At 37.1% G+C, this 72,089-nt stretch overlaps 2 protein-coding genes and 1 pseudogene across 2 annotated transcripts; 1 reads left to right on the forward strand and 2 right to left on the reverse strand.

Moving 5' to 3' along the window:
• Positions 1–4,284: 4,284 nt before the first annotated feature.
• On the reverse strand, positions 4,285–5,226 carry OR6C266 (olfactory receptor family 6 subfamily C member 266). Its single transcript, NM_001390549.1, has one exon. It carries the CDS (start codon positions 5,224–5,226, stop codon positions 4,285–4,287), a length of 942 nt encoding a protein of 313 aa, NP_001377478.1.
• OR6C287P (olfactory receptor family 6 subfamily C member 287, pseudogene) lies at positions 21,708–22,636 on the forward strand (annotated as a pseudogene).
• Positions 34,131–35,069, reverse strand: OR6C33 (olfactory receptor family 6 subfamily C member 33). Its single transcript, NM_001390550.1, has one exon. It carries the CDS (start codon positions 35,067–35,069, stop codon positions 34,131–34,133), a length of 939 nt encoding a protein of 312 aa, NP_001377479.1.
• Positions 35,070–72,089: the final 37,020 nt, after the last annotated feature.

Raw genomic sequence — 72,089 nt, forward strand, 5'->3', positions numbered from 1 at the left:
CTGTCTCTTCATTTTGTTTATATTGCTGAATTTGGGTTGTCCTTTCTGTATTCTGGCAGTTTGTGGAGTTCTCTTTATTGTGTAGTTTCCTTGCTGTGGGTGGGGTTGTATAGGCGGCTTGTCAAGGTTTCTTGGATAGGGAAGCTTGTGTCAGTGTTCTGGTGGTTGGAGCTAGATTTCTTCTCTATGGAGTGCAATGAAGTGTCCAGTAATGAGTTATGAGATGTCAGTGGTTTTGAAGTAACTTTGGGCAGCCTGTATATTGGAGCTCAGGGCTGTGTTCCTGTGTTACTGGAGAATTTGCATGGTATGTCTTGCTCCGGAACTTCTTGGCCCTTGTGTGGTGCTTTGTTTCAGTGTAGGTATGGAGGCGTTTGATGAGCTCCTGTCAAATAATGTTCCCTGGAGTCAGGAGTTCTCTGGTGTTCTCAGGGTTTGGACTTAATCTTCCTGCTTCTGGTTTTCAGTCTTATTTTTACAATTGTCTCAAGACTTTTCCTTCTATACAGCACCGTTGATAAAACATCTCCTTTCGAAGACAATGGGCCGCTTTTCTGGGTGGCTGATATCCTCTGCTGGCATTCAGAAATTGTTTGGTGGAATTTACTCAGTGTTTAAATGTTCTTTTGATTAATTTGTGGGGGAGAAAGTGGTCTCCCCATCCTATTCCTCTGCCATCTTACAACCGCCTCCTCTGTCTGTCTTAATAACAAATGGGATTCTGGAAATTTTACTGTAGCTCATTGAAGTTCACCTTTCTCACAAGATAAAATAATTAATGATAGAGGATAGTTTGTTCTGTTTTCTTTTGATTTTGAACATTCAAATAGTATATGTAGACCCCTAGGATGATGCCTGGAACAGAAATGGTGGTTCTTATTAATTATCTAAATGATATTAAATGATACATATTTTTTTGCCTACCTTACTACAGCAGGCTGCTTTAGGTATCTGGAAGGAAAGTCTTACAAATAAAAAGTGCCTGTGATAACTATCCCTGTGTAACTGTCCTTAATATCACCTGCAATAGTTGAAGAAGTTGGGGTGTTTTGTGTTTAGAATTTTATGGACTTTAAGGTACTGGTTACAGTAAACATTATGTAATGGAATAAGAATTTTCATATAATTAATGCATTTTTAGTTTTCCCCTTTTCATTTATCCACTAAAATGTGTTTTCTTTATTGTTTTTGTATTTGAAAATGTAAGAAAAGGGCATATATAAGTTAATCAAATGTGTCAAATAAATTGGGAGATAGTTGAAAAAAATTATGTAAATTGGAACATTAACCATGTCATACACCATATTTTTCTAAGCTGATTTTATTATAAAATATGTATAATGAAAATTTATAAATGTACACTATTGAGAGCATAGTATAAATAATGCCAATGAACCCATCTTTCAGCTTCAACTATTATAAACATTATAGTATTTTTGTTTAGTTGATATCACTGTAATATTTTTTAGTGCACAATTTTGAAACAAACAACAGACTACTCTATGGCAACACTATGTACTCCATTGTTTAACAGAGAAGGAATTTAAAGACATAATTCTAATGACATTATCACATTTTGCATATTTTAAAATTAACCAGGCACTTAAAAAATGCCACTTTGCAGTTTTCTTGGTTAGGTTACTATGACTCTGAGATCTACATGTTCAGTTGATGGATATGTATCTTACATTATTTTAATCTAGAATAATATTCCCAAGCATTCCTTTTTTCTATGCTTTTGGTATGCTGAAATAATTAGATTATTTTAATACACAATATGTCATTTTCTAAATTGAACAGCTGGATCCTTATGATGTTATTTAACGGGATCCTCTGAGTCCTATATTTCCTATAAAACGGTAGTTTATGTATAGACATCTGACTTTTAAATAGTTTTAAAACATACAACTTGAATTTTACCAGAAATCTTTTTAAATTACACTTTACATGCTTATAATCACACTCTATTCCTCAGTTCAGTTCAGTCGCTCAGTCATGTCCGACTCTTTGAGACCCCATGGACTTTAGCACACCAGGTTTTCCTGTCCATCATCAACTTCCGGAGCTAACTCAAACTCATGTCCATTGAGTCGGTGATGCCATTCAACCATCTCATCCTCTGCTGCCCCCTTCTCCTCCTGCCTTCACTCTTCCCCAGCATCAGGGTCTTTTCAAATGAGTCAGTTCTTCTCATCACGTGGTCAAAATATTGGAGTTTCAGCTTCAGCATCAGTCCTTCCAATGAATATTCAGGACTGATTTCCTTTAGGATGAACTCGTTAGATCTCCCTGCAGTCCAAGGGACTCTCAAGAGTCTTCTCCAACACCACAGTTCAAAAGCATCAAATCTTCAGCACACAGCTTTCTTTATAGTCCAACTCTCATATCCATATATGACTACTGGAAAATCCATAGCTTTGACTGGATAGACCTTTGGCAAAATCTTGTCTCTTCTTTTAAATATGCTATCTAGTTTGGTAATAACTTTTCTTCCAAGGAGCAAGCATCTTTTAATTTCATGGCTACAGTTAGCATCTGCAATGATTTTGGAGCCACCAAAAAATAAAGTCTATCACTGGTGCCATTGCGTCCCCATCTGTTTTCCATTAAGTAATGGGACCAGATGCTATGATCTTAGTTCTCTGAATGTTGAGTTTTAAGCCAACTCTGTCACTCTGCTCTTTCACTTTCATCAAGAGGTGCTTTAGTTCTTCGCTTTCTGCCATATGTATGGTGTCATCTGAATATCTGAGGTTATTGATTTTCTCCCAGTAATCTTTTTTTAATTTATTTATTTAAATTGGATGTTAATTACTTTACATGCCATACGTCAACATGAATCCACCACAGGTATACACGTGTTCCCCATCCTGAACTCCCCTCCCTCCTCCCTCCCCATACCATCCCTCTAGGTCATCCCAGCACACCAGCCCCAAGCATCCAGTATCATGCATCAACTCTGGACTGGCGATTCATCTCACACATGATATTATACATGTTTCAATGCCATTCTCCCAAATCACCCCACCCTCACCCCTTCCCAGAGTCCAAAAGATCTCCCGGCAATCTTGATTTTAGTTTGTGCTTCATCCAGCCTGGCATTTCTCACGTGCACTCTTCATATAAGTTAAATAAGCATGGTGACAATATACAGCCTTGATGTACTCCTTTCCCAATTTGGAACCAGTCTGTTGTTCCATGTACAGTTCTAACTGTTGCTTATTCCTTAGTACAATTAAATAAATTTATTTGATTTTTTTTGTTTCTGTTATGATTAATCTTATTTACAAATGAATTATATGATTCTTTAAAAAAAAAAAAAAAAACCTCCTGTGCTCTGCTTTGTTTTTGTTTTCCCAACAGTGTATGTGAATATATGCAATAATATAAATTAATTAATAATTAACATTACTCTTTGCACTCAATAGTTATACTTTCAATTAGACATTATAATATCTCAAAATAAGCTGGTTATCATTACATTATTATTTTTAGTTACATACTTATGCTATTACTTAGAATCTAAGGAACATAGTTCCAAAATGAACAGAGAATAGCTGATAAAGTACTAAATGTGATCTCACTGGGCTGCATTTTATTCTTAATCAAAGTTACCTAGATACAGTACACATATATGACTCAATATTTATTAACTACATAGAATAAAATGTAACAGAAATATGCCATAAGATTTTTTTATTAGCCAAGCATAGTGTGAGTGATTTTTTTAAAATATAAAGACAAGAAAATAACATTTTATTTGTCTAAAGACAAAAAGAAATAGTTTAATCTCAACATCCCTCTTTTCATACATTTCTTTAAAAACAATAGAAAATGTGCAAAGGACATAAAGCCAGGACATAAATAAACAGTTTCAAGAAGCCATATCATACCATTGTTTTGAACGTATTAAGCTTTTACAGAAACTCAAATATGAGAACAAAATTTTCTGAACATATATAGAAATACTTTATAGTCTCCATGAGAAATACATATATTTTATTGAAATAACCTTTCAAATAGTGTTACACTTAAGTGAAAGAAGAGGAGTTGAAGGGATCAAATTTGAGAATGCTTATAATGGAACAGAAAAAGAAAGTTTTGATATTTTTAAATGGAAAACATGATTGACATAAAACAGCTAAATGTAAACACCATGACACTTCAGAAAGAAGTGAAAGGACAAATAATAAGTAGTAGAATAAGGAAGCTGGGAACAAATCCAAGTTCCTCCTTTATTAATTTCCCTAATTATTAATTTCCCTCATATAACTCACTATGATTTTACTTGAATAAAGACAGAAGTCTTTGTAGCAAGTTTTTAAATGCTTGCTTCACCTGCTGGTTCCGTAGAGTATAAATAAAGGGGTTCAAAATTGGGGCAACAGAGATATTGAGAACCGCGACTCCCTTCACTAAGGAGATCCTCTGTTTGGCTGAGGGTTTCACGTACATAAAGATGCAGCTGTCATATGAGAGGGAGATGACAATCATGTGAGAAGAACAAGTGGAAAAAGCCTTTTTTCTCTGGTTGGCAGAAGGAATTTTTATTATTGTCAGGGCAATATATGTGTATGATAGAATCACTAATACCAAAGTGATCAGTAGAGTCATCAGGGCTAGGATGAAACTTAGCATTTCAAACAAATGTGTATCTGTGCAGGAGATTTGCAGGAGAGGAGCAGTGTCACAGTAGAAATGATCAATGACATTGGAGTTACAGAAATCCAAGGTTAAGCCTAAAATGAGTCCTGGAAAAATGATGAGGAAACCAGCCATCCAAGAGCTAAGGACCAGCTGGATACAGATTTTGTTGCTCATGATGGTTGTATAATGCAAGGGTTTACAGATGGCAACATAATGATCATAGGACATGGCAGCCAGGAGATAAAATTCAGATGCACCAAGAAGGAAAACAAAAAATAACTGAGCTGCACAACAGTTATAGGTAATGGTTTTGTCACCAGTTGCCATGCTAGCAAGCAATTTGGGAATACAGACTGTTGTATAGGAAATTTCTAAGAAGGAAAAATTTCGAAGGAAGAAATACATAGGAGTCTTGAGATGAGAATCAAGCAAAGTGAGGGTAATGATAGTCAAGTTGCCTGAGATGCTTAACAAATAGCAGGAAGCAGGAAGCAGGAAGATAAATAGCACAATCTTCAATTTGGGGTCCTCTGTCAATCCTACTAAGATAAACACTGTCACTGATGTACGGTTTTCCATTATTGCCTCCTGATCTGCTTCTGGTCCGGTGAAAATATTGAGAAAAAAATTATGCAAAAGGACCAGAAAACATGAAGATGACAATGTCAAAACATTAGTAATTGCTAAAGGAGTACTTTTTGGATATGATTACTTTGGATAAGGCAAACTAGCGAAAGCTGTTACTTTTCTTTTGAGTAAAAGCAAATATGTTGTACAAATTTGATGAAATAAAAAAGTACCTTATGTCACTTTTATATTCTGGTTTAGTTATATTTATGATAATGAAATGAAGAGATGAATATGTAGGTGAAAAAATTTGATTTTTTCTTAATATGTAGGTATGAACGCATCATATTACTTACACTCAGTCTTGCTAATGATTACATAAATAGCATTGCCTCAAGAAGCTGACAGTGGGGGCAACAGAGAAGCAAGAAACAAATGGTATATAAAAGTGTGTGATGGTTGAAAACAGAAACCCAGCTTTAGGCTTAAGATACATAGTGGAAATAATTCAGTATAATAATGTTCATATCTCTTCGGTTTGGCCTTTTACCAATCTACTCAACTAACTAAAGCTATTTCCTACAGTTCTTTTTGATTTGTTTTGTAAATTAGTGTAATATATTTTGTCCCTATTTCCACCACCTCTCTTTTTCTGTCACTCTTCTCTTTTACCATGGCCTATTCCAATATTAAACTTATCTGATTACATAGAGAACCTGACTTGAACAAAATTAATCAGATTTAATGTTTCTTCAGATTATAGTTTTGAAAATGGGAAGAGAATAATAAAGCAATATGCAAAATTAGTAAGGGTTCAGCATGAGGGAAAATGAAATAGGGTAGAAGAATAAAAGGAAGAGAAAAGGGAGAATAGAGGCAAAGCAGAAAGGGAAGATAGTAAAGACAAAGACTTACCATTAAGTTTGAATTTCTCTTACGATAAGAATTCTATTTACCTCTTGGCTTTTAAACTGATCTATAGATCAAGGCAGCAAATATGTAATTTATCTTTACTGAGGTGAATAAAAAAGAGAAGCTCTAGTAAATTTTACTCTAATGATCTGTGTCTGAGCAAGGTTTCAGACACTTACAGGTAATACTGACTGCCCTGAAAATATGGTAAATCAAAAGTCAAGCCACATAAAATGAAGTTGATTATGTGACTGAGAATTTTATAAGCTCATACTAAGTTAAATGTCATGGATCCTCCTAGGTATAAACATGTCATCCCTTGAGAGGAAGCCTCTGCTTTGATGACTTCATTATCAGTTATGCTTCTTTGGTGACTTCACCATTTATAACAGACATTAATTAACCAATTTTTATAGGTCTATGGAGAATGCACTGTTGTACACTGTAAAGGTATATGACACTGTCTAAGAGAATTGCAGTTTACCAGTGTTTTGAGGGATGCTGGGAGGGATTGGGGGCAGGAGGAGAAATGAAGACGACAGTGGATGAGATGGCTGGATGGCATCACCAACTCAACCGACGTGAGTTTGAGTGAACTCTGGGAGTTGGTGATAGACAGGGAGGCCTGGCATGCTGCAATTCATTGGGTCGCAAAGAGTCAGACACGAATGAGAGACTGAACTGAACTGAATGTTTTGAGGAGACAGGATGCATGTGTGCATGTAGCAGTGTACAATGCCCCATGAACTTAAGGGCAAATAAGACTCAAGTTTACTATATGGCATTAGAGACTAGGAGAGAAGATTTCTCTGGGGCTTGGGACTGTTGGGGAGATAAACAAGAGAGAATGTTTAAAGAGAGGATGGATCCTCAGTTGGGCATTGGAGACAGAGTAGGAAGTAGAATAAAGACTTTTATGTAGGATAAATAGTGTCAACAAAGCTACATAAGAATGAAAACTCATGAATTAATAAAAATTTACCAGAGGCATTATGAAATATAAAGTTTTATCCAGGGAATATTTAAGGCTCTGAAAATTCTGTCTTTTAGTATCAAAATATAATAACATCTTCATAGTATTTGTACACATTTTCCCAAATCTAAAGGATAATTTCTGAGGAAACTAACTGTATTGTAATGGAAATAGTTACTTGAGTCAGAAACAGATCTATCATCCCAAGTCAGAATTAAATTGGACCTAGCTTTCCTATTGCTCCATAATACTCGATATACACTGGAACAGTGTTTATATATCTTATATGTATAATATATATAGAAAGTTTATTAATCTTATTTGTATTTACATTAAAAACTGAAAGGAAATTCCCTCCTTTAAAAAGCATGATAAAACTTATTTAAAAATGGTGACATTTAATAAATCAATTTCAGACCACCTACAATTAAAATAAAATCTGAAGAATTAAATTTAAATCTATTAACATTAAGCAAGCTTAGAATTTTTTATTTATTTTCAATAATATGTGGATTTATATATCAGTTTGCAAAATACGCTGAAACTTACAAACTGTTACTTTCCAGTTCAGTTCAGTTCAGTCACTCAGTCGTGTCCGACTCTTTGCGACCCCATTAATTACAGAACACCAGGCCTCCCTGTCCATCACCAACTCCCAGAGTCCATCCAAACTCATGTGCATTGAGTCGATAATGCCATCCAGCCATCTCATCCTCTGTCGTCTCCTTCTCCTCCTGCCTCCCAAATCCCTCCCAGCATCAGGGTCTTTTCCAATGAGTCAACTCTTCACATGAGGTGGCCGAAGTATTGGAGTTTCAGTCTCAGCATCAGTCCTTCCAATGAATACCCAGGACTGGTCTCCTTTAGGATGGACTGGTTGGATCTCCTTGCAGCCCAAGGGACTCTCAAGAGCCTTCCCCAGCACCACAGTTCAAAAGCATCAATTCTTTAGTCCTCAGCTTTCTTCACAGTCCAACTCTCACATCCATATAGCCTTGACTAGACGGACCTTTGTTGGCAAAGTAATATCTCTGCTTTTTCATATGCTATCTAGGTTGGTCATAACTTTCCTTCCAAGGAGTAAGCATCTTTTAATTTCATGGCTGCAATCACCATCTTCAGAGATTTTGGAGCCCAAAAAAATAAAGTCTGACACTGTTTCCACTGTTTCCCCATCTATTTGCCATGAAATGATGGAACCAGATGCCATGATCTTAGTTTTTGAATGTTGAGCTTTAAGCCAACTTTTTCACTCTCCTCTTTCACTTTCATCAAGAGGCTCTTTAGTTCCTCTTCATTTTCTGCCATAAGGGTGGTGTCATCTGCATATCTGAGGTTATTGATATTTCTCGCAGCAATCTTGATTCCAGCTTGTGCTTCTTCTAGCCCAGCGTTTCTCATAAAGGTAAATAAATAGAATTACTTAGGTAAAAAAAATATTCTGTTAATGTTCACATTCCTTATATTTCTGTTGAAGAATAAAGCACTCAGATTTTTTTTTTTTCCTTCCATGGAGTCACAGTGAAATAGGTAATTTTTAAAATTCAAAATGGGAGAAAATAATAGCAAATGAAGCAACAAACAACTAATCTCAAAAATATACAAGCAACCCCTGCAGCTCAATTCCAGAAAAATAAATGACCCAATTAAAAAATGGGCCAAAGAACTAAACAGACATTTCTTGAAAGACATACAGATGGCTATCAAACACATGAAAATATGTTTAATATCACTCATTATCAGAGAAATGCAAATCAAAACCACAGTGAGGTGCCATTTCACGCCAGTCAGAATGGCTGTGATCCAAAAGTCTACAAGCAATAAATGCTGGAGAGGGTGTGGAGAAAAGGGAACCCTCTTACACTGTTGGTGGGAATGCAAACTAGTACAGCCACTATGGAGAACAGTGTGGAGATTCCTTAAAAAACTGGAACTAGAACTGCCATATGACCCAGCAATCCCACTGCTGGGCATACACACTGAGGAAACCAGAATTGAAAGAGACACGTGTACCCCAATGTTCATCACATCACTGTTTATAATAACCAGGACATGGAAGCCACCTAGTTGTCCATCAGCAGATGAATGGATAAGAAAGTGGTGGTACATATACACAATGGAGTATTACTCAGCCATTAAAAAGAATATATTTGAACCAGTTCTAATGAGGTGGATGAAGCTGGAGCTGATTATACAGAGTGAAGTAAGCCAGAAAGAAAAACACCAATACCGTATACTAATGCATATATATGGAATTTAGAAAGATGGTAACAATAACCCTGTATATGAGACAGCAAAAGAGACACTGATGTATATAACAGTCTTTTGGACTCTGTGGGAGAGGGAGAGGGTGGGATGATTTGGGAGAATGGCATTGAAACATGTATAATATCATATGTGAAACGAGTCCCTAGTCCAGAGTTGATGCATGATACTGGATGCTTGGGGCTGGTGCACTGGGAGGACTCAGAGGGATGGTATGGGGAGGGAGGAGGGAGGAGGGTTCAGGATGGGGAACACGTGTATATCTGTGGCGGATTCATGTTGATATATGGCAAAACCAATAAATTTAACACATGTAGACACTTTGTGATTATCCATTTGTAGCTCAGATCAGCAATTTATAGACTATCCAAATATCTCCTTTATTCTTTATATTCACAATATTTAATTTAATAATAATACAGCATAGCACTAAAATTAAACAACTGTTTATCCTAGCAAGTGATTAGGGTTGTTTATTTCCAGGAAATATCCTAAAGAGTAAACAAATTTCTCCAAGACATTCAGATTCAAAGGCAGAGTTTCCCTTTGGATCTTTGGTTTGTTAGTAAACAATAAACCAAAGACATGTCAATATGGATACAGACTTTTTTCCTATCTCCTTTAACTACACTCTCAGGAGTTTTTCAACAAAATACACTATATTGAAGTCACCATGCAATCTTTTTACCTTCATTTATTTAGAAATTTATTCATTCCTTCCTTGAATACATATTTTTCATGTGCTTGAAATGTGTCAAGCATGCTTTTATGTAATGGGCATAAAACTATAATCAAGATACATTAATATAAATGTGAGTATATGAAGGGTTAAGAATTAGGTTCAGAGCACACCTGGAGGATTTCCAGTTTTAATTCAACACGTAAAGATCTGAGAAGTCATCACTCATGTCTCTATTACCAGAAAAAGCAGAAAAAATTGAAGATCAATGGCTTTCTTGTACCTATTAGAGAACTGAGGTAGCAAGGCAAACCACCACAACAAAATCAGGAGAAACAGGCCTACCCAGAGAGAGGAAGCCAAGACCTGCTTATCTGGAGACAAAGCCATAAGCTGACAGGAATGCTTCAATTCTTCAAATTGATAAATTTATACATGCTGAATGTCTACAGGGAAATGCCTGTGGGGTAGTGTGAAAGTGAGAAACTCCTAGAAGCTGTATTCTTAGGCAGCAGAGCAGGATTGCTGTGGGTTTTACCTTCTAGGACTCCACCAAATTCTCAGAGTGAACAGCCAGGGAAGATCCCCTTTTGACTCTAGAATGGAACAGAGATGAGTTATCATGAAATGTTACCAGAGCATTTCCATATATAAAGGCCTACTTTCCACAGCACAAGACTTTACCAGAAAACTATCACACCTGATGAAAGGGCATTTCTCACACTCTAGCCCCCAACACACTTGTCCTGCCTAAAAGTGGAAAAAAGTTGGATCACCAGAGACACTGTGATGATGATAGCCTAATAAAATCAGATTTCATTATAAAATTATAGAATGCTTACCCTCTCCCACAGCTTGACACAACATCAACAGAGCTCTGGTACAACTGAATTATAGCGGAAACAGTGCAAGATGCAGACACTTTCTGAAGAGGAGTGCTTAAGAAAACCCCAAATCAACAAGAGATTCACAATAAAGAATGCTAGAGGAATTCGACCCTGCTAGCACCAATTGCTATAGCAACCACTAAATAAAACCTACGTCTATCAAGATCAGTAGAATACCTCACATTAAAGGCCTATTTACCTTAGTTCCTGTTACTAGACAGATCATTTCCTGCCTTCAACACAAAATTACAAATCACGCCAAAAGAAGAAAAAAACTACAGACGGAAGTGGGAAGGCAATCACCAAAAACAGAATCACAGAACCGATGTCAAAATTAATATGTTAAAGGCTATAATGGAATATCTAGATAAACACAAAGAACTCCATGAAAATATAACTAGAGCGAAGAAAACTCTAAGAAAGAATCAAAATAAAATGTCAGTATTGAAAAAAGTAGAGTGAAAAGAGGGCTTCCCAGGTGACACTAATGGTAAAGACCCCACCTGCCAATGCAGGAGACATAAGAGACATGGGTTCAATCCCTGGGTCGAGATCACCTGGAGAAGGGCATAGCAACCCACGCCAGTATTCTTGCCTGGATTAGAGGAACCTGGAAGACTATGGTCCAAAGTGTTGCAAAGAATCAGACACGAAGGAAGTAACTTAACAAACACATACACACATAGTGAAAATAAAGAATGCCTTTTATGAACTCATTAGTAGACTGAACATAGCTGTCGAGACTAGCTAGACAAGCAGGGTTTCCGAAAGTGCGATACGGCAAGAGAATGAGAAATGAAACACAAGAATCCAGAGAAAAGTAGGATCAGGGGACCAACACCGCTCCAAGGTGAAGGTCCCGAAACTGAATCCAAGCCAGCTTCATTATACTTTCAGCCGTGAAGGAAAGAATATGCGGGGAGTTAAACTATAACTCATGTGGCCTTCAGGGCCAAAGAACAAAATGATCATTAACCATTGAGTAATTAGGGAACAGTAATCAATAACACATCAGTAACTAAGACTAATATTCTTATCTATAGATTTTCCACCAGATATGTAAAACATGTTACTCCGTGACACCAGTTGAGAAACAGTCTGGGGTCAGATTTCCGACCCCAGGATCATATCTGGTTTTCAAGATTATGAACTGTTCCCTCTGGACTTGTTCCAAGAGTCTCATGCTTTATAGCATCCAGTTTATCAATAATTATACATTTATTTTGCGGCCCTTGCCGGGGCCTGCTTTTCTTTTATTCTTCCTGTCTCCTACACATAGCCAAAGAAAAATTTAGCAAGCTTGAAGACAGATCAATAGAAAATCCCCAAACTGATATACAAAGAGAAAAAGGATAAAAACAATCAAGCAAAAAGGAAAAAAAAAAAAAAAGCCCAGCATCTAAGAAGTAATGGACAATTTCAAAACATGCAACACATGTTTGATTGGAAAACTAGGAGAACAAAGGAAAAACAGAGCCAGAGACATATTTGAAGTGACAATGACTGAGAACTTTTCAACATTAATGTCAAACACAAAATCTCAGATCTAGAAATTTAAGACAAGACCAAACAGGATAAACACTTCTCGCTTCCCCTTACAACACCTTCCACCAAAACTAACTAACTAAATAAAACTACACTTAGTCATAACATATTCAAACCACAAAAAACTGGACACAAATAAAAATCTTGAAAAAAAAAAATCCAGAAAAAAAAAAATCTCTAAAGAGAAATTGGATAGGAGTTATAGTTTCTCATCAGAAACTGAAAGCAAGAAGAGAGGAGTGAACTACTTAATTTTTTGAAAGAAATAAATACTCAGATAAAACACCCTTCAAAGGTGAAGAATAAATAATAGCTTGCTGAGAGAAACTGCCACAGACTGGAAAGTTTGTGTCATCTGGTCACAGAGTCAGACAGAACCTAGTGACTGAACAATAACAACAACAAAATTGATATGTTGAAACTGAATACCAAGTGGAATGATATTTGAAGTGGGGCTTAAACGTGATGCTTATAAGGAGAGACCCTCAGAAATGGGACTAGTGCCCATTTAAAGAGGCCTCAGAGAGCATCCCCGATCCCTTCTGCCATGTGAGGACATGATGGAAAGACTATTAAATCTATTAATATGTAGCAGGGACTCCTTGCCCTGTGCTGTGCTCAGTCGTGTCCAGGACTTTGCAACCTTATGGGCTGTAGCCAACCAGGCTCCTCTATCCGTGAAATTTTCCAAGCAAGAATACAGGAGTGAACTGCCATTTCCTACTCTAGGGGATCTTCCTGACCCAGTGATCGAACCTGAGTCTCCTGCATCTCCTGCATTAGCAGGCGGATTCTTTACCTATTGAACCACCTGGGAAACCCCTTAGACACTGAATCTGCAGCACATAGATCTTACACTTTTCAGCCTCTGGGATTTTGAGAAATACATGTTTGCTGTTCAAGCCACTCAATTTATAATATTTTGTTATAGCAGCTCAAGTGGGCTAAGAGAAATAAAAACAGAGAATCCATTTGCAACAGACTTGCCCTGTTAAACAAAGTTCTTTAGGAAAAAGGCAAATGATATACAGGTCAGAAACTCAGATATACATCAAGAAAAGGAGACTACTGAAGATAAGATAAAGGTATAACTACCTTTGACTATTCCAATATTCTTGCCTGGAGAATTCCATGGACAGAGGACCTGGATGGGCTACAACACATAGGGCAGCAAAGAGTTGGACACCCTGAGCAACTAATCCTTTCACTTTTCACTTTCATTTTGCTAACCTATTGGTGCTAATAAGTAGCATCAATTCTATTAGTTGAGTTTTAGTAAAATTAATTACAAATCCAACATCAATACTAAAAGTTTGAATGGTAATATTCTGAGATCCAACTAAGATTACCTTCGAATTCCTGTCTATTTCATTGTTCTCCCTCCTTCACTCCTTATTTTTTTTTGTCTTTACTTTCATTTTCCCTCTTCCTTTCCCTTCTTTTATTACTTCTTCCATTTTTTTTTTTTTGCTTTATTCAACAGTTTTAAGGAGAAACTCTGACAAGATTGTCAGTGAAGTAATAGAAATTTATACAGTGCCTTCCCTGAAGTTGGCTTAAAGCTCAACATTCAGAAAACTAAGATCATGGCATCAGGTCCCATCACTTCATGGCAAATAGATGGGGAAACAGTGGAAAGGGTGGCTGACTTTATTTTTCTGGGCTCCAAAATCACTGCAGACAATGACTGCAGCCATGAAATTAAAAGACGATTACTCCTTGGAAGGAAAGTTATGACCAACCTAGACAGCATATTAAAAAGAAGAGACATTACTTTGCCAACCAAGGTCTGTCTAGTCAAGGCTATGGTTTTTCCAGTGGTCAAGTATGGATGTGAGAATTCTATAAAGAAAGCTGAGAGCCAAAGAATTGATGCTTTTGAACTGTGGTGTTGGAGAAGACTCTTGAGAGTCCTTGAACTGCAAGGAGATCCAACCAGTCCATCCTAAAGGAGATCAGTCCTGGGTGTTCATTGGAAAGACTGATGCTAAAGCTGAAACTCCGATACTTTGGACACCTGATGAGAAGAGCTGACTCAGTGGAAAAGACCCTTATCCTGGGAAAGATTGAGGGCAGGAGGAGAAGGAGACCACAGAGGATGAGATGGTTGGATGGCATCATCGACTCAATGGACGTGAGTTTGAGTGAACTCCGGGAGTTGGTGATGGACAGGGAGGCCTGGCCTGCTGCGATTCATGGGGTTGAAAAGAGTCAGACACGACTGAGCGACTGAACTGAACTCAACTGAATGGGTAACTTGAACATTTAATAATTTTGAAGAACCAATGGCTTCAAAGTTCCTGCATTTGAAGAACAGCATACATTTACATAATCAAAAGTCAAACTAATTCCAAGTATAATAAAAGACCTAAGTATCTCATGATCCAACTACTAAACACCAAAAATAATGAGAAAATATTTAATGTGGCCAGAAAAGAAAGACTAATTACAAACTATGAACACTGGGGAACAATGGCATAAAAAATTTCTAACTTCTTCATAAACACTGGAGGCCAGAAAACAAAAGGCAATCTTTATAGTGTTCTGAAAGAAAAAAACAATTGTCAACCCAGAATTCTGTACAGTGAAACTACCCTTCAAAAATGAAGGAGAAATAAAGATATTTTCAGATAAAATAAAATTAAGAGTATTTTCCATTAACACATTTGCTCTCCAAGAAGCTGTCAACAGTATAAATTATGTATGGGAATTTTCAACAGATGCCAAATTGGTTTAGAACTGAAGTGTGTAACAGAGACTTGGCAGGGTATGAGAATGACAAATATTACAGCAGTTTAAACAAACAAAAAAATTTATTTTTGTTCCTTTGAAATGTTCAGACTGGTAGGATGAAAATATTCAATGAAGACTTAGAGGTTTTAAGCTAATATCCCTGCAATGCTGTCAGGAAGCTGGATGAGTTCTATTAATATCTTGTTTATTCACCATTCCTACTGTAATTACTCATCAGCAATGTGCCAAATAGCTAGCCATCACATCTGCATAACAATAGTGAGATAGGCTAGAGTGGAGGAAAAGGGAGAACACTGTTTATCAAAGAATAATTCCTGGAATTTGCACAAAGTATCTTGATTTACATTCTTCGAACAGAATTTATTCACTGGGCCACAAGTTGCAAGAAAGTCTGATGAGAGACATAAATAAATATTTCATTAACACAGAAGAAGTGGAGAATGTTTACTTATTAGGAAATATCAATTTAAGACCCAATAAAAAATAACACAAACACTAATGAAAGGAAGCTTTTAGAATAGAAATGGAATTGCATACAGAACATGAAATGTCTAGAGAATTAATAATGGTTCATTCAGTATGAGGCACAACTCTTTTCCATGACAGGCTACATTCTTACACTGACTTACATGGTCACTTTTTACTACCAATAAGAATGATTCTTTTTTTCCTTTTTCTGTTTCCAAAACATTATCTATGTATTTAGGATTTCAAAACATGAATGTGTGGGAGGGCAAACATATTAGAGGAATCAAAACTGAATTCTCTGGAGATATAGTTTAAAGTAACATAAAAAAAGAATATATATATATATATATATATAATTATATCTTTTCAAATATTTAGTGCATAGAGAGAACTCTTGTATAACATATAAATTTGTGATCCTTTGGGAATGGGTTTCTTAGATTTCATATCCTCATAAGATTTCTTCATAATTATTAGTTATTTTCCTTTGGGACACAGGAGTATAAATACTCCATGGGATCAAGTGTTGAATAATTTTATATGGCATAGTAGGTAATACTTAGAAATATATTCGATGCATATATAAGCAAATTGAAACGGGCAAATGCAATACACTAGTCAAAAAATCTGAAAATAAGCTTTAATTACAAAGTATTTACATTTACAAATTTGCCAAAAATAGATTATAAAAAAACAATCATTCACTGAGGGCTGGAGTGAGATTCAGAGAAGAATAAAATATCAGCATGCTCTGTTGAGTATGATGATAAAAAAATTAAATATTGAGGTAGAGATGACTTTTTCTGAATAAATCTGTGTATATATCTTCTCTGAAAAAATATTTGAGTTTTTAAGTGTTTTTGGCAGACTACTTGAGTCCAAACAGATGAAAAGAATTGATATGTCTAAAAGGTGGCACTGCTGCTGCTGCTGTTGCTCCTAAGTCGCTTCAGTCGTGTCCAACTCTGTGCGACCCCATAGACAGCAGCCCACCAGACTACCCCGTCCCTGGGATTCTCCAGGTAAGAACACTGGAGTGGGTTGCCATTTCCTTCTCCAATGCATGAAAGTGAAAAGTGAAAGTGAAGTCGCTCAGCCGTGTCCGACTCTTAGCGACCCCATGGACTGCACCCTACCAGGCTCCTACGTCCATGGGATTTTCCAGGCAAGAAAGAGTACTGGAGTGGGGTGCCATTGCCTTCTCCGAAAAGGTGACACTAGAGATAAAGAATCCACGTACCAATGCAGGAGATGCAAGAGATGCAGGCTTGATCCGTGGATCAGGAAGATCCCCTGGAGTAGGAACTGGCAACCTGCTCCAGTATTCTTGCCTGGAAAACTCCATGGACAGGAGTGTGGAGGGATACAGTTCATCAGGCCACAGAGTTGGACATGGCTGAGCGCCTGAGCACACAAATAAAATTTTAAAACTATATTTTCTTTCAGATACATTTTAACCTACTTTTGGTCTGTTTTTGCCATAAGTATTAACTTCTTTTTCTAAACCTCTTACAGTTTGATTTAGGGAAAATGGTAAAAGAAAACATATGGAATAGAGTGGTAATTTTTTTTTTAATTTTATTTTTTAACTTTACAATCGGAGAAGACAATGGCACCCCACTCCATTACTCTTGCCTGGAAAATCCCATGGATGGAAGAGCCTGGTGGGCTGCAGTCCATGGGGTCGTGCAGAGTCAGACACGCCTGAGCGACTTCACTTTCACTTTTCACCTTAATGCATTGGAGAAGGAAACGGCAACCCACTCCAGTGTTCTTGCCTGGAGAATCCCAGAGACCGGGGAGCCTGGTGGGCTGCCGTCTCAGGGGTCACACAGAGTCGGACATGACTGAAGTGATTTAGCAGCAGCAGCAGCAACTTTACAACACTGTATTGGTAATTTACTACTAAAAAATGTTTCCTTTAAAATTTATCTGATCTTCACAATATCTAACACAACTAGACATCATTGCATTCATAGGGCCAGCATCTAATGGTTTTGTAATGTGAGCCTTGTAATTCTTTTACACTGTGTATTGGGATTAGTTGGTGTGTGTGATTATTGAAGTTCAAACAAGAAATGATTTGACACAGTAAAATTCTGAGTTAAGTGTTTTATATATACATATGCCTACAATTGTTTCCACTGAATTGTGTCTGAAAATGAAGAAAACTTTATAGTAGCTTGCTCTATAATTACGTGAATATAAAAAGAATGTCTATGAAAAAAATCATATCTTTTTTACCCATATCTATCTACATTATTCGGAGAAGGCAATGGCACCCCACTCCAGTATTCTTGCCTGGAAAATCCCATGGATGGAGGAGCCTGGTAGCCTGCAGTCCATGGGGTCGCTAAGAGTTGGACACGACTTCACTTTCACTTTCACTTTTCACTTTCATGCATTGGAGAAGGAAATGTCAACCCATTCCAGTGTTCTTGCCTGGAGAATCCCAGGGACGGGGGAGCCTGTTGGGCTGCCGTCTATGGGGTCGCACAGAGTCGGACACAACTGAAGCAACTTAGCAGCAGAATCTACATTATTAACATGATTTTGGCAGCATGTCATATTTTTTATTATAGACTCTTCCCACAAACTCCTTTAGCTACTATTGGAAATAGCTTTTATTTGTCTTTTTATGATATTTTTATCTATAGACATGCTTTTTAAATAATAATGTGTGTTTTAGAGGTTGGAAATAATAACTTTGACATCCTCAATACAGAAAAGCCTTAATCTAGTGACCATCAACAAACCTTAATCATTTTATGTGTTTGATGGTGAACATATTGAGACAGGAAATTGTTTTTAGAGATACCATTAATCTTTTATTTTGTAAAAGAAATACACTATAATTTGTCCTATAATTACTTGTATAAGATGTTGTACTTTTAAGAGAAAAACTTTGGAAAATACAGGTTTTCAAACTTAATACTGATTTCCAATTTTCTAGCTGTCAAAGCCTGAACAACCACGTCTTGGCTATTATAAGTAGCACTGTGATGAATACTGAAGTTCATCATGTATCTTTTTGAATTAGATTTTTCTCCAGATATATGTCCAGAAGTGGGACTTGAGGATCATTATGGTAGGTCTAGTTTTAAATTTTATTTTATTGAAGTATAGTTGAGTTACATGTTAATTTTCACTGTACTGCAAACTGATTCAGTTATATAACTGAATGTATAAAATATATATAATTTAATGTATATTTTAATATATATATACATTCTTTTTATTTCCCATTATAGTTTATCACAAGATATTGAAAACAGTTCTCTGTGTAATACAGTAGGATCTTGTTTATTGTATGTTGTATATTAGTTTGCATCTGCTAATCTCAAATTTCTGATTCATCCCACCCTCACTTCCTCTCACTCTTGGCAACCCCAAATCTGTTCTCTATGTCTGTTGGAAATAAGTTCATTAGTAACATATTTTAGACTCCACATATAAGTGACACCATATGGTATTTGTCTTTCTATTTCTGACATTTCATTTAAGTATGATCATCTCTAGGTCCATCATGTTGCTGCAAATGACAATATTTCCTTCTTTTTTATGACTGAGTACTATTCCATTATATATATGTGTGTGTGTGTATATATATATTACATCTTCTTTATCCATTCATCTGTTGATTGTCACCTGGGTTATTTCCATGTCTTGACTATTGCAAACAGTGCTACTATGAACATTAGGGTGCATGTATCTTCCCTAATTAGAATTTTCATTTTCCCCAGCTAATCTATATGCTCAGGAGTGAGATTGCCAGATTATATGGCAATGTTAGTTTTCTGAGGAATATTCATACTGTTTTCCATATGGGCTGTACCAATTTACATCCCCACTAACAGTGTAGAAGGGTTCCATTTTCTCCACATCCTCTCCAGCATTTGTTATTTGTGGATATTTCAATGAAGGCCACTCAGACCTGTGTGAGATGGTACCTCATTATAGTTTTAATTTGCATTTCTCTGGTGATTAGTGATATTGAGCATCTTTTCATGTCTGTTGGCCCTCTGTATAACTACCTTGCAGAAATGTCTATTAAGGACTTCTGCCTATTTTTCAATTGGGTTACTTTTTATTGTTGTTTAGTTGTATGAGCTATTTGTATATTTTGGTAATTAAGTATTTGTAAGTCACACCATTTGCAGATATTTCCTTCCAGTCAATAGGTTGTCTTTTCATTTTGTTTGAGTTCTCCTTTGCTGTACAAAAGCCTATAAGGTCTTTGGCCACCTGATGCCAAAGTTGGACATGACTGAGTATCTTCACTTTCTTTTTAATTGTCATTTTATTTATTTTTTTATTTACATGTATTTTATTTATTTATTTTTTTCATTTTATTTTTTAACTTTACAATATTGTATTGGTTTTGCCATATATCAACATGAATCCGACTGAGGTATACATGTGTTCCCCATCCTGAACCCTCCTCCCTCCTCCCTTTTTCTTAAAAAGGATTGATTTTTACACTCTCTGATATTTCACTGTCGGCATAAAGAAATGCAACTGATTTCTGTATGTTAATCTTGTATCCTGCTACCTTGCCGAATTCATTTTTCAGTTCTAATAGTTTTTCAGTTCTAATAGTTTCTGTGATGCTGTGCAGGGCTTAGTTGCTCAGTCATGTCTGACTCTGCAACTCCATGGACTGTAGCCCGTCTGTTCATGGGGATTCTCCAGGCAAGAATAATGGAGTGGATCATCATTCCCTTCTACAAGGGCTCTTCCCAACCCAGGGAACAAACCCAGGTCTCCCTCATTGCAGGTGGATTCTTTACCATGTGGGCCACCAGGGAAGCCCAAGAGTACTGAAGTGGAAAGCTTACCACTTCTCAGGGGACCTTCCCAACCCCTGAAATGGGGTCTCCTGCACTGCAGGCGGATTCTTTACCTGCTGAGCTACCAGGGAAGTCCTTCAGTTCTAATAGTTTAGGGTTTTCTGTATACAGTATCATGTCATCTGCATCTAATGACAGTTTTACCCATTCCCTTCAAATTTGGATAATTGTTACTTCTTTTTCTTGTCTGAGTGTTCTGGCTGGGCTTCCAATACTACAATGAATAGAAGTGATGAGAGTAGGCATCCTTGTTTTCTTCCAAATTTTAACAGGAAGGCTTTCAAATTTTCACTATTCAATATTATAGTGTATTGGCTGTAGGTTTGTCATAAATAGCATTTATTATGTTGAGATATGTACCCTCAATACTCACTTTGGTACAAGTTTCTATCACAAATGGGCATTGAATTTTATCAAATGTTTCCTCTGCATTTACTAAAATGATCATGTGGTTTTTATTATTTCTTTTGTTAACATGATGTATCACATTGATTGATTTGTATATGTTGAGCCATCCTTGATACCTAGGGATGAACTCAACTCCTTTTTATGTGTTGTTGGATTCATTTTGATAATATTTTGTTGAGAATTTTTGCATCTATATTCATCAAAGATATTTCTTTTTGGTAGTGTTTTTGTTTGATTTTGGTATCAGGGTGATGGTGGCTTTATAGTATGACTCTGGGAGTCTTCTTTCCTTTTCAATCTTTTGGAAGAGTTTGAGAAGGAGGTGATATACTTTTCATAGAAATTAAATTTTGGTTCTAGTATGCATATTTCTTTAATTGAACAAGAAAAGAAAGTCATCAATACTCTGGTAGATTATCAAGAGAGAAATGTTTTTCCATGGATTTAAAGTCTAATATCCCTCTAATTTTTTCACATAAAAATCAACAATTACAATTATTGTATAGATTATTTTTAGCAGAACTGCAAATTAAAGATTGAATTCTCTGTCCAGGTACTCTGGAAATGCAAACTGTTTTTCTTCCTGATGCAACCATCTTTAAAACAAAAATGAGCATAGTGTTCTTCTAGCTGAAACATCATTTCGCTTAACTTTACCTTAAACACTAATTATCACTGTTACTTTTCCATTGGGATCATGATTTTCTTTCTTTCTTTTATACTATGAAGACCTGGAAAAGTACAGGACAACAATGGGAAACCATACACCAGTGCCAGTGTTTATTCTAGCAGGTTTGACTGATGACCCACGATTGAAAATTGTATTGTTCATCTTTTTACTTCTCACTTACTTACCAAGTATCACTGGCAATTTGATCATCATCACACTTACCCTGGTGGATCCTCACCTCAAGACCCCAATGTATTTATTCCTCCAGAATTTTTCTTTCTTAGAAGTCTCCTATACTACTACATGCATCCCTACATTGCTGGCTACCATGGCAAGTGGGGACAAAACCATTTACTATAATGGCTGTGCAGCTCAAGTGTTCTTTGCTTTCCTTATTGGAGCATCTGAGTTTTACTTGCTGGCAGCTATGTCCTATGACCACTATGTGCCATCTGTAAGCACCTGCATTACACAACCATCATGAACAATAAAATCTGCATTCAATTTGTCTTCTGTAGCTGGCTTGCCAGATTCTTTGTCATCTTTCCACCACTCTTCTTAGGCCTAAATCTTGATTTCTGTGCTTCCAACACTGTTGACCATCTCTAATGTGACACAACTCCCTTCCTGCAGATCTTCTGCTCAGACACAGAGATCTTTGAGATGATGGGATACATCTCAGCTTTGGTGACACTTGTGGTCACACTGATGATATCATATACCTATATCACAAAAACAATTCTAAAAATCCCTCCCACTAATCAGAGGAAAAAAGCTTTTTCAACATGTTCTTCTCACATGGTTGTGATAACTCTATACTATGGCAGCTGCATCTTCATGTATGCTAAACCATCAGTCAAGCAAAGAGTATCTTTTTCCAAGGGAATTGCAGTGCTCAATATCTCTGTTGCACCACTTTTGAGCCTTTTTATCTACACTTTACAGAACTAACAAGTGAAAAACACCTTTGTGAATATGATACACAGGATTCTTTCTTTCTCAAAGAAGTGAATATTTCTCAAAGAAGTGAAGTTATGTATACTGCATTATACATAAAGAAAAGCAACAAGTGTCTCAATAATAACAGTGTTTTCAATAGTAGCTTCCCTATCCCTGAAGTGAAAGTGAAAGTCCTTCAATCCTGTCTGACTCTGTGACTCCATGGAATTCTCTAGACCAGAATATTGGAGTGAGTAGCCTTTCCCTTCTCCAGGGCATCTTCCCAGCCCAGGGATTGAACTCAGGTCTCCTGCATTGCAAGCAGATTCTTTACCAGCTGAGCCACAAGGGAAGCCCTCCCTATCCATAGTTACCCTCAATTTTCCCCTTTAATTTCTATTATAGTCATCTTAACTTCCTCCATGCCTCATTAACAAAACTCTTTGCTCTGTGAAGTTAGTTTTCTTTATATTTTTCAATAGACTTTCCCCTCACCTCATTTCCTTTTCCTCTTAATATATAAAACAAATTGCACTAATTTTTCAATCTTTTATCTTTGATTTTTAATTAATCAAGTCTACAAAATATTGTTTAACTTAATTACATTTAATGTAGCATACACGTTCAGTTCAGTTCAGTTCAGTCGCTCAGTCCTGTCCGACACTTTGCGACCCCATGAATCGCAGCACACCAAGCCTCCCTGTCCATCACCGACTCCCAGACTTCACTCAGACTCACGTCCATCGAGTCAGTGATGCCATCCAGCTATGTCATCCTCTGTCGTCCCCTTCTCCTCCTGCCCCCAATCCCTCCAAGCATCAGAGTCTTTTCCAATGAGTCAACTCTTCGCATGAGGTGGCCAAAGTACTGGAGTTTCAGCTTTAGCTCATTCCTTCCAAAGAAATCCCAGGGCTGACCTCCTTCAGAATGGACTGGTTGGATCTCCTTGCAGGCCAAGGGACTCTCAAGAGTCTTCTCCAACACCACAGTTCAAAAGCATCAATTCTTCAGTGCTCAGCCTTCTTCACAGTCCAACTTTCACATCCATACATGACCACAGGAAAAACCATGGTCTTGACTAGGTGGACTTTTGTTGGCAAAGTAATGTTTCTGCTTTTGAATATGCAATCTAGGTTGGTCAAAACTTTCCTTCCAAAGAGTAAGCGTCTTTTAATTTCATGACTGCACTCATGATCTGCAGTGATTTTGGAGCCCCCCCAAAAATAAAGTCTGACACTGTTTCTGCTGTTTCTCCATCTATTTGCCATGAAGTGATGGAACCAGATGCCATGATCTTCGTTTTATGAATGTTGAGCTTAAGCCAACTTTTTCACTCTCCACTTTCACTTTCATCAAGAGGCTTTTGAGTTCTTCTTCACTTTCTGCCATAAGGGTGGTGTCATCTGCATATCTGAGGTTACTGATATTTCTCCTGGCAATCTTGATTCCACCTTGTGCTTCTTCCAGTCCAGCGTTTCTCATGATGTACTCTGCATATAAGTTAAATAAACAGGGTGACAATATACAGCCTTGATGAACTCCTTTTCCTATTTGGAATCAGTCTGTTGTTCCATGTCCAGTTCTAACTGTTGCTTCCTGACCTGCATACAGATTTCTCAAGAGGCAGGTCAGGTCGTCTGGTATTCCCATCTCTTGAAGAATTTCCCACAGTTTATTGTGGTCCACACAGACAAAGGCTTTGGCATAAGTCAATAAAGCAGAAATAGATGTTTTTCTGAAACTCTCTTGCTTTTTCCATGATCCAGAGGATGCTGGCAATTTGATCTCTGTTTCCTCTGGCTTTTCTAAAACCAGCCTGAGCATCAGGAAGTTCACGGTTCACATATTGCTGAAGCCTGGCTTGGAGAATTTTGAGCATTACTTTACTAGCTTGTGAGATGAGTGCAATTGTGAGGTTGTTTGAGCATTCTTTGGCATTGCCTTTCTTTGGGATTGGAATGAAAACTGACCTTTTCCAGTCCTGTGGCCACTGCTGAGTTTTCCAAATTTGCTGGCATATTGAGTGCAGCACTTTCCCAGCATCATCTTTCAGGATTTGAAATAGCTTAACTGGAGTTCTATCACCTCCACTAGCTTTGTTCATAGTGATGCTTCTAAGGCCCACTTGACTTCACATTCCAGGATGTCTGGCTCTAGGTCAGTGATCACACCATCGTGATGATCTGGGTCGTGAAGATCTTTTTTGTACAGTTCTTCTGTGTATTCTTGCCACCTCTTCTTGATATCTTCTGCTTCTGTTAGGTCCATACCATTTCTGTCCTTTATCGAGCCCATCTTTGCATGAAATATTCCCTTGGTATCTCTAATTTTATTGAAAGGATCTCTAGTCTTTCCCATTCTGTTGTTTTCCTCTATTTCTTTGCATTGATCGCTGAGGAAGGCTTTCTTATCCCTTCTTGCTATTCTTTGGAACTCTGCATTCAGATGCTTATATCTTTCCTTTTCTCCTTTGATTTTCACTACTCTTCTTTTCATGGTTATTTGTAAGGCCTCCCCAGACAGCCATTTTGCTTTTCTGCATTTCTTTTCCATGGGTATGGTCTTGATTCTAGTCTCTTGTACAGTGTCACGAACCTCATTCCATAGTTCATCAGGCACTCTGTCTATCAGATCTAGGCCCTTAAATCTATTTCTCACTTCCACTGTATAATCATAAGGGATTTGATTTAGGTCATACCTGAATGGTCTAGTGATTTTCCCTACTTTCTTCAATTTAAGTCTGAATTTGGTAATAAGGAGTTCATGATCTGAGCCACAGTCAGCTCCCAGTCTTGTTTTTGTTGACTGTATAGAGCTTCTCCATATGCGGCTGCAAAGAACTTAATCAATCTGATTTCATTGTTGACCATCTGGTGATGTCCATGTGTAGAGTCTTCTCTTGTGTTGTTGAAAGAGGGTGTTTGGTATGACCAGTGCATTTTCTTGGCAAAACTCGATTAGTCTTTGTCCTGCTTCATTCCGTATTCCAAGGCCAAATTTGCCTGTTACTCCAGGTGTTTCTTGACTTCTTACTTTTGCATTCCAGTCCCCAATAATGCAAAGGACATCTTTTTTGGGTGTTAGTTCTAAAAGGAATTAGCGATATCAAATAGATTGGAATGGGTGAATTTAACTCAGATGACCATTATATCTACTACTGCGGACAGGAATCCCTCATAAGAAATGGAGTAGCCATCATGGTCCACAAAAGAATCAGTAATGCAGTACTTGAATGCAATCTCAAAAACAACAGTATGATCTCTATTCTTTTCCAAGGCAAACCATTCAATATCACAGTAATCCAAGTCTATGCCCCAACCAGTAATGCTGAAGAAACTGAAGTTGAATGGTTCTATGAAGACCTACAAGACCTTTTAGAACTAAAACCCAAAAAAGATGTCCTTTTCACTATAGGGGACTGGAATGCAAAAGTAGCATACAATCCAGAGGTTAATATTCTATTTGTGGTCAGTGACAATATACTTAAAACTAATATTAATTTATATTATTTGTCATACTACCAATTTTGGGGGCATATTATACTCAAAGTAATTAAAAGAAAATTTTAGAGATTAGTATCAATGTTGATGCATATCTTTGAAATCTCTGTCTATTTAAAATATATGACTGTTTTACTACTTTCAATAGTAACTCAATATTTAGGATAAAGTACATTTTAAAAAAACTATCTAAAGAAGCAGAATAAAATATAGGCAGGAAGAAACATGTAATATATAATTTATTGGACAATTTTACATGTTCCTGTACAATTTGTAGAATTTACTGTATCTCAAATTTGGTTCATAAATATGATTTTAGAAAAAAATGGTTATTTAAACAACTTATTACTTTTTTTCCTGATAATTTAGGTGTTTTTCCCCATTATCAGAAAGTGATCCTGAAGCATTATCTAGCTTTCAGAAATCTTTAAAGTACAGAACTTTATATATATATTATACACAACTTAGCAGCAGCTAAGTTGTTCTAGCTGCACACGCATATGTTGCTGCTGCTGCTAAGTTGCTTCAGTCATGTTCAACTCTTTGTGACCCTATGGACTGTCACCCACCAGGCTTCTCTGTCCACAGGATTCTTCAGGCAAGAATACTGGAGTGGGTTGCCATGTCCTCCTCCAGGGGATCTTCCTGACCCAGGGATCAAACCTGCATCTCTTTTGTCTCCTGTACTGGCAGGCAGGTTCTTTACCACTAGAGCCATATATATGTATATATATATGGGGCTTCCCTGGTGGTTCAGCTGCAATGCAGGAGACTTGGGATCAATCCCTGGGTTGGGAAAATCCCCTGGAGGAGGACATGGCAGCCCACTCCAGTATTCTTGTCTGGAGAATCCCCATGGACAGAGGAGCCAGGTGGGCTATAGTCCATGGGGTTGCAAAGAGTCGGACACGACTGAGAGATGAGGCACAGCACATGCATACACACACACACACACATATACACACACATACATATACATGTATATGCATGTGTGCATGTGTGCTCAGTCATGTCCGACTGTTTTTGACCCCACAGACTCTATGTAGCCCGCCAGCCTCCACTGTCCATGTGATTTTCCATGGAAGAATATTGGAGTGGTTTGCCATTTCCTTCTCCAGGGGATTTTTCTGACCCAGGGATCAAACTCACATCTCTTGTGTTTTCTGAGTTGGCAGGCAAATTACTTACTGCTGCATAACCAAGGAAGTCCATATATGTATGTATGTATATCCCTGGTGGCTAAGATGGTAAAAAATCTGCCTGCAATGCAGGAGACCCGAATTTGATCCCTGGGTCAGGAAGATTCCCTGGAGGAGGGAATGTCTACCCACTCCAGTATTCTTGCCTGGAGAATTCCATAGACAGAAGAGCCTGGCAACTACAGTCCATGGGTGGCAAATGTCAGACACCTCTAAGCAACTAACTCTTTCATATCTATCTAGCTAGCTAGATATATGCTGAGACAATATAATACAAGTAAAGCCTAAGGCTCTCAAATTCTGATCACTTTTAATTTTATTAATGAGCTCCTTCTATCTGCTCTCCTCTAGCAACTTGTATCTATGATTCTTTATGTTTAGTTACATTTGCTCATTATTTTAAGGATTTTCAAATATACGTAAAATCATATGCACTTTTCTGTTTGATTTATTTAACATAACGTAATACCCTCTAGGTTCATCCATGTTGTCGCAAATGGAAAGGTTTTTTTCTATTATATGACTGAGTAATATTCCATTCCCACGTGGTACAGTGGTAAAGAACCCGCTTGCCAAGTCAGGAGACATGAGACACGTGGGTTCTATCCCTAGGTCAGCAAGATCCCCTGAACTGGGAAATGGCAACCTACTCCAGTATTCTTGCCTGGAAAATTCCATGGACAGAGGAGTCTGGCAGGCTACAGTCCAGGAGGTCGTAAAGAGTCAGAGACGACTGAACAGCTAAGCACAGACAGACAGATAATATTCCAGAATCTGCCTGCAATGCTGAGACTCAGTTTCAGTCACTGGGTCAGGAAGATCCCCTGCAGAAGGAATGGTAACACACTCTAGTATTCTTGCCTAGAGAATTCCATGGACAGGGGAGACTGGTGGGCTACAGTCCATGGGGTCGCAAAGAGTTGGACATGACTGAGTGAGAAGGAAATGGTAACCCACTCCAGTACTCTTGCCTGGAGGATCTCAGGGACAGGGAAACCTGTGGGCTGCCGTCTATGGGGTTGCACAGAGTTGGACACGACTGAAGCAACTTAGCAGCAGCAGCAGCAGCAGAGTGACTAACACATGCTGCTATTTTACAGGCAAATATTTTAAATATTTGTCAACTGATAAAATATTACTGGTTGAGGGATGCTAAAATCCTCTTTTATTGACTTCTTCATAGAATGTTTCACTTTTGTGGTTGTTTTTGTTCAATCTCCAAGTCATATCCGACCAAGCCATATCTTTGCAACCCCACAGACCGCAGCACGTCAGGATTCCCTGTCCTTCACTGTTTCCTGGAGTTTGCTCAAACTCATGTCCATTGAGTTATCCAATCATCTCATCCTCTGTTGTCCCCTTCTCCTCCTACCCTCAAAATATCCCAGCATCAGGGTCTTTTCCAATGAATTGGCTCTTCCCATAAGGTGGCCAAAGTATTGGAACTTCAGCTACAGCATCAGTCCTTCCAATGAATATTCAGGGTTGATTTCCTTTAGGACTGACTGCTTTGATCTCCCTTCTGTCCAGGGAATTCTCAAGAGTCTTCTTCAGCACCATAGTTTGAAAGCATCAATTCTTTGGCACTCTGCCTTCTTTTTGGTCCAGCTCTCATATTCGTAACTGACTACTGAAAAGACCATGCTGCTACTGCTAAGTTGCTTCAGTAGTGTCTGACTCTGTGCAACCCCATAGACGGCAGCCCATCAGGTTTCCCCTTCCCTGGGATTCTCCAGGCAAGAACATTGGAGTGGGTTGCCATTTCTTTCTCCCATGCATGAAAGTGAAAAGTGAAAGTGAAGTCACTCAGTCGTGTCCAACTCTAGCGACCCCATGGACTGCAGCCTACCAGGCTCCTCCATCCATGGGATTTTCCAGGCAAAAGTACTGGAGTGGGGTGCCATTGCCTTCTCCGAATAGCCTTGACTATATATGGACCTTTGTTGGAAAAGTGATGCCTTTGCTTTTTAACACTCTGTATAGGTTTCTCATAGCTATCCTTCCAAGAAGCAATTGTCTTCTAATTTCATGGCTACAATCACTATCCACAGTGACTTTAGAGCCCAAGAAGAGGAAGTCTGTCACTTCTTTCACCTTTTCCCCTTCTATTTGTTATGAAGTGATGGGACTGGATGCCATGATCTTAGTTTTTTAATACTGAGTTTTAATCCAGCTTTTTTATTCTCTTTCACTCTCATCAAGAGGCTCTCTAGTTCCTCTCCACTTTCTTCCATTAGAGAGGCATCATCTGCTCATCTGAGGTTGTGGATATTTCTCCCAGTAACCTTGATTCCAGCTTGGAACTCATCCAGCCTGACATTTCTCATGATGCTCTCTCCATATAAATTAAATAAAGAGGGTAGCAATATAAAGCCTTGTCACACTCCATTCTCAATTTTTAACCAGCCAGCTGTTCCATATAAGGTTCTAATTGTTGCCTCTTGACCTGCATACAGGTTTCTCAGGAGACAGGGAAGATGATCTCTTATTTCTGTATCTTTAAGAGTTTTCCACAGTTTGTTTGGAGAAGGCAATGGCACCCCACTCCAATACTTTTGCCTAGAAAATCCCATGGACGGAGGAGCCTGGTAGGGTGCAGTCCATGGGGTCGCTAGAGTCCGACATGACTGAGCGACTTCACTTTCACTTTTCACTTTCATTCATTGGAGAAGGAAATGGCAACCCACTCCAGTGTTCTTGCCTGGAGAATCCCAGGGATGGGGGAGCCTGGTGGGCTGCCGTCTATGGGGTTCCACAGAGTCAGACACGACTGAAACGGTGCAGCAGCAGCAGCCACAGTTTGTTATGATTCATGCAGTAAAAGGCTTTAGCATAGTCATTGAAACAGAAGAAAATGTTTTTCTGGAATTCTGTTGCTTTTGCTATGATCCACTGAATGTTGGCAATTTGATCTCTGGTTCCTTTGCCTTTTCTAAACTGAGCTTATACATCTGGAAATTCTTGATTCAACTACTGCTGAAGCTTTGCTTGAAGGATTTTGAGCATAACCTTACTAGCATGGGAAGTGAGTGCATTGTCCAGTAGTTTGAACATTCTTTAGTACTGCCCTTCTTGGGAACTGGGATGAAGATTTACCTTTCCCAGTCCTTTGACTACTGCTGGGTTTTCCAAATTTGCTGACGTATTGAGTGCAGCACTTTAACAGCATCATCTTTTAGGATTTTAAATAGTTCTGCTGGAATTCCAACACCTTCAGTAGCTTTATTAGCAGTACTACTTCCTAAGGCCCACTTGACTTCGCAGGCTAGGATGTCTGGCTTTAGGTTAGAGACCACACCATCGTGGTTATCTGAGTCATTAAGAGCTTTTTTGTACAGTTCTTCTGGGTATTCTTGCCACCTCTTCTTAATCTCTTCTGCTAGGTCCATAGTGTTTCTATTCTTTATTGTGCCTATCTTTGCACAAAATGTTTCCTTGGTATTTCCAGTTTTCCCCCCTCCACTTTATTTTTTAATATAAATTTATTTATTTTAATTGAAGGCTAATATCTTTACATATTGTATTTTCTTGAAGAAATCTCTAGTCTTTCCCATTCTATTGTTTTCCTCTATTTGTTTTCATTGTTCACTTAAGAAAGCTTTCTTATGTCTCCTTGCTATTCTTTGGAACTCTGCATTCAGTTGGGTATATCTTTTCCTTTCTCCTTTGTCTTTTGCTTCTTCTTTTTTTTTTTTTTTTTATCAGCTATTTGTAAGGCCTCCTCAGACAACTGTTTTGCCTTCTTGCATTTCTTTTTCTTTGGGATGGTTTTGATCACTGCCTCCTGTACAATGTTATGCACCTCCATCCATTGTTCTTCTGCACTCTATTAGATCTAATCCCTTGAATTGATTTGTCACTTCCACTGTATAATAGTAAGGGACTTGATTTAGGTCATACCTGGCTGGTCTATTGGTTTTCCCCACTTTATTTTAAGCCTGAATTTTGATACAAGGAGTTGGTGATCTGAGCCACAGTCAGCTCCACGTCTTGTTTTTGCTGACTGTATGAGCTTCTCCAGTATTCTGGCCTGGAGAATTCCATGGACTGTATAGTTCAGGGGGTCCCAAAGAATCAGACACGACTGAGCAACTTGCACTTGTATAGAGCTTCTCCATCTTTGACTGAACAGAAATATAATCAATCTGATTTCATTATTGACTATTTGGTGATGCCCATGTAAAGTCATCTCTTGAATTATTGAAAAAGGGTGTTTTCTATGAACAGTGTATTTTAGTTTACTGATTCCTAAGATGTCAATGTTCAGTCTTACCATCTCCTGCTTGACCACATCTAATTTACCTTGATACATGGACCTAACATTTCAGGTTCCTTGCAATATTGTTCTTTACAGCATTGGACGTTACTTTCAACACCAGCCACATCCACAACTGAGTGGCATTTCTGCTTTGGCCCAGCCACTTCATTCTTTCTGGAGCTACAAGTAATTGCCCTATACTCTTTCCCAGTAGCATATTGGACACCTTCCGACTAGGGGGCTCATATTCTGGTGTCACGTATTTTTGCCTTTTCATACCGTTTATGGGGTTCTCATGGCAAGGATACCAGAGTAGCTTGCCATTCCCTCCTCCAGTGGCCCATGTTTTGTCAGAACTCTCCATTATGACCCATCTGTCTTGGGTGGTTCTGCATGTCATGGTTCATAGCTTCATTGAGTTACGCAAGCCCCTTTGTCATGACAAGCTGTGATCCATGAAGAAGCAAAAATGATATACTAAACATTAAGCCTCTAATAAGTATTCTTATATTTTTCTGGAATTTTATATGCATATAATTTTGAATATCACTTATATTACTGGTTTTTAGACTAAAAATCTTTGATTCAGAGAGATTTCAGGTTGATATATTGCTTTGCTAATTCACGTTTTGTGCAATTTTTGTTAGTTACCAATTTTTTTCCAGAAAAAAAATCCAGGCTGGGTTTCTGAATTGTCTATTTAAATTTTGCATCTATGTCTGTATTTGCATGGTTGAAAAGAAATTATCTCTGTCAATCTAAGTTTAGCTACAAATCATTATATATATGTCTGAAAACAAGCAACCACCACAGGGTAAGCAAATATACTGAATGACTATGATTAATGTACTGCTGATGATGTTTAAATCAACAAATGAGTCAGCTAATGAGTCAATTATCTGTTGATCTAAATAACTAATGAAAAAAGCTAACTAACTTAACATCAATTGTGTGTTTGATATTTAGGCGTTTTGATGTAATCATGACAAAGTGTATAAAAACACAAATTCTACATTTTCAATCATTTTTCTCTATCATCATTTCCCAAGGCACTCTTTTAGTATCTCTCCTACTGGGTAGTTTCATCATTATTAAATGGATAAATAAGGAATTCAAGAGTACAAAATTGGCACTAGTAACTATGTACTTCAGTAAAAGTTTGTTAATATTTCTCAGACTCAATTTTTTCACCTGTATATTACAGGGATTATAATAGAAGTATTTGGAGTTTCATTAAATTTCAAAATTACTCATGCTATGAATCTGGTCTATGCATTCTGAAAAGTTAACATGGTCAAGAAGTGATCAGAAAATGTCAGTTTTTACTTGTGGAGACTTTGCCTAAGGATATCAGATTATCAAGATTTATAGTTTAGTATGCAATTTAGATGGAAAAGGCAATGGCACCCCACTCCAGTACTCTTGCCTGGAAAATCCCATGGATGGAGGAGCCTGGTAGGCTGCAGTCCATGGGGTCGCTAAGAGTCAGACAGGACCAAGCGACTTCACTTTCACTTTTCACTTTCATGCATTGGAGAAGGAAATGTCAACCCATTCCAGTGTTCTTGCCTGGAGAATCCCAGGGACAGGGGAGCCTGGTGGGCTGCTGTCTATGGCATCACACAGAGTCGGACACGACTGAAGCGACTTAGCAGCAACAGCAGCAGCATGCAATTTTGAAAGAGTATGAGATAAGACTATAAAATCACTAATATCATAGACAATGTTAACATAGTTTATATTCTTGTAAATGAGAACCAGAACAATAACTATCAGGACACTAAATTATATGAAATTTGCTATAAAGACATTTCTGATTAGCTTAAATTGGAAATATCCTTCTACCTCTTTCATGGGTTTATTCAAAGAGTTTGTGTACAAATCCTCATTAAGCATTTCCCCATCAATGGCAACCCACTCCAGTATTCTTGCCTGGAGAATCCCAGGGATGGAGGAGCCTGGTGGGCTGCCATCTATGGGGTCACACAGAGTCGGACACGACTGAAGTGACTTAGCAGCAGCAGCATCAATGCTAAAACAAACATATGCTTATTTTCTCTTCTTCAGAAATGTTTTACCTCAATTACTGAGTAATGCTTAAGCTCTCATTAAAAAATCATTGTAGACAAAGTTTAAATCTGAATAATTTGAAAATAACCAACTTTATATCAGTTCACTAATATATTGATTACACTATCGTCAACAAGCTATATAAATTTCTTTGATGTAAGTATAATTTAGGTACAAGTATAAAGATTGATGACTACATGGTAATGGACAAGACAAGAAAAAATTCATTGCAAAAAGCAAACCATTAGAAATCATATTCCCAATTTGACTTTTGTCAAATCTTTTTTTCTTTTAAGTGAAATACAGATGAAGAAAAAAGAACTCAAGCATTAGAGGACACATACACATACACACACACACATATATATTAAGTTTTAAGAACATAAAAAGATGATAAAATAGGCTAATTAAACAAGTAGTTACACTGTTCCAGTGATTGAATAGGAATATTAACAACATATAAAATATTTTTAAATTAAGATAATGTACATCTATGGTCTTCCAAATATTTATTATATAATAATGAAACTCAGATAATTTTACTTTCTTGAAAAGGTTATTATCTTACTGACCAAATGTCTGAAGGCTATTTTCACTTGCTTGTTCCTTAATGTATAGATGAAAGGGTTCAAGAGAGGGGCAACTGAGGTATTTAAAACAGCCACTCCCTTATTAAAAGTTGCGGCATCCTCCACAGAGGGATTTATATACATGAAGATACAGCTTCCATAAGAAAGTGAGACCACAATCATATGAGAAGAACATGTAGAAAAAGCTTTTTTTCTTTTTTGAGCAGATGGGATTCTCAGAATTGTTCTGATAATGTATGTATAGGAAAGAATCACCAGCATCAAGGTGAAGATGAGAGTAACAGCAGCAAGGACAAACTCAATCACTTCTATGAAACGTGTGTCTGAACAGGATAAATGCAACAGTACCGTATAGTCACAGCAATAATGATTGATGATGTTGGAGGCGCAGAAAGGCAGCTGGAGAGTCATTACATGAGGCACAATGACAACTAAAAAGCCAGAGAACCAGGAACAAAGGACAAGTTGAATGCAGAGTCTTCTGCTCATTAGAGTTGTGTAATGTAGTGGTTTGCAAATGGCAACATAGCGATCAAAGGACATGGCAGCTAAAAGGTAAAATTCGGTCGCTCCCAGAAGGATGGCAAAAAAATACTGAGTGAAACAACCAGCAAAGGAGATAGTCTTGTCTCCAGTTCCAATACTGACTAACATTTTGGGAACAAAGACAGAGGTAAAAGATACTTCCAAAACAGAGAAATTACGGAGGAAGAAATACATAGGAGTCTGAAGGCGATGGTCCAGCAAGGTCAGAATGATGATTGTCAAGTTTCCCATGATATTTAAGACATATGTTAACAGCAGAAAAAGGAAAAGCACAGCTTGAAGCTTGGCATCACTTGTCAGACCAAGAAGGATGAACTCTATCACGGATGTTTGGTTTCCCATAGTTAACTTCTGACAAGTTCAGGAAGAATAAAATAATAATGATAACGATTGGAATAAAATTTACCAGGTTTTATTGAAAAATAAAATCAAATAACAAAGGTACTGCTTCTTAGCGATATTTTCAATTGTTTCTTCTAAAATGAATCAATATTTGTTTTTCATCATTTTCCCACTTGTTTGCACTTTCCTTTGTATTCTTTCTGTTCTAACTTTCTTCTCTAACCTATTGGATGCTGTCACACATACTTACACAAATATAAAGAAAATTTAGAGAGGAGGTTTTAATTGGGATTTCTTAATTAGCCTTTTAACTCAGTTTGTTAGCCAACAAGTATATATAATCCAAGGTATGAACTCTAGTAATAAAATTGGACTTGCTCACTTTTCAGATTTCTCATTTTGAACAATAGTTCTGTACATCTACTGAAGTTCAAAGAGTGGATAGATTTTTATTTTAATTCTGAAGTGTTTGGAACTTACAATACTGACAGTTTCTCTGTCATGAAAAGTGTTCAATAAATGACATCACCATTTAATATAGATATATGGATTAATGTGTCCTTGGTGAAATATTAAATTTAAAGAAATATTATGCTTTCTTGCTATTAGCAGAATCTGCCCATCAACCTATTGCAGTTCTTTAAAAGTCAGTTCAAGCTCTGCTCTCCATACAATTTTATCTGACAAATGCAATTAGCAATAATTGTTTCTCTTCTTTATAAAAATTTATCAGAAAGTAACACTGGGTTATAAAGTTAAATTATTTTCTAATATGTCAAATATGTATACTTTATCCAACTTTTACATAAACCTATAGCCCACAAGAACAGGCTCCAGTTTTCTTTATATCTTTTTTAGAGAGGCTAGAAAATTTCACAGATTTGTTAAAAATTTCAATGCAAAATATATATTTTTTTACTTCTCTTTAGATTCATGGGGCTTCCCAGGTGGCACTAGTTGTAAAGAACCCACCTGCTAATGCAGGGGATGTAAGAGATGCAGGTTCAATTCCTGGTCTGGGAAGATCCCATGGAGAAGGAAATGGCAACCCATTCCAGTATGCTTGCCTGGAAAATCCCATGAAGGAGGAGCCTGGCAGCCTACAGTCCATTCATAGACCTATTTAATTGAATACTATAGAGCTTTATGCAAATCAAAACTCCAATTAAGTTTATGCATACTGTTTCTCAGATTTTTCTTTTAATATTTTCCATAATCAGACATGAAAAAATGTTACTACAAGAATGATTTTCCTATGCAAAATATTATGAGGTTTCTTTTTCATTTAGCTATTGTTTCACTACTTATGTTGACATATGTTCATATGATGATATGCAATAAGGCAGTGGTAGTAATACATTACATCCATATCAAGGTAAAAATTCCAGAAATATTTGATACATATAAAAGGGTAACTTTGCTGGGAAGATTTATTGTATGATAGAATTATGTCTGGAAAATTTGAAGATTCATGTCTCCTGATATTATAACTATAACCAATTTTCACTTTTGTACAGAATTTTCTCTTTTGTTAACTACCTCTATATTAATGTATTAACATGAAGTTATAACATGCTATGCAGTTATACAGTATTAGTGTATTAAAAATCCTGTTATGTTAATAATGAGATAAATGTACCAATAATATAAATTTAAATGTTAATTGATTATGGTTATCTATGTCAGAATATATTATCTTGACTACTTTATAATGAGTACAGATAAATTAGTGTGAGAAATTAAAAATTATGCACAAATAATTTCACAGAAATATTTTATATTCAGAGACATATTAGGACAGTACTTCCACTATCAAAAGCTAGCTCATTAAACTGTAATATTGCCACAACTACCTGAAATAAATCTTGAGATTTGAACAGTTAGTAGTGATTTTCTCCTTTCTACATAAAAATATCTAGGGTATCATATAATTTGAATATATCAATGTTAATCTACTTGTTTGAGGTCGTAACTATTAAGTTTCAAAATTCTACTTAGAAATTCATTAATCAATTATATTCACAAAGCAACAACAATATTCTGAAATTTTCATTGTTTAGCATCTTTGACAAAATAAAAACTTTGTAAATAATTCCCATGTAATATAAACACTTTATTGAATGAATAAAAGACTTTAAAAATTCAGCAAAAACACTTTTATATAAGTGATCTCATCTATTAAATAAAAGATGAACAAAATGATAATTTTATATAAGAAGAAAATTTTATAGCAAACATTTTAACATAATAAAAGATGACAATCCTTTAAGATTAAACTTAGCATTATTCCCAGAAAAAGAATATATATAGTCATATATAAAATTACATCTATATATTATCAAATAACAAATATTTCATTCAAACAAGATTTATTTAGCAAAAGATATATTTGTCATTAAAAGGTATCCTGCTAAGATACTGATTTTTTTTAAAGATAAGGCTTATTTGTAGTTGAAAAGATGTTGATAAACTTTCTCAGACTTTTCTAGATATCATTAGTTTTGAATCCCTTCACAATGAATTACATATAACTCTCATGTTTAGGCTATGTCTCTTTCTGCAGTGGACCCTAAGCATTAGAAACCTCTATCCCTTTGTTCTTGATTACATTCAGGAGGAAAGTTAAGAAAACTGAATCCATAAAAAGTAGGAATTGGAATAGTTGGAAAACAGGAAAAAAGTTATTTATTTTACCACTTCAAGCTCTAATTCTGTGAGCGTAGCATTTTTTTTTTTTTGGCTTGAAAATACCTTTTGCTGTTAAAATATAATGCTTTGAAAAAATTTACCTTTATTTAAGTCAATCAAAATTTTATGAAAAAGAGTATATGTGCAGTTATGTCAACAAGTACACATGAAAGGTATACAAACAAAACAATAATGAGACACATCTCTAGTTAAATGCAGCAGTCATCAGCCCTCTCCTACCTCAAATAGATAAATCAGTTCTACCTTCACTCCAAATCAGCTCCTTTTGTGGCTGAAAGAGAGAATATAAAGTTTTAGAATCCACTGGGAAATCCTCCCTGGACCATGAGAATGTGTCTGCTTCAAAACCCTCAGTAAGAGCCTGATTTTCTCTCCTAACAAAGGTAGGAAAATTAGAAGGTAGGAGAAGAAAACGGTGGTCCTATGCATTGGAGAAGGAAATGGCAACCCACTCCAGTATTCTCTCCTGGAGAATCCCAGGGACAGAGGAGCCTGGTGGGCTGCCGTCTATGGGGTTGCACAGAGTCAGACACGACTGAAGTGACTTAGCAGCAGCATGTAGAGGATATACCCAGGCTGCAATCCCCTGCCAAATCTTCTCTACAATTTCATTGATCTTAGAAATTATCTATCACTCTTTTTCATATTCACTTTGCTCTGAGTGTATATATTGCTGTTTCCTGGTCACGTAAGAGCATTACCAACTCCATGCTCATCTATCTTTCTGCGTTCTTTCTCCAGCCATTACAAGACTGGAGTTCCCTCTCGTCACGAAGATCTCAGAAGTGGGCATGCCTCACAGAAACCTCCCTGACCATACTACACAGGATAGTCACTACTCAGTCACATCTGACACCTTCAGTTCAGTTTAGTTCAGTCGCTCAGTTGTGTCCGACTCTTTGCGACTCCATGAATCGCAGCACACCAGGCCTCCCTGTCCATCACCAACTCCTGGAGATCACTCAGACTTATGTCCATCGAGTCAGTGATGCCATCCAGCCATCTCATCCTCTGTTGTCCCCTTCTCCTCCTGCCCGCAGTCCCTCCCAGCATCAGGGTCTTTTCCAATGAGTCAACTTTTCGCATGAGGTGGCCAAAGTATTGGAGTTTAAGCTTTAGCATCAGTCCTTCCAAAGAACACCCAGGACTGATCTCCTTTAGGATGGACTGGCTGGATCTCCTTGCAGTCCAAAGGACTCTCAAGAGTCTTCTCCAACACCACAGTTCAAAAGCATCAATTCTTCCAGGCTCAGCTTTCATCACAGTCCAACCCTCACATCCATACATGATCACTGGAAAAACCATTCTTGACTGGACGGACCTTTGTTGGCAAAGTAATATCTCTGCTTTTTAATATGCTATCTAGGTTGGTCATAACTTGCCTTCTAAGGAGTAAGGATCTTTTAATTTCATGGCTGCAGTCACCATCTGCAGTGATTTTGGAGCCCAGAAAAATAAAGCCTGACACTGTTTCCCCATCTATTTACCATGAAGTGATGGGACCAGATGTCTTAGCTTGCTTGGTATTTAATACAGAGTATATTTTTTTTATTGTTAACATCACTTCTAAATTCTATTATTTTTTATTTGCTTTCATGCTTATTGCATATCATCCTCACTAAAATGTAAGCTCCATTAAGTGAAGGACTTTTATTAATGCTAGGTCGTAAATCACTAGGTGTTATGAAAGTGACCAGTACATATTTAAAATTCTATTAATATATGTGAATTGCATCATTTTTTTTACCTGAATCTTATTTCATATCAGTTTTTTCTAGTTTTGAGCTATTCTAGCATGTCATATTACTTTAAGTTTTCATGAGAGATCAGGGGGGTTCAGGACAGGGAACACATGTACACCCAGGGCAGATGCATGTTGATGTATGGCAAAACCAATACAATATTGTTTAAAAAAATAATAATAATAAAAATTTAAAAAATAATTTAAAAATTCCTTTTCTCTAAATCAATGCAAAGATACTCCAACATAGAAAAAAATAAGGTTAACAGATTAAAAACAGAAAACGTCAAAGAAATATTCAGTTTATATCAACTATTTTAAATATGCTGATCTGAAAGGACCTATGAAGTATTCACTTAAGAAAATATATTTCACTCTAACATTTCCTATTTAAGAAATAATAAGAAAAATTTGTCATCTCTGTCTAAAAAATGATTCTGATAAATATTTCTAATTGAATCATGTGAAAACACATACAAACATCTAAAAAAATTAATGTTTTTATAAGCAAAGTGAATGCAAGAAAAATGAAATGGAATGTCAGCATTAACAGTTAAATAAAATGTCACCTTTATGATTATTTTCCTAACTCCATTCAATTTTTTATAAATTAATTGATTAATTATAATTAATTATATAGATGATTCTTCTAATCACCAATATACATGTGTATATCTTCAGTACAAATTCAATTTAATGATGAGAAGTATATTCAACTAAGCATATGTTTAAAAATAATCAGGTCTATAAAATAAATAGTGTATGAAATCAGATCAGATCAGATCAGTCGTTCAGTCATGTCCGACTCTTTGTGACCCCATGAATCGCAGCACGCCAGGCCTCCCTGTCCATCACCAACTCCCGGAGTTCACTCAGACTCACGTCTATTGAGTCAGTGATGCCATCCAGCCATCTCATCCTCTGTCGTACTAAATATATCCATGGCTCAAAATGATTGTAATCACTCAGTGATAAACCCATGCACCTATGGACACCTTATCTTTGACAAAGGAGGCAAGAATATACAAAGAAGAAAAGACAATCTCTTTAACAAGTGATGCTGGGAAAACTGGTCAACCACTTGTAAAAGAATGAAACTAGAACACTTTCTAACACCATACACAAAAATAAACTCAAAATGGATTAAAGATCTAAACATAAGACCAGAAACTATAAAACTCTTAGAGGAGAACATAGGCAAAACACTCTCTGACATACATCACAGCAGGATCCTCTATGACCCACCTCCCAGAATATTGGAAATAAAAGCAAAAATAAACAAATGGGATCTAATTAAAAGTAAAAGCTTCTGCATGACAAAAAAAAAAAAAAAACTATAAGCAAGGTGAAAAGACAGCCTTCAGAATGGGAGAAAATAATAGCAAATGAAGCAACTGACAAACAACTAATCTCAAAAATATACAAGCAATCCCTGTAGCTCAATTCCAGAAAAATAAGCAACCCAATCAAAAAATGGGCCAAAGAACTAGACATTTCTCCAAAGAAGACATACAGATGGTTAACAAACACATGAAAAGATGCTCAACATCACTCATTATCAGAGAAATGCAAATCAAAACCACAATCAGGTACCATTCCACACCAGTCAGAATGGCTGGAATCCAAAAGTCTACAAGCAATAAATGCTGGAGAGGATGTGGAGAAAAGGGAACCCTCTTACACTGTTGGTGGGGATGCAAACTAGTACAGCCACTATGGAGAACAGTGTGGAGATTCCTTAAAAAACTGGAACTAGAACTGCCATATGACCCAGCAATCCCACTGCTGGGCATACACACTGAGGAAACCAGAATTGAAAGAGACACGTGTACCCCAATGTTCATCACATCACTGTTTATAATAACCAGGACATGGAAGCCACCTAGTTGTCCATCAGCAGATGAATGGATAAGAAAGTGGTGGTACATATACACAATGGAGTATTACTCAGCCATTAAAAAGAATACATTTGAATCAGTTCTAATGAGGTGGATGAAGCTGGAGCTGATTATAGAGAGCCAAGTAAGCCAGAAAGAAAAAGACCAATACAGTATACTAAGGCATATATATGGAATTTAGAAAGATGGTAATGATAACCCTATATGGGAGACAGCAAAAGAGACACAGATGTATAGAACAGTCTTTTGGACTCTGTGGGAGAGGGACGGGGGGATGATTTGGGAGAATGGCATTGAAACATGTGTAATATCATATAAGAAACAAATCACCAATCCAGGTTTGATGCAGGATACAGGAAGCTTGGGGCTGGTGCACTGGGATAACCCAGAGGGATGGTATGGGGAGGGAGGTGGGAGGGGGTTCAGGATGGGGAACACGTGTACACCCGTGGCGGATTCATGTTGATGTATGGCAAAACCAATACAATATTGTAAAGTAATTAGCCTCTAATTAAAATAAATAAATTTAATTAAACATAAAATTTAAAAAATGATTGTAATTAATGAAAAATTTCTATATACAAAATAGAAATATAAAAAAAAATTTGTATGCAATTTGAATTTCTTTCAGATAGCAATTTATTGCTTGCCTGACACAATATTCTCACACACATACTAATGTAATGATTTCAATATTTTCTCAGGGAATTGTCAGTTTCACTCTTGAACTTCCCTTGATTAATCTATGCATAAATAACATACTTTCCTCTTTTTATATATTATCTCTTCATATGACTTCTTTAGAGCTAAATCTAGTATTGTGAAATAACCAGTGAATTGCTCAAATGATAATTCATCTTTCCATGTTCTCTTGGCCCTTTCAGTAGATGTCACATGGATGCTGCCCAACATTTTTTGCACATCTCTTTCATTGAATCTCTTTTCTGTTTAAAATTCTGCTTCAATATGAATATTCTATGTAATATCCTATATAAGAAATATTTACTACCTTCTCTGTATACATAAGGACGTTTTTGGCAACTACCAGTTTTTTTTTTTTGTTTGTTTGTTTGTTTTCTATGATGTGTGTGTGTGTTGTGCAGAAGGGCATATAGCATTATAGCTTCTAAATTTAAGCCCAGTTAGATTACTAAATTACTGTTTTACTGAGGTATAATTGATTTATAATAAATTTCACATATTTAAGATATACAAATTGATTAAGTTTTCAGATTATATCTGTGCAAACACCACCATGATCAAGATAATGAATATATCTATGGAACACTAAATTTCCTCACACTTCTTTTTAATTTTTTCCAGGCATTCTACTCATTCCCACACAACTAACTTGTTATAACTATAAATTAATGCATATTTTCTAAACTTTTATGTAAATGTAATTATGTATTTAGTTCTTAAATTTAGGGTCTTTGAACCATTTTGAGTTAATTTTTGTACACAGTATGAGGTATGGGGCCAAATTCATTCTGTTGCATGTGGCTATCCAGTTTTTCTGGTACTGTTTCTTGAAAAGACTGTCTTGGCACCTTAGAAAATCGGTTAACCATATATACAAGAGTTTATTTCTGGGATCCCTTTTCTGCCCCATTGGCTTCTATGTCTATCTTTTATGCCAGTACTACAATTGTTTTTGATTATTGTGGCTTTGTAGTATGTTCTGAAACCAAAAAGTTTGAGACTTCCAGCTTTGTTCTTCTTTTACATGATTGTTTTTTGGCTATTTGGGATCCTTTGAAGTTACATATGAATTTGAGGTAGGCTTTCCATATCAAAAAAGGAAAAACAAGCTGAAGATGAAGCTCCAGTACTTTGGCCACCTGATGAGAAGAACTGACTTGGAAAAGACCATGATGCTAGGAAAGATTGAAGGCACAGAAGGGGATGACAGAGGATGAGGTGGTTGTATGGTATCACTGACTCAATGGACATGAATTTGAGCAAGCTCCAGGAGTTGGTGATAGACAGGGAAACCTGGCATGCTACAGTCCTGGGGTTTGTGAAGAGTCGGACATGACTGAGTGACTAAACTGAACTGCATCATAAATTTTGTCTAATTTCCTTTACACAGCACAGTTGAGGCGTTCATGTCATTCTGTGAATCAATTGTTTCTTTCTATTTCTGAATTTTATTCCATTTTATGTTTATACCATTATTTCTTTAATCTTTTCTTTTTTTATTTTTTAAATTTTATTTTATTTTTAAACTTTACATAATTGTATTAGTTTTGCCAAACATCAAAATGAATCCATCACAGGTATACATGTGCTCCCCTTCCTGAACCCTCCTCCCTCCTCCCTCCCCATACCATCCCTCCAGGTCGTCCCAGTGCACCAGCTCCAAGCATCCAGTATCGTGCACATAACGTACATTTGGGCATTTTAAGGACATTTTCATTTCACGAATGAAACTATTATGAATATTTTTACAAGTTTTGTATACAGAGATGCTTTAATTTCTCTTGGGCAAATACCTGAAAGTAAAATGACTGTTTAACTTTTTAAAGAATCCAGAAAACTGTTTCCAAAAGGGTCATAATATTTTATATTCTCCACAACTTTGTGTAGGAGTTTCACTTAACCCACATCCACACTAAAATTAGGTACGATCATTCATTTTCATTTTTAGTCATTCTATTGGGTTTGTAATGGTATCTAAGTGTGATTTTAATTTATATTTTTCTAATGAATAAGATGTCAAAATTTTTTCCATGTGATTATTTATTATGGTTACATAATAAATAATTTTATTATGTTTTTCTGTGAGGTGTCTGTTTAAATCTTCTGCCTATTTATATTGTTTGTCTTATTATTAAAGTTGTAAAAGTTATTCATATATTTTAGAAAAAAGTCCTGGATCTATTTAACAACCATTTTCTTCAGTTTTGGCCTAACATTTCACTTTCATTATAATGTATTTTGAACAGTAAATTTTTGTTTTTAAAGTCCAATTTATATGGGTTTTCTTTCCTACATTTTTGTGCTTTAAGAGCTTTCCTCATTTTGTGCTTTGCCAAATGAGTATCACAAAGATTTCTCCAAAACAGAAATATCCTTTGTTTTCTTTCAAAGTTCTATAGTTTGAACACTTACATTTAAACCTATGATCCATTACAAGTTAATTTTTATAAAAAGGTGTGATACAAGGAACAAGGTATTTGACATGTATATTATTATTATTTTGTATATGACTAAAAATAGTTCTAACACATTTATAGAAATAATAATCTGGTAATCCTTTCCTATTTAATTGTTTGACACTTCTACTTTGAAATATCAATAGACCTATCTCTGTGGGTCTATTTCTGGACTCTTTTTTTAAATTGAGGTATAATTGATTTGGGGCTGATGAGGTGGCTCTAATGGTAAAGAACCTGCCTGCCAATCAGGAAATATAAGAGACATGGGTTTGATCCCTCAGTTGGGAAGATCCCCTGGAGGAGGGCATGGCAACCCACTCCAGTATTCTTGCCTGCAGAATCTGACGGACAGAGGAGCCTGGAGGGCTACAGTATATGGGTTTGCAGAGTTGACTGAAGCAACTTAACACGTGTATTTTGGGCTTCCCAGGTGGCTTTCATGGCAAAGAACCCGCCAGCCAGTGCAGGAGTTGTAAGAGATGTGGGTTCGATCCCTGGGTCAGGAAGATCCCTTGGAAGAGGACAAGGCAACTGACACCAGTATTCTTGCCTGGAGAAACCCATGGACTGGCTATAGTGGGCGCTAGTCCATAGGGTTGCAAAGAATTGGACATGACTGAAACGACTTAGCATGCATGCATAGTTGATTTAGAAAATTGTAATAGTTTCAGTTGTACAACATTGTAATTCAACATTTTTATAGATTATAAATTTAAATTTATTGCATAAGAATGGCTATGTTTCCCTTTGTCCTGCAATATATCCTTGTTGCTTACTTATTCTATACATAGTAGTTTGTATGTCTTATGCCTATAACCCTATATTGTGCCTCTTCCCTTCCTTTTCCCAATGGATAACCACTAGTTTGTTCTCTACATCTATAAGCCTATTTCTGTTTTGCTAAACACATTCATTTTACTTTTAGATTCCTTATATAAGAGGTGATGTACAGTGTTTGTCTGACTAATTTCAGTAAGTATAGTAAGTTCTAGGCCCATCTGCATTGTTGCAAATGGCAGAATTCTAGGAAATTCCATAGAAGTTTCTAGGCCCACCTTCATTGTTGCAAATGACCATTCTTTTTTTACAGCGGAGTAATATTCTATTGTGTGAGTATATATATGGAAAAGGTCAGTTTTTATTCCAGACCCAAAGAAATGCAATGCCAAAGAATGCTCAAACTACCCACAATTGCACTTATCTCACACACTAGCAAAGTAATGCTCAAAATTCTCCAAACTAGGCTTCAGCAATACATGAACCGTGAACTTCCAGATGTTCAAGCTGGTTTTAGAAAAGTCTGAGGAACCAGAGATCAAAGTGCCAACATCCGCTGGATCATCAAAAAAGCAAGAGAGTTCCAGAAAAACATCTATTTCTTCTTTATTGACTATGCCAAAGCCTTTAACTATGTGGATCACAATCAACTATGGAAAATTCTGAAAGAGATGGGAGTAACAGACCACCTCACCTGCCTCTTGAGAAATCTATATGCAGGTCAGGAAGCAACAATTAGAACTGGACATGGAAAAACAGACTGGTTCCAAATAGGAAAAGGAGTACGTCAAGGCTGTATATTGTCACTCTGCTTATTTAACTTATATGCAGAGTACATCATGAGAAACGCTGGGCTGGAAGAAGCACAAACTGGAATCAAGATTGCTGGGAGAAACATAAATAACCTCAGATATGCAGATGATAGCACCCTTATGGCAGAAAGTGAAGAGGAACTAAAAAGCCTCTTGACGAAAGTGAAAGAGGAGAGTGAAAAAGTTGGCTTAAAGCTCAACATTCAGAAAATGAAAATCATGGCATCCTGTCCCATCACTTCATGGGAAATAAATGGGGAAACAGTGGAAACAGTGTCACTTTATTTTCGGGGCTCCAAAATCACTGCAGATGGTGAGTGCAGCCATGAAATTAAAAGTTGCTTACTCCTTGGAAGGAAAGTTATGACCAACCTAGATAGCATATTCAAAAGCAGAGACATTACTTTGCCAACAAACGTCCATCTAGTCAAGGCTATGTTTTTTCCGGTAGTCATGTATGGATGTGAGAGTTGGACTGTGAAGAAAGCTGAGCGCCGAAGAATTGATGCTTTTGAACTGTGGTGTTGGAGAAGACTCTTGAGAGTCCCTTGGACTGCAAGGAGATCCAACCAGTCCATTCTAAAAGAGATCAGTCCTGGGTGTTCTTTGGAAGGAATGATGCTAAAGCTGAAACTCCAGTACTTTGGCCACCTCATGGGAAGAGTTGACTCACTGGAAAAGACTCTGATGCTGGGAGCGATTGGGGGCAGGAGGAGAAGGGGACAACAGAGGATGAGATGGCTGGATGGCATCACCGACTCAATGGATGTGAGTTTGAGTGAACTCTGGGAGGTGGTGATTGACAGGGAGGCCTGGCGTGCTGCAATTCATGGGGTCCCAGAGACTCAGACCCGACTGAGTGACCGAACTGAACTGAACTGATGAATATTGCACTGTATGTATCTCAGGAGACAGATCAAAAAAACTATTGCTACAACTTACATCAAAGTATTTTGCCTATGTTCTCTTCTAGGAGTTTTATGATTTCAGGACTTACATTTAGGTCTTTAATCCATCATTTTCAGTTTATTTTTGTATATGGTGTGAGGAAATGTTCTAATCTCATTCTTTTACATGTAGCTGCCCACTGTATATTCTTGCCTCCTTTATCACAGATTAATTGACCATAAATGTATGGATTTATTTCTGGACTCTGTATTCTGTGCCATTAATCTCTGTGTCCTTTTTGTTTGTTTGTTTTGTTCCAGTACAATACTTTCTCTCTCTCTCTCTCTCTCTCTCTCTCTCTCTCTCTCTCTCTCTCTCTCTCTGTGCCAAGCAGCTTACAGATCTTTGTTCCCCAACCAGAAACCAAACCCAGGCCCCTGCAGTGAAAGTGCTGAGTCCCAACCACTGGACTACCAGGAAACTCCCACCATACTGCTTTAATTAATGTAGTCTAAAGTCTAGGACAGTTATGCTTCCAGTTTCTTTTTTTTTTCTCTAAAGATTAATATAGCAATTTGAGATCTTCTGTGGTTCCATATAAATTTTAGGAGTATCAGTTCTAGTTTTGGGGAAAATGTCAGGGGTATTTTGATACAGTTGCATTAAATCTTTAGACTGGGTAGTCTCTTAAAACTATTCATGCTTCCAATCCAAGAACACAAGATATCGTTCCTTCTTTTATCACTTTCAAATAACTTCATCATTTTTTTACAGTTCTCAAAGTACAGTATAGTAACCACTTCCTTGGTTAAGTTTATTCCTAGGTATTTTTATTGGAATTTCATTGAAACAATTTTTGGTTGAACTGACATAACAGTATTGAGTCTTCCAATTCATGAACAACAATAATAAATATGAGAATAGAACATGGAAAAAATCCTGCAGTACAGAGTTTATATTATGCATTTAAAGAAAAAGTCATGAGTATGTATATATATATATGTATATATATGAGTATGCATGCATATATTGGCACTAATAATAAAGAACACCACTGTCAATGAAGGAGACATAAGAAATGTGGGTTCAATCCCTGGGTCAGAAGGATCCCCTGGAGGAGGGCATGGCAACCCACCTCAGTATTCTCTCCTCGAGAATCCCATAGACAGAGGATCCTGGCAGGCTGCAGTCCATAAGGTCACAAACAGTTGGACACAGCTGAAGTAACTTAGCACAGCACATATATGTATCCAAAGAAGTAGGTTAGCTTTATCTAAAGATATTAATGGATACAAAATTCCATGATTAGAAGCCTCATCATATATGTTGTCCTTCCAACTGCTGCCTATCTTCTGTTCTCCAAATCCCTGTACAGAAGCCTATAATATGTTACTAACTCCACTACTTTCCTAGCCTGAAAATACACTTGTTATTCTTTTTCTCTTGCCTTGTAAAGTCAAGGAATTATCAAATAACTTCTTTGTGATTTCTTTTTAACTCTTCTTTTTATTCTCAGTCTTCCCCTATTACTATAACCTGGAGTGGAAATCACACACTTGCTGTGCTACGTGTGTGCTAAGTCACTTCAGCCGTGTATGGCTTTGTGACCCTATGCACTGTAGCACACCAGGCTCCTCTGTCTGTGGGATTGTCCAGGCAAGATTACTGAAGTGTGTTGCCATTTCCTTTTCCAGGGGATCTTCCCAACCCAGGAATCAAACCTGCATCTCCTGTGTCTCCTGCATTGGCGAGCCGGTTCTTTACCACTAGTGCCACCTGCTACAGTAATATCCTAATTGGTCTGTCTGAATCGAGCCTGTGTTTTGCACCACATTTCTCCCATTTTAAAGTTCACATTTGTACCACATTTAATGTTCACATATTCACATTTCTCTCCTTTTAATGTTGTAATTATCTTTTTTTGAAAACCACCCCATTAACCACACACTATTTCTAATATAATATGAGTTGACTCATTGGAAAAGACTCTGGATGCTTGGGGCTGGTGCACTGGGACAACCCAGAGGGATGGTAAGGGGAGGGAGGAGGGAGTAGTGTTCAGGATGGGGAACACATGTATACCTGTGGTGGATTGATTTTGATATATGGCAAAACCAATACAATATTGTAAAGTTAAAAAAAAAACACTCTGATGCTGGGAGGGATTTGGGGGCAGGAGGAGAAGGGGATGACAGAGGATGAGACGGCTGGATGGCATCACCTACTCGATGGATGTTAGTTTGAGTGAATTCCGGGAGTTGGTGACGGACAGGGAGGCCTAGTGTGCTGCAGATCATGGGGTTGCAGAGTCGGACACGACTAAGCGACTGAACTGAACTGAACATTGTTGCTTTTTACAGAACAAACTAAATTTATTTAATAAGAGAGCTTGATATCACTCATGAAAGAAGATAAGGTCATAGGGTTTGGGCTGAAAGGTGGGTCAAGGAAATGATTGATAGGTGAATTTGCCATAAAAAAATGAGTAAGAAAATAACAATTACATTTCTAGCATCTATGCTGCAGTTTCCTCATCTGTAAAATGGAGATTATATTAGCATTTACTTTAGTTTACTGGGATATATAAGCACATACTCAGTGCTATATAAGTGTTAAGCTCTAATATTATTCTATTCTGAGCCAGCTTTCACATATTAGATAGGTTCACTAGGAAAAATGAAAGTTGCTCAGTCATGTCCGACTCTTTGTGACTCCACGGTTGTCCATGGAATTCTCCATGCCAGAACACTGGAATGGGAAGTCTTTACCTTCTCCAGGGGATCTTCCCAACACAGGGATTGAACCCAAGTCTCCCACATTGCAGGCAGATTCTTTACCAGCTGAGGTACAAGGGAAGCCCAAGAACAGTGGAGTGAGTAGCCTATCGCTTCTCCAGTGGATCTTCCCAACCCAGGAATCCAGCCAGGGTCTCTTATATTGCAGGTGGATTCTTTATCAACTGTGCTATCAGGGAACTATCAACTTTGCAACTGTGCAGTTAAGTGTTATTCAGAAGGAAATGGATAGAGGACCTATTTTTATCAACTTCCAACTCTAATTTCTCCAAATATATATAATAAGCTTAAAGGAAGATGTTTTGATATTCTGTTTCTTTGCATATTTTCCATGAATACCCAATATCAGAGTGCAACCCTTATTTTATTTTTTTTAATTTAATTTTATTTAACTTTACAATATTGTATTGGTTTTGCCATATATCAAAATGAATCTGCCACAGGTATACATGTGTTCCCTTTATTTTCTTATCTACAGTTTTTAAATATATAGTATATAGTGACTAACACTAATACTATCTATGATTATTATCAATCAATTTTTATTATAAACCTCAGTAAATGCATGTTTTATTTGCTAAAAAGTAATTTACAATATAGACTATACTAAGAATCAGAGCAGAAGGGGACAACAGGGGATGAGATGGTTGGATGGCATCACTGACTCAATGGACATGGGTTTAGGTGGACTCTGGGAGTTGGTGATGGACAAGGAGGCCTGGCATGCTGCGCTTCATGGGGTCAAAAAAGAGTCGGACATGAATGAGCAATTGAACTGAACTGAAGAACAGTAGTATTTGTGGGTTAATGAGATTGTTGTATTTCCTAACTAAAGCTATGTTTCATGCCATGATCAATGTAAAGTCAGACTCAGATTGTAAAAGAGTCCAAGTAGAAGACAGAAAAAATATTTGAAGCTTGAAGATGGAGTTAATATTCAGAGAGACAGACAGATGAAGGGAGGTAGATTTCAATAAATCAGGTGCGTAGTATTAAGGTAAGTATAGGAAATAGGCTCTGCTACAGTGGCTCTGAGGGCTTCCCTGGTGGCTCAGCAGTAAAGAATCCACCTGCAGTGCAGGAGACGTGGGTTCAATCCCTGGTGGGAGAAGATCCCCTGGAGGAGGTCATGGCAACTCACTTCAGTATTCTTGACTGGAGAATCCCATGGACAGAGGAGCCTGGTGGGCCATAGTCCATAGAGTCACAAAAAGTTGGACATGATTGAAGCCACTGAGTGTGCATGCACACACAGTGGCTATAAATGGCTAATATTTATAGCTTCTCTGTACCATGCTGCACAGCACAAACAATTTCAGTGATAGTTATGGGTGGCTCTGACAGATGTTTTCTTAATTTCATTATCTGAAATTAGTTATGCATCTTTTATCACTTTGTCATTTCTATATAACAAATCTTTCCTAAACTTAGTGTCTGAAAACAACAAACTTCTGTTATTTCTCACGAGTCTATGTTCCAGCTAGGAGGTTCTGTTAATATGGTCTGGATTTTCCCACATTTAGGGAAATCAATTGGCTATAAGCTGATCTAGAATGCTTCAGGTGGGATGAAGGAGCTCTGCTTAAGTATATCTTTCTTTTTGCAGCAGGTTACTCCAGTGTTCTTGCCTGGAGAATCCCATGGACGGAGAAGCCTGGTAGGCTGCAGTCCATGGGGTTGCACAGAGTCGGACACGACTGAAGTGACTTAGCAGCAGCAGCAGCCTTGTCTTGTGTCTCGTGAGAATCACATGGTCCAAGAGATAGAGGATGTGTGCTTGGTTTCTTGACTCCTACACTTTAGCACATTTCTTTAGTCACATTCTTTTCACAAGAGCAAGTCACAAGTCTAGATTAGATTCGAAGGATGGAAAAAACAGGCATTTCTCCAATGGAGATGAAAAATCACATTCTAAAGAATATGACCACCTGTCTATTCATCACTACACAGTTAATGAGGAATTACCTAATTACTTTCAAAACTGTGATGTGTATTAGTACATCCTAGGGCTTTTGCAATCAAATTACCACAAAGGAAGTGGCTTAAAATAATTGAAATTTACTCTCTCATAGATCAGGAGGCAAGAAGTCTGAAACCAAGCTGTGAGCAGGATGGGAACTTGCCAACAATCCCGGTGTTCCTGGCATATAGCTACATGTCTTCAGCTTCTGCCTCCATCTTCACATGGCTGTGTTTCCTACAGGTCTGTATATCTCTGTGTCTCTAAATCTTTCCTTATATAATGACACTATTTATTGGATTTATCACCCACTCTAATCCATTAGAGCTTCCCTTGTGGCTCAGCTGGTAAAGAATCTGCCTGAAAAGCAGGAGACTTAGGCTCAATCCCTGTGTTGGGAAGAATCCCTGGAGAAGGGAAAGACTACCCACTCCAGTATTCTGGTCTAGAGAATTCCATGGACTGTATAGTCCATGGGGTTGCAAAGAGTCAGACATGACTGAGTGACTTTCACTTTCAATCCATTATAGCCTCATCTTCATCTGATTATAAATACTCTATTTCCAAATAAGGTAGGACTTCAGCATATCTTTTGGGGGACACAAGTCAGTCCACAAGAGTGATCATATATATTCTATCAAAAGTGCTTAAGAGAAATCAAATTCTCTTATATATGATTGTTACATATATATGCAAAAAATTTTGCCTCTCATTACAAAATGTTCATTCCATAGGCTTCTGTCTAAGATATTTTGATGGAACTTATAAATAAATTCAATCAAATGACATTTGCTTCCTGAATTGTTTGATTTTTTATTCATTAGAATTTTTCATTTTTAAAAAATAAACTGACTTTTGATGATTTACGTAGGAGAAATATTCAAAACATATTTAGAAGCCTACTGCATAGAAATGGAAAGGAAAATGTAAGAAAAAGCAAGATTGTTGTGAAATTTAAATTTATACTCCAGAATCAGTTGTGTAACTACCCTGCTGTGGCACAACTATCATCTGAATGCATGGCTTAAGCTTGCACCCCGAGTACTGGACACGGGGACCTGCCACAGACACTGTGGTCTCCTTTGTTCCTGGACGCTGGGAGCCACTGGCTTCATGTGAATCCCCACTGTCCTATCTCTTTACCTGGTTAAATTGCAATTCAATACATGATTAACTGAGCTTAAGTTACCTATGTTCAAACTAGCCATAAGGGAATCTGGTAAAACATGGTCTATCCGACCGTCATCTCTTCTCCATGGTAGACAGTTTCTTCCTTGCCTTTAGAATCATAAAATGAGGAGTCCAGAGGCTAAGTGATCCATAAATAACTCCTTCCCCCTCCTTTCTGAATATATTAAATTGTAATAGCACAATAAAAGCTCAAATGACTTTGCCAAAAACATGGACAGAAATGAAAATTCATGGAAGATAAATACTTACTCAGTATTGGGTTCAGAATTCAAATTAGTGATTATCTATCAAGTCTGTAGGTTTTATTTCACAGTGAATCACCATGTTACATACATTTAATTCTCTATAACTACCTGAACTTTCACAGAACTATCAGTATTTATAATAAGTTTATAAATGTGCATGTATTTGTTATTGTAATATTGACTATGGAGGTTAAGAATTTTGCTTTATGTCATCATTATATAGTTGTATTTTTACTAGCTAATTGTTCTTAAGTCATACCTCTTAACCAAATCTAAAATTCCTTTAGGACAGTTTTATTTATTTCATGTTAAAATATAAACTATGATATACATTGGATTGGATTCATTAATTTCACTAGAGTACCACTGAAATAAACCACACAAACTTTTTAAGCTATACTGAAATATGAAATATGTTTGATCACTTTTTCTTCTTACCTAGCTCCCATATATGTAACAGGATTGGATACTATGCAAACTAACCAATCTAGCTAATTCTTTTCTTATGTGTACCAGATTTGGCATTGGAGGACACCCTCTAATACACAAAGTTAAGGACAGTTAAAGGAAATATTTCCAGAATTGCTTGTAAATAACAATGTGGGGACATATATTTGAAAGCCATCTATGAAACTGAAAACAAAGGAAGGACTCTATGCAAAATGTTTTCTGCAAAAATCTCAATGATATCATCATAGTAACAATGATAAAAATATATGGCCCAAAGTAAACCCTGGGGTTTCCTTTGTAGCTCAGTCAGTAAAGAATCCACCTTCAATTCAGGAGACCAGGTTCAATTCCTGGGTTGGGAAGATTCCACTGGAGAAGGAAATGGCAACCCCTTTCTTGCCTGGGAAATCTCATGGACAGAGGAGCCTGGTGGGTTACAATCCAAGGGGTTGCAAGAGTCAGACACAACTGAGAGAATGAACCACTACCACAAATCCTGAATCACTGTTAGTAAAGAAAACATTAGACACCACTGGTTTGAGAGGAAAAACTCATCAAATCAATCTTTTCAATCATAACTCTAGAATCTTTTCAATCATAACTCTAGGTATAATAATGACTTCGTTGATTAGCTTTTCGAACTTTAAAGAATGCCCCTGGTGGCTCAGTGGATAAGAATTTGCCTGCCAATGCAGGGAACATGCGGTTCCATCCCTGGTCCAGGAAGATTCAACATCCTGTAGAGCAACTGAGCCCATGCTCCATGGCTCCTCTAGAGCCCACAGAGGGCAACAAGTGAAACTACCACAATGAGAAGCCCATGCACCACGAGGAAGAACAATCCCCACTTCATGCAACTAGAGAAAGCCCAAGAGTAGCAGCAAAGACCCAGTGCAGCCAAAATAAATAAATACAAATTTATAAAAACAGAAAAAAATCAACTTGTAAATTGAGGCTGAAAGGTTTTTTTAAAACATCTCCATGAAGATCTTGCAGTTAAGAAACTTTTATCAATTTCAATAAAACTATTTGAAACATAATAATTATAAATTCTCTGTAAAAACCTGTAGACTATCAACCACACAGAATATGCAATAGGTATATTATTTATGAACATTTTTGCTTTCATCTTATAGAAAAAATTATTTTGCATTTCAATCAGAAGGGAATATATGCATATGTGGGGTCCACCCCATATTTTCTGTTAGTCGCTAAGAGTTGCTGAGCGACTTCACTTTCACTTTTCACTTTCATGCCCTGGAGAAGGAAATGGCAGCCCACTTCAGTGTTCTTGCCTGGAGAATCCCAGAGACAGCGGAGCCTGGTGGACTGCAGTCTATGGAGTCGCTCAGAGTTGGACACAACTGAAGCAACTTAGCATCAGCAGCAGCAACAATAACAGTATCAAACAAACAGATAGTGTTTACCATGTATCAGGTGCTCTCATAAGTTCTTTTACTATATTGCTTATTTTATTCTTCTCTATATTTGATTACACTGGTTTATTAAATGCATACACATGCACTACTCAATAGATTTAACAATCTCACAATTTACTTCTGAGTCACACAAAGCTAGTAGGAAACCACTGCAATAGAGTCTTGCCAGAGGGTCACTGAACTTAGTAATATTAATTTTAAAATATTTGAGTTAGGCTTAAAAAAATTAAAAGGCCACTGAAAGACAAATATTTAAAGGAACTGATATTTCCTGCCCCAAATTCCCATTACATTCAAAGGATACAAACTTCAGTGAATCACAATTAAACTAAAATAGTCAACACAAGTTGGAAATTTGAGATGACCTTTAAATTTTCTTGAAAATTGACAAAGAATGATCGAGAGTCATTATTACTTAAAGAAAAAATTGTAAAATTAAAAAAAAAACTGGCTAACAAAGACTTAGAGCAACTGATATCATTATATATAAATTGCATATTCAAAGTCAATATATGCTTATGCTAGTGGAAATATGAGATTTTTCAAAAATTTAATTATTCATTTTGTTCTTCTATGCTGTCTTAAGGTGCTTTGATGCCTGAAAGGCCAAATTACCATTAAGTGGGGACTTTATCATGATGAAAATGTGACTAGAGACTTTTAAGAGGTTAAGATATTGGACTTCAAATTCAAAAGAGTATGAATTCAAATTCTCAGGACCAGCTCTGCATAACTCTTTGCCTTTTCAAATTAATTTTCTGACCCTAATTTTTCTTTTACAAAAAATAAAAGCAAAAGAAAATCTATCTCTTGGCTTGTTGCAGGTGCATTTGTTAAAGGCAGTGACTTGAAAAATCATGTTATCTCTTACTAACTTTACTCTTTTTCACTTACAATATTGTCAAGCAAATTGTTGTTTAAATTCTAATAGCTGATTGTGGTGCTGGAGAACTCTTGAGAGTCCCTTAGACTTCAAGGAGATCAAACCAGTCAATCCTAAAGGAAATCAATCCTGAATATTCATTGGAAGGACTGATGCTGAAGCTGAAGCTCTAATACTTTGGGTACGATATGAAGAGCTGACTCATTGGAAAAGATCCTTATGCTGGAAAAGATTGAAGGCAAAAGGAGAAGGGAACAGCAGAGGATGAGATGATTAGACAGTGTCACCAATTCAATGGACATGAATTTGAGCAACTTCTGGAATACAGTGAAGGACAGGGAGGCCTGGATTCATGGGGTCAACAAGGAGTCAGACACAACAACTGAACAACAACAACAACAAATAGCTGATTAATCCAAATTAATAGCAGATTTAGCCAATGATCAAAGAAGTCCAGAAGCATGTTAACAAATATTAAAACTAAGGTAATTTTTTTTTAAGTAACCTCATTTAAACCCACCACACTTATAAAGGATTTGCACCATGAATTTTTGGCAACTACAAATCTCTACCTTTCATTATCTTTTAAAAATTCACTTAAAACACATTACATGATAGTCTTTGCATCACATTAAATGCAGAATATACAGTGGTTTGTGGCAGATATTTTCGTTTACCCTCCATAACTTTTCCCATCCTGATCTGTGCTCCAGAAGGTTGTCCATTATATTGCACCAGTGGACACTCTTGCCCTCTGTCTCAAATTGGTTTGATCAAGAAAAGGTACCAGCAGTAGATGTAAGAGAGTCAGAGCAGAATTAGGCTGAGATGGTTCCCTTTCTCTACTAAAGAAAAAAGCTTCCAATGAGCAGCTTTTTCTTAGAGTTTTAACATTCTCTAAAGCAAATGGCAACCCACTCCAGTACTCTTGCCTGGAAAATCCCATGGACAGAGAAGCCTGCTGGACTGCAGTCCATGGGATCGCAAACAGTCGGACACGACTGAGCAACTTCACTTTCTTTTCAAAGCTCCAGTTAATACCTCTTCTCTTTGCCTTTCAGGTCAAGAGACATAGAATTTCCATCATATGAGCTGCCCCACAATTTGTTAATCAGTTCAGTTCAGTTTAGTTCAGTCGCTCAGTCATGTCCTACTCTTTGCAACCCCATGAACTGCAGCATGCCAGGCCTCCCTGTCTATCACCAACTCCTGGAGTCTACCTAAGCCCTTGTCCATCGAGTCAGTGATGCCATCCATCTAAATCATACAGAAATATCTGGATATATCTTAACAAATAAAACTTCATATTTCTTAATTAGAAGTTTAATAATTTTTTAAGATAAGTAATATCTTGTGAGAATTGTAAACTGATTTTGAAATCTGTCACATCTCAAATGTTCAGAATTAAGCAAATAACTTTGACAGGTTAACCTACTTTAAATTGGCACCAAATGGTTGATATACTCCCATAATAGTATTTAAGTGTGATTGGCCTTGGGGAAAATGATCCTTCGGATATTAGAAGGGTCTGCTGCTAATTAAACAACCAGAGGGGAGAATATCAAATTTTCAAGAAATTGTTTATATTTTAAGTCATGATGGCTGCCATTCAATACGTATTTCTTAATTTTGTGGTGGGTCTGTAGGGCACACTGGTCAATCCCTCGGGATTACAATTATTAGTGTACTAAGACTATGAAAGGAACATAGATATTAGCTTTCCCTGTAGAATTTTTTGTGGGATAGATTTTGGCCACAAAATGATAGAATATATTTGTACCACATCCTTGAAATTTAAATGATTTAAAATTTTATTTTTTAATTCATTTTAAAACTTTATTTTTAAATATATATTTTTACTAATAATCTTTTTAAGTGATTAAACTGTGCAAGTTAAAATGATTATTGGTATGCATTTATTGTTGTTTAATACATCAAATAGTTTGCCTACTGCTTTGTTTAACCATGAGAAAACTGTAAATAGTTCCAAGATTCATATACTGTTTCATGAAAGCAATATCTTATAATAACTAACACAGTTATTGTCATAAAGTGATAGACATTTCTTTCTTTTTTTAATCCTTAGAATGTATTCTCCTTGCAATTTCAAAAGCTATTTCAATTTAGTGGGCAGAGACATAACATTATTATTTGAAGTGTTTTTCAATGAGCTAACAAAGCTGTATTTTCTTATATTTGTTGTAGAACCAACTCATAATAAATATAAAGTTAAAATAGTCACAAAAGAGCCCAGCAAAAATGATTCCCCAAAATTTTACCAAACTGTATGGGAGTAAAAAAGCCTTGAAAAAGCCCCCGGAGTTTAGGAATTTTAGCATGTTTATTCCTGATATTTCTAGTTACTTTTTTTTTTTTTTTAATTTTTGTTTTATTTTATTTTATTTTTAAACTTTACATAATTGTATTAGTTTTGCCAAATATCAAAATGAATCCACCACAGGTATACATGTGTTCCCCATCCTGAACCCTCCTCCCTTCTCCCTCCCCATACCATCCCTCTGGGTCGTCCCAGTGCACTAGCCCCAAGCATCCAGTATCGTGCATTGAACCTGGACTGGCATCTCATTTCATACATGATATTTTACATGTTTCAATGCCATTCTCCCAAATCTTCCCACCCTCTCCCTCTCCCACAGAGTCCATAAGACTGTTCTATACATCAGTGTCTCTTTTGCTGTCTCGTATACAGGGTTATTGTTACCATCTTTCTAAATTCCATATATATGCGTTAGTATACTGTATTGGTGGTTTTCTTTCTGGCTTACTTCACTCTGTATAATAGGCTCCAGTTTCATCCACCTCATTAGAACTGATTCAAATGTATTCTTTTTAATGGCTGAGTAATACTCCATTGTGTATATGTACCACAACTTTCTTATCCATTCATCTGCTGATGGTCATCTAGGTTGCCCCCGGAGTTTAAATTTTATGCATTACCAGGAGACATAACAAACAGCTAGACAGGAAAATTTACCACTTCCAATTTTACTTCCTTCTTGAAAAGTAAAATGGAAGCTTTATGTATTTGGATTTAATCCTACATAAGGATTAAAATTTTTAAGCAATCATTATTTTCCAAATAAACTAAATAACAATGCTATAATAGCTTAAAATTCTTTTTCTGAAAATTCAATTGGAAACACCTACCGTTAAAATAAGTAAAATAAAGTTAAAACAACATCAAAGGAAAAGTTATAAAATATATTTAATATATTTTAATTCATAGCTGTACCAAATAACTGACTTTAGACCATGTGAAAGATACATTTGTAACACTGGCAAGAAAAATCAAACAAAAATGGTGCATTATTGACTAATGTTTGTTTTGTAACAGCTTTTGTTTTGTTTTCAAAATTTTTAAACAGAAGTTTTATTAGATATCAAGAGGATGACTATGAAAACCCCCTCATACAAAGATGATAGAAACTTCAATGATGTTACTTTTTACTTCTCTGTTCCTAACTAATATTACCTCTTCAAGAAACAGAAATTCAGATAAAATACAGCTCCTTGTGTAGGTGTTCTAACTGCCACTCTGGAGTAATTCAGTTTAGTTCAGTTCAGTCCAGTCGCTCAGTCGTGTCTGACTCTTTGCGACCCCATGAATCACAGCATGCCAGGCCTTCCTGTCCATCACCAGCTCCCGGAGTTCACTCAGATTCATGTCCATCGAGTCAGTGATGCCATCCAGCCATCCCATCCTCTGTCATCCCCTTCTCCTCCTGCCCCAATCCCTCCCAGCAACAGAGTACTCAGTTCCTTGTTAATAATTCCTAAAATCATTATACAATGCATTCACTGGTTACATATCACTGTCATCTTGTGGGTGATTCATTTTAATTATTTTAGCTGAGAATTCTTCATGCAGTTATAATTTGGGATTTGCCTGGACACAAATCAGTGATTATTTTCCTATAGATTTCTTGGTTTGCCTACTAAGTGGCAGGCACAGTAGGTTTGAAAGGTAAGACAAACAAAGATTTCCATCTCAGAAAGAGTATACTGTTTATAATTCTCCTTTGATGAAATGTGATGAAATTCATGTCACCACTTTTCATACTGTTAACGGGGTTCTCAAGGCAAGAAAGCTAAATTGTTTTGGCATATCTTTCTTCAGAAGACCTATCCAAAAAGATCTTGATGACTCATATAACTATGATGATGTGATCAATCACCTAGCGCCAGACCTTCAGGAATGTGAAATCAAGTGGGCCTTAGGAAGCACCACTGTGAACAAATCTAGTGAAGGTGATGGAATTCCAGCTAAGCTATTTCAAATCCTAAAAGATGATGCTGTTAAAGTGCTGCACTCAGTATCTGGAAAACTCAGCAGTGGCCACAGGACTGGAAAGGTCAGTTTTCATTCCAAACCCAAAGAAAGGCAATGCCAAAGAATGTTCAACTATCATACAGTTGCACTCATTTGCTAGCAAAGCAATGCTCAAAATTCTCCAAGCTAGGCTTCAACAGTATGTGAACCAAGAACTTCTAGATGTTCAAGCTGGATTTGGAAAAGCAAGAGGAACCAGAGGTCAAATTGCCAACATCCACTGAATCATAGAAAAAGAAAGAGAATTCCAGAAAAACATCTACTTCTGCTTTGACTATGCCAAAGCCTTTGACTGTGTGGATCACAACAAACTGTGGAAAATTCTTAAAGAGATGGGAATACCTGACCACCTTACCTGCCTTCTGAGAAATCTGTATGCAGGTCAAGAAGCAACAGTTAAAATCAGACATGGGATGGGCCGGTTCCAAATTGAGAAAGGAGTACCTCAAGTCTGTATAATGTCATGCCACCTAGCTTATTTAACTTATGTGCAGAGTACATCATGAGTACATCATGCCAGGCTAGATGAAGCACAAGCTGGAATCAAGATTGCAGGGAGAAATATCAATAATCTCAGATGTACAGATGACACCACCCTTACGGCAGAAAGTGAAGAGGAACTAAAGAGTCTCTTGATGAAGGTGAATGAGCAAAGTGGAAAAGAGGGCTTAAAACTCAACATTCAAAAACCTAAGATCATGGCATCCAGTCCATGGCAAAGAAATGGGAAACAGTGGAAACAGTGACAGATTTTATTTTCTTGGGATCCAAAAATCAGTGCAGATGGTGACTGCAGACATGAAATTCAGAGGCTTGTTCCTTAGAAGAAAAGCTATGACCAAACTAGACACATATTAAAAAGTAGAGACATTACTTTGACAAAAAAAAAAAAAAAATGTCTGTATAGTCATAGCTATGGTTTTTCCAGTAGTCAGGTATGGATGTGAGAGTTGGACCGTAAAGAAGGCTGAGTACCAAAGAATTGATTCTTTTGAACTGTGGTGTTGGAGAAGACTCTTGAGAGTCCCTTGAACTACAAAGAGATCAACCTACTCACCTAAAGGAAATCAGTCCTGAATATTTATTCATTGGAAGGACTGATGCTGAAGCTGAAGCTCCAAAACTTTGGCCACCTGATGGAAAGAGCAGACTCATTAGAAAAGTCCCTGATGCTGGGAAAGATTGAAGGCAGGAGGAAAAGGGGATGACAGAGGATGAAATGTTTAGATGGCATCACAAACTCAATGGACATGAGTTTGAGCAATCTCCAGGAGACGGTGAAGGACAGGGAAGCCTGGTGTGCTGCAGTTCTTGGGGTTGCAAAGAGTTGAACATGAGTGAGCAACTGAACAACGACAACAACATGCAACCACATACCTCAATACTTAAAACAGTAATAAATATTCATTATCTTACAATTTCTGTGGTTGGTTTTGGAATTCAGGAAGTTTATCTGCAAAGTTTGGCTCAGAGCCATACAATCAAGATATGATATCACTTATATGTGGAATCGAAAAAAGCCAAATTTATAGAAACAATTTCCAGAGGCCAGATGTGGGTGGGAGGAATGGAGACATGCTAGTCAAAGGTTATAAACTTTCAGTTAAAAGATAAGTAAATTCTGAGGATCTAGTATACCATATACTAGATCCAATGGCTATACAAGCACATCTAATTTTACTGTGCTATGCAGGTACTGGATCTTTTAGAAATTAAAGATTTGGGGCAACTGTGCTTTGCACAAGTCTATCAGCATCATTTTTTCCAGCATCATTTGCCTAAGTTGTGTCTCTGTCATATTTTGGTTATTTTCACAATATCTCAGACTTTTTCATTGTAGTTAAGTTTCTTATGGTGACCTGTTTGGTGATCTCTGAAGTTACAATTTTAATTGTTTGGGGATGACAAAACCACAACCGTTCAGTCAATTCAGTTCAGTTCAGTCGCGTCCGACTCTTTGCAACCTGATGAATCACAGCACACCGGCCTCCCTGTCCATCACCAGCTCCCAGAGTTCACTCAAACTCACATCCATCGAGTTGGTGATGCCATCCAGCCATCTCATCCTCTGTCGTCCCCTTCTCCTCCTGCCGCCAATCCCTCCCAGCATCAGAGTCTTTTCCAATGAGTCAACTCTTCCCATGAGGTGGCCAAAGTACTGGAGTTTCAGCTTTCGCATCATTCCTTTCAAAGAAATCCCAGGGCTGATCTCCTTTAGGATATGGTTTGATCTCCTTGCAGTCCAAGGGACTCTCAAGAGTCTTCTCCAATATCATAGTTCAAAAGCATCAATTCTTATAGTCCAACTCTCCCATCCATACATGACCACTGGAAAAACCATAGCCTTGACTAGACGGACCTTTGTTGGCAAAGTAACGTCTCTGCTTTTGAATATGCTATCTAAGTTGGTCACAACTTTCCTTCCAAGGAGTAAGCCTCTTTTGACTTCATGGCTGCAATCACCATCTGCAGTGATACTGGAGCCCAAAAAATAAAGTCTGACACTGTTTCCACTGTTTCCCCATCTATTTGCCATGAAGTGATGGGACCAGATGCCATGATCTTCATTTTCTGAATACTGAGCTTTAAGCCAACTTTTTCACTCTCCACTTTCATTTTCATCAAGAGGCTTTTTCATTCCTCTTCACTTTCTGCCATAAGGGTGGTGTCATCTGCATATCTGAGGTTATTGATATTTCTCCCGGCTATCTTGTTTCCAGCTTGTGCTTCTTCTAGCCCAACATATTTCATGATGTACTCTGCATATAAGTTAAATAAGCAGGTTGACAATATACAGCCTTGACATACTCCTTTTCCTATATGGAACCAGTCTGTTGTTCCATTAGGGGTACGCTTGCTTCCTGACCTGCATATAGGTTTCTCAAGAGGCAGGTCAGGTGGTCTGGTATTCCCATCTCTTTCAGAATTTCCCACAGCTTATTGTGATCCACACAGTCAAAGGCTTTTGTATAGTTAGTATAGCAGAAATAGATGTTTTTCTGGAACTCTCTTGCTTTTTCCATGATCCAGTGGATCTTGGCAATTTGATCTCTGGTTCCTCTGCCTTTTCTAAAACCAGCTTGAACATCTGGAAGTTCATGGTTCATGTATTGCTGAAGCCTGGCTTGGAGAATTTTGAGCATTGCTTTACTAGCATGTGAGATGAGGGCAATTGTGTGGTAGTTTGAGCATTTTTGGCATTGCCTTTCTTTGGGTTTGGAATGAAAACTGACCTTTTCCAATCCTGTATTAGATGGCAAGCTTAAAAATTGTGGCAGTTAAACAGATCAACTGTCCCTTCCCTCTACTCCACAGGCCTCCCTGTTTTCTAACAACAACAATATTGAAACTAGGTAAATTAATAACCCTAAAATTAAGGTTGTTGGGGGCCAGAGTGAGGTACTCCGCCCGTGGCAAAGGTCATGAGGAAGGAGGCTCGACATATGCAAAGGCGGGATCGAGCCTCAGGAGTCCCCCTGGAAATCCTCGAGCATCTACTCCCATAACCAGAGCCTGCCTACTTTACTACTTTGTGCTCTCACCTACACCTCTGACTTTATGGGGGGCTGTCCCCCACCACCTCTTTCAGAGAAGGAGTTAACTTAAAGCTCCAGTTAATAAAAACTCCTGGGCGTGACAAGAGTGTTTTAACCTACAAACTCCTCTGAAGGTTCTCTAGCCTGCCTGACAGGCTTGTCCGGCCACATGTGATCGCTCACAGCCTCCCAACCATGAGAGGCACGAGATGCTTTAAACCTGCTAAAAACAGGTTCCTTAGAAAAGTTAGAAAACTATTAGTATAAGTATAATGGGCTGATTAGAAATTGTATTGGTGAAGGGTTTTTCATTTGTTGAGCCAATGTTTGTTGCTAAGTCTCCACATCCCCTGCCCTTACACACATTAATGAATATATAGAAGAAATAAGTATTAACCTTTGATATTAATCACATTAGACCTTAGGCTAAGTAAATTCTTTCCTTAACTAAAACCCACTACACCCTCACCCTATAGGAATGTAACTTTATTTGGGTGGTGTCTGTTTTAAGAATAATTACCCCTGGAGAAATAAGTGTCCTGGTTGACTGACTGCTGTCACAAGGAGAAGGTCATAAATTGTCAGCAGGCCCCCTGGCCAGAAGATGATGTAACACCCCTAAGACCTCTGTATACATTTGTATGAAGCACCTGACTTTGATAAAAGTCAGGACTGCTGACCCCGCATGACTTTTGCATAACATCTCAGTGTATAAAAGTAGACCATGGAAAATAAAGAATTGGGATCAGTTTCTCGAAATATTGGTCTCCCCATGTCGCTCTGTCTCTCACTCTGGTTGAGTCTCCATCTGGAGCGCGGAACCCGCCATGCTTACTAATTATGCCTGGGCTTCTAAGATCCAACTGGGGAGGACTCAGTGTCTCCTCTCCTTCGGGAGAACGGAAGGACGCCTGCGGCCTACGTAAGTGGGGCAAACTTCTTGTCTTGAAGTTTTATTGGTCTCCCGTGTAAACCAAGCTACTCAGCCTCTTTTCTTCACTGAATTTTCCTACTGAGCTATCCTCATCCTATTACTCTTTATATCTTTGATAAAATATTTAAATAAATAGGTCGCCGATGCCATCCCCACTTCGAATACCCTGGATCAGCCGGGGCTGGACCCCGGCATAAGGTTACATTATTCTATTTTCAAAATGTGTTTGCATGGGAGGTGGGGAGCTACTTTGTTTAGTACAACTCCTTCACAACAGCTATTAAGTAGACTTCTAATTCTCCATCTTGAAGACATATCAAATAACAATTATAAATAATCTTATCTTTTATTTTCTCTAGATATCAATCACCCTGTCTTTTTCCTCCCTTTCATGGCCAAATGTTTCCAAACTATCACTTCTTTTTTTTTTTTTTCATATCTCAACTTCTATCTATCCATACATAACTTGAATCTGGTTTTCCCTCTTATCTCTCTCTCAAAAACTTTTTTTCTGCAGTTTCCAATGTCCACTGTGTAGCTGAAAATTAATAGATAACTCAAAGCTATTTTTTCTCAACTTCTCATAAATATCTGGTGCACTTAGTCACTTCTTCCTTAAATAATCTTTTTTTGCATTAGGAAATATTATTTTCCATGATTTACTCTTTCATCCCAAGTCTTTTGTTTTCAAGACCACTCACAAGCTCATTTTCTAAGGGGTTAAAGAAGGATACAAGAAATCATCGTGAGAGCTAAAGTCTATATTTTGTTTGTATTGCTGGTAGGGCTCATGCTCATATGGTCACTATATCGCCAAATGTTGTGAACTTTTACCAAATTATTCAGGTCAAAATCAGATGTAAAGAAGCATTAAGAAAGAATTTTGAATGGACCTAGAGGATTGTCATACTGAGTGAAGTAAGTCAGACCAAGAAGCAGAAACATCATATGACATTCCTTATATGCAGAATCTAAGAAGATGTGTTACAAACAAACTTATTTATAAAGCAGAAACAGACTCAGACTTAGAGAATGAACTCATAGTTGTGGATGAGAAGGACAGGCGAAGGATAGTTAGGGAGCTGGGATGGACAGGTACACACTGCTATATTTAAAATGGATAACCAATAAGGACCTATAGCACAGCGAATTGTGCTCAATGTATGTGACAGCCGAGATGGGAGGGGATATAGAAAGAGAATGGATACATGTATACATATGATTTGAGTCCCTTTGCTTTCTACCTGAAACTGTCACAACATTGCTAACTGGCTATACTACAATACAAAATAAAAAGGTTAATTTAAAAAAGAGGACTTTTTATTTCTTCTTTTCCAGTTTGGATTCCTTTTATTTCTTTTTCTGCTCTGATTGCTGTGCCCAAAACTTCCAAAACTATGTTGAATAGTAATGGTGAAAGTGGGCACCCTTGTCTTGTTCCTGACTTTAGGGGAAATGATTTCAATTTTTCACCACTGAGGACAATGTTTGCTGTGGGTTTGTCATATATAGCTTTTATTATGTTGAGGTATGTTCCTTCTATTCCTGCTTTCTGGAAGGTTTCTATCATAAACAGATGTTGAATTTTGTCAAAGGCTTTCTCTGCATCTGTTGAGATAATCATATGGCTTTTAGTTTTCAATTTGTTAATGTAGTGTATTACATTGATTGATTTGTGGATATTGAAGAATCCTTGCATCCCTGGGATAAAGCCCACTTGATCATGGTGTATGATCTCTTTAATGTGTTGTTGGATTCTATTTGCTAGAATTTTGTTAAGGATTTTTGCATCTATGTTCATCAGTGATATTGGCCTGTAGTTTTCTTTTTTTGTGGGATCTTTGTCAGGTTTTGGTATTAGGGTGATGGTGGCCTCATGGAATGAGTTTGGAAGTTGACCTTCCTCTGCAATTTTCTGGAAGAATTTGAGTAGGATAGGTGTTAGCTCTTCTCTAAATTTTTGGTAGAATTCAGCTGTGAAGACGTCTGGACCTGGGCTTTTGTTTGCTGGAAGATTTTTTATTACAGTTTCAATTTCCGTGCTTGTGATGGGTCTGTTACGATTTTCTATTTCTTCCTGGTCGAGTTTTGGAAAGTTGTACTTTTCTAAGAATTTGTCCATTTCTTCCACGTTGTCCATTTTATTGGCATATAATTGCTGATAGTAGTCTCTTATGATCCTTTGTATTTCTGTGTTGTCTGTTGTGATCTCTCCAGTTTCACTTCTAATTTTATTGATTTGATTTTTCTCGCTTTGTTTCTTGATGAGTCTGGCTAATAGTTTGTCACTTTTATTTATACTTTCATAGAACCAGCTTTTGGCTTTGTTTATTTTGGCTATGGTCTCTTTTGTTTCTTTTGCATTTATTTCTGCCCTAATTTTTAAGATTTCTTTCCTTCTACTAACCCTGGGGTTCTTCATTCTTCCTTTTCTAGTTGCTTTAGGTGTAGAATTAGGTTATTTATTTGACTTTTTTCTTGTTTCTTGAGGTCTGCCTGTATTGCTATGAACTTTCCCCTTAGCACTGCTTTTACAGTGTCCCACAGGTTTGGGTTGTTGTGTTTTCATTTTCATTCGTTTCTATGCAAATTTTGATTCCTTTTTTGATTTCTTCTGTGATTTGTTGGTTATTCAGCAGCGTGTTGTTCAGCCTCCATATGTTGGCATTTTTAATAGTTTTTCTCCTGTAATTGAGATCTAATCTTACTGCATTGTGGTCAGAAAAGATGCTTGGAATGATTTTAACTTTTTTTGAATTTATCAAGGCTAGATTTATGGCCCAGGATGTAATCTATCCTGGAGAAGGTTGCATGTGCACTTCAGAAAAAGGTGAAATGTTGCCCAGACTCAACTTACATTTGCTAACCTTTTTTCTATTACGACTATAATCCTAATTTATTGAGCCAAATTATTCCTGATATGCATACATTGTACTTAGTTGAAAGTTTAGATCCGTAATTGCTGAAAAACAAAGAAAACAACTTTAAAGATTGCTAAAGAGCTTTCCAATTTGGAAAGAGTCATGGAGCTACTATCTCCTACCTTCTTGTTGAATCAGTAATTTCTACAGTTAATTGGAAATATTTGAAAATACTGAAGTTTAGAATTGATTGATGATGTGGGTTCTTGATACCTGAATAAAAATATACCATAAACTAGAGAGTTACAGTTCCAAGAATTAAAAGAACTGTAAATTTTATTACAAAATATATGAAGGAGTTTATGTTGAAATCAAATAATGTGGCTTTTTAACCCTACACAAACTCTTTAGTGGTTATTATAAAGGTTTCAATCAGTGTAAACATTTTAATTATCAGTATCAGAAGTCAACACAATTTGTGCCTAAAGGGCAATATATTAATTTAGAATTTGTAGACCATAGCATCCCTGAAGGAATTACTCAATTCTCCCCCTCTGTCATAAAAATGCAGCTATAAACTATATGTGAATGAAAGGGCTCAGTTCAGTTCAGTTGCTCAGTCATTTCCGACTCTTTGCAACCCCATGAATCGCAGCACACCAGGCCTCACTGTCCATCACCAACTCCCAGAGTTCACTCAGACTCACGTCCATCGAGTCATTGATGCCATCCATCCATCTCATCCTCTGTCATCCCCTTCTCCTTCTGCCCCCCATCCCTCCCAGCAACAGAGTCTTTTCCAATGAGTCAACTCTTCGCATGAGGTGGCCAAAGGACTGGAGTTTCAGCTTTAGCGTCATTCCTTCCAAAGAAATCCCAGGGCTGATCTCCTTCAGAATGGACTTGTTGGATTTCCTTGCAGTCCAAGGGACTCTCAAGAGTCTTCTCCAACACCACAGTTGAAAAGCATCAATTCTTTGGCGCTCAGCCTTTTTCACAGTCCAACTCTCACATCCATACATAACCACAGGAAAAACCATAGCCTTGACTAGACGGACCTTTGTTGGCAAAGTAATGTCTCTGCTTTTGTGCCCAATTAAACTTTTAACACAAATTTGTGGTGGGCCAACTATGACGCATGGACAACAGTTTTTCCATAAACATTGGCTAGTATATTATTTCTTATTTAATATAAGTTAATTTGACTAAAATTTGAAAATTCAATAAAAGATGTAAGATTTTCAAATTTAACAGCAAATGTCATTTATTTATTTATTGTTAAGAAGGTGAATGAGGGCAACTTAAAAAATATTCATAGAAGAAAAGATGAGGCAAACATTTCTAACTCATTTTTGGACATTTATATTGGTTTTTATATCAAAAGATTAAGTGAGAAAGTCACCAGCAATTTGACTCATAAATAAGGAGATAGTGTACTAAGAGAAATGATCAAAACTAGTATTTTATGTTACATGTGGCCTTATCCCAAAGATAATTATCTTTAGAGAATTTACTTGTGGAATTTGCCTCATCAAAAGACTAAAAATGCAAAGCAAAAGTTGAAATGAAAATCATATATGTGATGATAAAATGCAGTGACCATTCATGACTTTTTAAAGTCTCTTAGTAAAACAGAATAGAACATTATTTCAGTAGCATAACTAACCTGACTTGATCATCACAACTAGATATGCTACCTGTTCCTTGTCTGGCTCCAATTTGAACAAGTCAACAAAAAATGATGTTTTGAGACAATTGGGTATTAGGAGTATGTTCCCAGTGGCTCAGTGGCAAAGAATCCTCCTGCCAAGGTAGAAGACTCAGGAGATATGGGTTCAGTCGCTGGGTGTGGAAGATCTCCTAGAGGAGGAAATAGCAACCTCCTCCTGTGTTCTTGCCTGGGAAATCCCATAAGCAGAGAAGCCTGGTGGGCTAGAGTCCGTGGGGTCACAAAGAATCAGACACAACTGAGCAAGTGAGCATGAATATGTGCAACTGTGTGCAAGGTGATAAATGATACCAAAGACATTTTGCTAATTTAGCTAGCTTGGAAACTGCATCAGGATTAAGCAAAATATATATATATATATATTTTTTTAGGAATTCATAATATGCAGGTAAGAAAAAATTTGCTATGTAAGTTCTAGTTTAAAATACAACAAAATGTTTCAAATCTTTTCAAAAAACAGGTAAAGCAATATAAAATAGCCTTCATATCTATTGAATCTGCTTGATCTATACCTGAAACTATTTCTCCAGTTCTCTATCCTAGTGTATACTTGAAAATATTCATAATTTAAAATTTACAACACATAGAAAGAAAGAAAGAAAGTGAAAGCTTAGTCGTGTCTGACTCTTTGCGACCCCATGGACTGTAACCTACCAGGCTCCTCCATCCATGGGATTTTCCGGGCAAGAATACTGGAGTGGGTTGCCATTTCCTTCTCCAGGAGATCTTCCCCACCCAGGGATGGAACCCAGGTCTCCCGCATTGTAGACAGACGCTTTACTGTCTGAGCCACCAGGGAAGGCTAAAGTTTACAACACATATCATTTTTAATGTTTTACATAGTAGCTGTAGTCTTGGTAAAATCAGTTTTAAGATGTGAAGGACCACTATAACTGCTTTATTCAATACTCTCCTGGAGATTCTATCCAGGAAACTAGTTCAACAAAAATTGAAAAATATCAGAAATGAGAAAACAAAATAAACAACCAAAAATCATTCTTTGCAATCAGCATGATTTTCCTTCTAGAACCTTACTGTATTTACACTAAATGTTTCTTAAACTGGAAAGTCTCCCTCTCCCAGATAATCACATGGTTAGCACCCATCCCTCCTTCAGATCTCTATCCAAATATCACCTCAATAAAATCTACCCCACTGATACTATTTAAAATTATACTAGCACCCCACTTCCAAGGCATTTCAGTTTTCCCTTCCTTTTCAAAACACTTATTACATTCATGCTTATTATCCACATTCTCTCCCATCCCTCACCCCCATGAAAACAGGGATCTTTGTTCACTTTGTAGATGAACTAACTGGTTCACTCCCAGCAGTGGTGTGCTGGAGCCTGTCTGGACCACATCATGGGACCCAATTGTGCACAGGTTCTTGAAATCTGCCCCGGTAAGAGACTTTGTCTTTATATTTGAAGGGAATGGAAACCCACTCCAGGATTCTTGCCTGGAGAATTCCATGGACAGAGGAACCTGGTGGGCTATAGTCCATGGGGTTGCAAAGAGTTGGATATGACTGAGCAACTAACATTTTTTTTATCCAAATAGTGAATCTTTTCACATTTTGTTTCTCAAATTCTTTTTTTTTAATTTCTTTATTTTTTAACTGAAGGATAATTGCTTTACAGAATTTCGTTTTGTTTTTTTTTTTTTTAATCAATGATTACTTTATCTCAAATTCTTTAAAAATCAGTAGTTAAGATTTTATTGAGTACTGGAGATTGATTATACACCAAAATTATTTCAAATATTTATTTATTCAGAAATATTTATTGAATATCCACCACATGACTGACAGATGTTCTAATTGACAGAATAGTAAACGTTTAACAACTGCCTCTCAGAGGTGAAATTGAGGGGCTGATTTGTTGAGTTTGTCAATTTCTAAATCTAAATCAAATTTTTGCACACTCAATATGACATGTTGTTTATGATGTTACCTCATTTAGCTTAGTCATTTTGGTTTTTGACACTTTCTTTTTTAAAATAATTTTACTTATTGATTTATTTTTGGCTGCACCGGCTTTCTCTAGTTGAGACAGTTGGGGGCTACTCTCTACTTACGGTGTATGAGCTTCTCATTGCGGTGGCTTCTCTTCATGTGGAGCATGGGCTGTAGGTGGTAAGGGCTTCAATAGTTGCAGCATGTTGACTCGGTAATTGCGGTTCCTGAGCTCTAGAGCATAGGCTTAGATTTTGTGGCAAACTGTCTTAGTTGTTCCATGGCTTGAGGAATCTTCCCACTTCAGGGATCACAGTCACATCTCTAGCATTAGTAAGTGGATGCTTTACCACTGAGCTACTAGGAAGCATAAGCACTTTCTTATTAATCCTCACAAAACTGATTTACCTGTGTCTTTTAATAATGCCTCATCAGCCCTCTGTTTACTTAACAAATTACCCTGAGAAAACAGGAAAGACAAGGTAAATCCAATTCCTTGTGTATGACATACATGGAGAAGAAATTTCTAAATCTCTTTTTCTCAAAGCAGCATTTGCAGAAAAATATAACAGTCTCTGAAGCCTAAGGAAAATATTACTTAAATTGCATGGATAAATAATCATAGAATTACAAAATCTTCATTTAAAGTCTGTGCATTAATATGAAGAAAATGTTTTAATAAATAGTGCTTTTATTATGTGAAA

Source organism: Bos taurus, chromosome 5 (genome assembly GCF_002263795.3).
Source record: "Bos taurus isolate L1 Dominette 01449 registration number 42190680 breed Hereford chromosome 5, ARS-UCD2.0, whole genome shotgun sequence".
NCBI lineage: Eukaryota > Metazoa > Chordata > Mammalia > Artiodactyla > Bovidae > Bos > Bos taurus.

Excerpts from the sequence above, each read along its gene's own strand:
- OR6C266 (NM_001390549.1), bottom strand. The coding sequence starts at position 5,226 with ATGGAAAACCGTACATCAGTGACAGTGTTTATCTTAGTAGGATTGACA.
- OR6C33 (NM_001390550.1), bottom strand. The coding sequence starts at position 35,069 with ATGGGAAACCAAACATCCGTGATAGAGTTCATCCTTCTTGGTCTGACA.